This window comes from Triticum aestivum, chromosome 7D (genome assembly GCF_018294505.1).
Source record: "Triticum aestivum cultivar Chinese Spring chromosome 7D, IWGSC CS RefSeq v2.1, whole genome shotgun sequence".
Taxonomy (NCBI): Eukaryota; Viridiplantae; Streptophyta; class Magnoliopsida; order Poales; family Poaceae; genus Triticum; species Triticum aestivum.
Genome location: NC_057814.1, coordinates 269,416,220 through 269,488,308, shown reverse-complemented (window position 1 = coordinate 269,488,308; position 72,089 = coordinate 269,416,220).

Sequence of the window (72,089 nt, the reverse complement as noted above, 5' to 3'; positions counted from 1 at the left end):
TTGCAGATTCCTCCATCTCCTCGTCCAAATCCCGAGCATCATCGAAGTCTTGCACCATGTTTTCCATCCCGGTACCATGCTCGTCGGTGCGACGACGATCCACCTCAGCTCGGTCACGTTGGGCAGACTCACCATGAAATGTCCACACCGTATAATCGGGCGTAAAACCACTCTTCTGCAGGTGTTTACCCATTTCAGCCTCTGTCCTCTTTTCCCAATTGCCGCACCGTAAACAAGGGCACCAGGTTTTCCTCTGGCCATTTGCAAATGCGGCTCGCACAAACCCCTTGGTTTTTGTGAACCATTCAGTGCTCCATTTGTTCTGACCAGTGTGACCGGTGTACATCCACGCACGATCACTCATCTTGACTTTCTGAGCTACTTTCAGAGCTACCGGGGTCGGGGTCGGGGTCTCGGGGTCGGGGTGTCGGGTCGGGGTGCCGTGTCGGTGTCGGGGTCGGGGTGTCGGGTCAGGCTCGGGGTCGGGGTGTCGGGGTCGGGGTGTCGGGTCAGGGTGCCGGGTCGGGGTGTCGGGTCGGGGTGCCGTCTCGGGGTCGGGGTGTCGGGTCGGGGTGCCGGGTCGGGGTCGGGGTTCCGTGTCGGTGTCGGGGTAAGGGTGGGTGTGGTGTCAGGGTGTCGGTGTCGGGGTGTCGTGTCGGTGTCGGGGTCGGGGTCTCGGGTCGGGGTGCCGGGTCGGGGTCGGGGTGTCGGGTCAGGCTCGGGGTCGGGGTGTCGGGGTCGGGGTCGGGGTCGGGGTGCCGTGTCGGTGTCGGGGTCGGGGTGTCGGGTCAGGCTCGGGGTCGGGGTGTCGGGGTCGGGGTCGGGGTGTCGGGGTCGGGGTCTAGGGGTCGGGGTGTCGTGTCGGGGTGCCGGGTCGGGGTCGGGGTGCCGTGTCGGGTCGGGGTGCCGTGTCGGGTCGGGGTGTTTTCCTCTTTTTTCCTTTTCTTCTTCTTCCTATTCTTCCTTTTTTTTCCTTCTTCTTCTTCTTCTTCTTCTTCTTCTTCCTCCTCCTTTCCTTTTTCCTCTTCTTCTTCTCCTCCTCTCCTCTTTTTTCTTCTTCTTCTTCCTATTCTTCCTTTTTTTTCCTTCTTCTTCTTCTTCTTCCTCCTCCTTTCCTTTTTCCTCTTCTTCTTCTCCTCCTCTCCACTTTTTTCTTCTTCTTCTTCTTCTTCCTCTTCTTCTTTTTTCTTCTCCTCCTCCTCTTCTTCTTCTTCCTTTCCTTTTTCCTCTTCTTCTTCTCCTCCTCTCCTCTTTTTCTCTTCTTCTTCTTCTTCTTTCCTGAAACTAAACTAAACCTAAAACTAAACCTAAAACTAAAACTAAACCTAAAACTACAACTAAAACTAAATCTAAATCTAAACTAAAACTAAAACTAAAAAGGAAAAAAACAAAAAAAACAGAAAAAAGGAGGGGGGCTCACCTGGGGCAGGGCCGGTGGAGGAGGAGGCCGGTGGAGGAGGTGGCCGGGGCGCGGGGGCGGCCTGGGGCGGCGGGGGGTCGGGGCGCGGGGGGGCCGGGGAGCCGGGGCGGCGGGGGGCCGGGGCGGGGGGGCGACGGGGCGGTGGGGCGGTGGGGCGACGGGGCGGCGGGGGCGACGGGGCAGGGGGCGGTGGGGCGGTGGGGTGGTGGGGCGACCGGGCGGCGGCGAGTGGTGGGGGCGGCGGCGGGCGGCGGCGGCGGTGGGGTGGGAAGTGGTGGCGGGGCTCGGAGAGGAGAGAACAGAGTAACGGGCGGGGGTACGGGCCGTTAGGTACTCACCTCTTTGCCGTCCGCCACTCTTTGCCGTCCGCCCTTTTGCCTCTTTGTCGTCTGCTGGCAGACGGCAAAGAGGTGGGCCGTTAAGTTTTTTCCAAACGGGCGGGGGGTGGGGGCCACCTCTCTCTTTGCCGTCTGCCAGCGGACGGCAAAGATGCTTTGCCCCGCTGGCGGACGGCAAAGAGCTCGCAGATGGCAAAGAGCTTCTTTGCCGTCTGCCATTTCTTTGCCGTCTGCTTTTGGGTAGCTGATGGCAAAGAGCTTCTTTGCCGTCAGCTAGCAGACGGCAAAGAGCTGGCAGATGGCAAATTAGCTGATTCCAGTAGTGCATGGCTTTTTCTTCCACCTCTAAGAAGTAGAGGCAGGGGAAAGCGTTGCGACCATCCAGGCCACCATGGACACCGATGCCGCTGTATCGGCCATCCCTCAACCCCCTAGGGGTTAAAACAGTTGACTGCGACCCCCTGCAAACCCTAGGCCACTTCTCGCCTCCCCTCGCATCGCTGTTCTCTACCCTTGTAACGCCCCGAGACCGACGCTCCAGATGCGTTCCATGTTTTGCGTGTCAGCTCTGTTATTTATTTGTTTGTTGCTTTCATCATCGCATCATTCGCATTGCATCGGCACTCTGTTGCCGTCATTGTTTTCAAACTTTCATCCCCTAGTAGTTGCCGCGCCCCCCTTGCTTTCGTTGACCGTTTCAGACCTATCAAATTTTCACTTCCCTCTTGTCAAACCAACTAACCTCTCTCGTCACCCCGCGATCCCCTCCCGCGCGTCCGAAAGTTGTCCCGTACCCGACCCGGTTTGTTGTTACTGTTGGATTCGGATCATCCCCTAACATCTACAAAACATCTCCGTTTTGTTATTTGGACTCCCTACCTAGTTATTCTCGATCGTCCGATTGCGATCGGAGAGACGAGGTAGCCCCTAACCTAATCCGTGATGTATATATAGTCCACTCCTAGTCTAATTTGAGACCAAACCCTAAAACCTAGGGGATTTGTCCCATTCCTCCCGCCGCCACCCGACCAACTCCCTTCGCCCTCGGGATCCTCCCGATCCAAATCCACATGAGCGCCTCCACCTTGCTTTCACCGCCGCCCAACCAGATCGCAGCCCCTTCTCCTCCACTGCAGCCAGCCACCTCCCGCAGCCTCCCAGGGCGCTCCATCCATTCTGGATCGAGGCAGCCACCTTGCCCGAGCCTCCTTCCAGGTCAGCCGAGGACCTCCTCGACCCCGTTGTTCCTCGCCGGTCCAGCAGACGGACCTCGCCGCCTTGCTCAAGGTCACGCCAGCTGCTCCCCGTGCCCTCTCTCTTTTCTTTTCTCTCGCTAACCCGTCGGCCTCTCTCTTCCTCTTCCTCCCAGGAACCAAGCCATGGTGTCCGAGGCCTCCCCTGCCTCGCCTCGCGTCTCCCCGTTGCTGTCCGACCTCGCCGGCCGGCCATCGAAGCCGCCGCCCCGGCCACTATGCGCGACCTCCTGCCTCGTCCTCGTCTGCGAGGGAGACGAGCGACCGAAGCCGCGAGCCCAGTCGCCGGTGAAGCCCCGCAGGTCGCCGTGTGCCCCTGCTCCTCCTTCTCTTTTCCCCTCTTCCTCCATGACCCTTTCTCGCGCCCGTGTGCTGCAGGAGCGCGTCGCGTAGCCGCCGCCCGAATCCACCGCCTGCTGCCGTCCTAGACGTCACGCCGGCTGCATCCCGCGCCGCCACTGACTTCCCCTGTCTCACCTGAAGCCACCGCGGTCGGCTTCAGTCTCTGCATCGAGCAGAGAAGGGCGACGCCTGCTGCCTCGTGCCTCCTCGTCGCGTGCGTGGGCTGCAAGGGCGCCAAGGCCCAGCGCGTCTCCAGCTCGCCCGCTTCGGCCTGCCTCCTCCACCGGCCGGCCTCCAGCCTAGCTGCTACCCGCGAGCCCACCTCCACCGATCTGGGCCATGGCCGTGGTGAGAACCCCATCCCCTCCAGATGCGGCCCGGATCCTGTTTTTTTTCCCGTCTGCGATTTTGTCCATTATCCAGAGTATTCCAGTTTTGCAGAAAAACCCCTCATGTTCATGCATGTAATAACTAATTAACCGTGCATCATTTGTTAATAATTTATATATGTAAAATGCTCAGAATTTTATCTAGTTTCATAATATTCTGCTTGCATGCATTTTTAAAATGTTTAAATTGCTGTTTGGTTAAATTTGCTCAAATGCCATGTTAAAATGATTTATTTCATAACTAGATAACCGTAGCTCGGATTTTAATAAACTTTATATGTAAATGGGGTGGAAAAATTCATAGATTAACATGGTGCACTTCATTTTGCTGTTTAACAACATTAAAATTGTGTTTAGGGCAGAAAAGTACCAAATCTAAAATATGCATATGGGGATTTTCCGGAATTGTTGTTTGTGGTTCCGGCCTCATTTAAACTTGCCTAAATAGTTAGTTTTCATATGCTTCGCCCTCTTGCCTTGTTAATCAACATTTAACATTGTTGGGTACATAAACGAGAGAGACCTAAATAATTGATGTGGTGTTTCGTCAATAAGCAACTCGTTGCATATTGAGCTCCACTGAATTTGTAGTATTGTTTGTTGCATTTTGTCATGCCATGCCTCATTAAACAGGACATGTATCATACTTGTTTGTGCATCATGCCATGTGTATGTGGTGGTTGTTTACTATGTTGTTTGTTTCTTTCCGGGTTGCTTCTCTCGTTACCTTCAGTTTCGTTCCGGAGTTGTGAGGATTCGTTCGACTACGTTCGTTTGTCTTCTTCATGGACTCGTTCTTCTTCCTTGCGGGATTTCAGGCAAGATGACCATACCCTCGAAATCACTTCTATCTTTGCTTGCTAGTTGTTCGCTCTATTGCTATGCCGCGCTACCTACCACTTGTTATATCATGCCTCCCATATTGCCATGAACCTCTAACCTTTTTTTCACCCTTCCTAGCAAACCGTTGTTTGGCTATGTTACCGCTTTTGCTCAGCCCCTCTTATAGCGTGTTAGTTGCAGGTGAAGTTGAAGATTGCTCCATGTTGGAACATGTTTATGTTGGGATAATACAATATCTCTTATCTTAATTAATGCATCTATATACTTGGTAAAGGGTGGAAGGCTCGGCCTTATGCCTGGTGTTTTGTTCCACTCTTGCCGCCCTAGTTTCCGTCATACCGGTGTTATGTTCCTTGATTTTGCGTTCCTTACGCGGTTGGGTGATTTATGGGACCCCTTGACAGTTCGCTTTGAATAAAACTCCTCCAGCAAGGCCCAACCTTGGTTTTACCATTTGCCTACCTAAGCCTTTTTCCCTTGGGTTCTGCAGACTCAAGGGTCATCTTTATTTTAAACCCCCGGGCCAGTGCTCCTCTGAGTGTTGGTCCAACCTGTCAGTCGCCGGTGGCCACCAGGGGCAACTCTAGGCTCGCCTATCGGAAGCTTGGACAATCCGGTGTGCCCTGAGAACGAGATATGTGCAGCTCCTATCAGGATTTGTCGGCACATTCGGGCGGCTTTGCTGGTCTTGTTTTACCATTGACGAAATTTCTTGTAAACCGGGATTCCGAGACTGATCGGGTCTTCCCGGGAGAAGGTTTATCCTTCGTTGACCGTGAGAGCTTATAATGGGCTAAGTTGGGACACCCCTGCAGGGTATTATCTTTCGAAAGCCGTGCCCGAGGTTATGTGGCAGATGGGAATTTGTTAACGTCCGGTTGTAGAGAACTTGACACTCGACTTAATTAAAACGCATCAACCGCGTGTGTAGCCGTGATGGTCTCTTTTCGGCGGAGTCCGGGAAGTGAACACGGTTCTTGTGTTATGTTTGACGTAAGTAGGAGTTCAGGATCACTTCTTGATCATTACTAGTTGACGACCGTTCCGTTGCTCCTCTTCTCGCTCTTATTTGCGTATGTTAGCCACCATATATGCTAGTGCTTGCTGCAGCTCCACCTCACTACCCTTTCCTAACCATAAGCTTAAATAGTCTTGATCTCGCGGGTGTGAGATTGCTGAGTCCTCGTGACTCACCAGATACTTCCAAACAGTTGCAGGTGCCGATGATACCAGTGCAGATGACGCCACCGAACTCAAGAGGGAGTTCGACGAGGACCTTGGTCGTTACTATGTTTCTTTTAATGTTGATCAGTAGTGGTGCCCAGTTGGGACGATCGGGGATCTAGCAGTTGGGTTATCTTCTTTTCTTTTGGCTTTGACCGTAGTCGGTCTATGTGTGTACTCTGATTGATGTATGATTTATTTATGTATTGTGTGAAGTGGCGATTGTAAGCCAACTCTTTATCACATTCTTGTTCATTACATGGGATTGTGTGAAGATGACCCTTATTGTGACAAATCACAACGCGGTTATGCCTCTAAGTCGTGCCTCGACACGTGGGAGATATAGCCGCATCATGGGCGTTACAAGTTGGTATCAGAGCCATCCCCGACTTAGGAGCCCCCTACTTGATCGAATCGCTGTCGTTGTTGAGTCTAGAACAAAAATGTTTTGAGTCTTAGGATTATATATATCGGAGAGTAGGATTCTTTTTACTCCTCAGTCTTTTCGTCGCTCTGGTGAGGTCTCCTGACGTAGAAGTTTTGACTTTTCTCTCCTCAAATTTCACTAAAAAAAATTTAGGATCACGCGGGTATCTTGGAATCGTTCTGATGGTTTTGTGACGAGAACATTATTCTTGGTGCCTCCTGACATTTAGGGGTTGTGGCAGTGTCCCGGGGAGTTGAGCTCCGAGGTGTTGTCGTCACAATTTTATCGTTGCAGTTCTGGAATACCTGAGTTTCGCCGACATCGAAAATCTCTTTTATGCAGTTGTTGGTGAGATCACCTCGACGCCACCCAGTACTGGGGCGGGAGTTCGGGAGTATTGCCATAACTCGTATAACGGATGCTTTTCGAAGGTTGAGGTAAATGATTTCCGAAGGTTTCTTGGTTATGTGTTGAAGGATGGATACAGCTGGATCTAGGTATTGTTAGTTTGGGTGATATATTTTGTGTCCCCTGTATCCCCAACACCTGATTGCATAACCAGAAAGTTTCGGGAGTTTATAAGTGGGAATTCAAGTAGCTCCTAGGATATCTTTCCGACAGATGCATGATATGAGATTGGGGTTCGACGTCTAGTGGTCCGCCTTTCCACGGTTGGTTTTACAGTGGTCTCGTAGTGTCTTAAAGAGTCCTTGGCTATGCCGACTCGGGGACGCTTCGTATGTCATGTGCACTGCCTTGTACATGATGGTGCTGTACGATCGAGCCCGTGTGGGCCCCACCACGAAAACTTCGGACGAAATCTCTATCATATGTTTGTTCCGGCTTATTCCGCAAGCCAAATCCTTTGTTTTTGTTTTGTTTTGTGGTATTCGAGTTGCTTCAATGCCAAGTGTTGATTCCATACCTTCCCTAAGCGGTGTTCTCATATTCCAATGTGGATACTAATCCTTCTTGATCATCGAGATTGTCATGCCAATTCTTTCCAACCGACGTGCTCTTTTTCAAGTGGATCCGATCATTTCAACATTCGCGAGATCAATTCTCAGTTCTTTGCAACGGTGTTTGCTTCATCCGTCCCAAGTTTCCTTTGTTTTTTCCCGCCCTCCCACCCTTCTTTCTTCAAGGACTCAGATGTATTAACCAAGTATCCATTTTATTCATGTGAAGTCCCATCATTCTTTTCAATCAATGTTCTTACCCGGTGGTTCTCATGAAGATGTTCTTCAAGTTTATCATTCTTCATTCTTTTTCTTCTCCGGTAGACTAAATTCAAGCCTTCAATGTTGGTCACATTCCTTTCCTTGTTTCAAATGCTTTCTCATGCCAGTGTACCTCTTAATCATCCACTTCTCGCCATTCATGTGTTCCGGAGTGTTGAAGATATCTTAGGAGATTCTTGTTTTCATTCAAGATCCGTTCAAGCTATTTCGAGGTTGTTATCTCATTCAAGCCATTTAATTCAACCGGCAATCTTTTTTTAAATTGTTCAACGGTGTTTCTTTTGAGTGGGCCCTAACCCACAGGTCTTTTCCCAGGATCTTACCTAACTCTTCTAATTTTTCTGGAGTTATTCTCAAATTCATTTCAAAGTTTGACGTAAGAATGAATTTTCATCATTCATATGTCTTTCTCCAATATCTTTCAAATTCTTTCATCGTTGGTTCGTCATTTCTATTATCCATTGTTCCGGAGTGTCTCAATAATTTTGGTGCTATTTCTCGTCGTCATTCCCGGATTTTGAAGACCGAAGAAGAGTTCCTCTTAAATCCTTACCTGTTCTTCCAAAGATTCATGGTTCTAACTTGTTTCCATCCTCTCAAATTGTTTCCAATCGTGCAATTCTTTTCTTACCCATCCGGAGCATTTCAGAGTTGTTTTCATTTCTTGATCATCCAAAGGCCATCTTTTCAAAAGTTTTCTTCGTTCTAAGTTTTCAGTCTCGTTCTCCAATTATTCTAAATTGATGTCTCTTTGTTCATCTCCATATTATTCCGGTGCACCGTTCAAGTATTCTCTAGTCAGCTCGTGATCTCTTCGTTCACTTGTATCTAAATTCTCTCAAGTATCTTCGTTCATTTTCTAATTCTTCCCGATGTTTCTTTATCTTATCTTCGTTGATTTTCATATTCTTACGGTGGTTCGTTCAAGAGTTCTCTTCCTTCTTTATCATATCAATTTATTCGTTGTTTCAATCCTACCGGTGGTTCATTGAAGACTTTTCTCAAGTTTGCGCCATATCTATCTTAATCCTTTCTACGAGAATAAGTAGTATGCAAAAATCCGTTGCTTGTCATCAATCTAAATGGGTGAAGGCTAAGCATAATGTAATTCTTATTCTTGTTTCATCCAAGTGATTAATTCCTTATTCCGGAGATTCATCATAATTCTTGATCTCATTTGTTCATTTTTCTTTCCGGAGCTCCAAGTTATTTCAATTATATCATTTCAAAGCTTCATCTAATCATTGCAAGGCTTCTCCCGGAGTTCTTTTCAACTTTCCCTTTTGTTTGATCATTCTTTTATTATCGTAGTTCTTCATGGAGGATCAACATGGTGCTTCGTCAAGGATTCTTTTCATTCTTCAATTGTTCTTCAAGATTTCTCTCAGAGTCAAGATCCGTCAAGCTATACTCAAAAATAAACATGGTGCTCAACACATGTTTGTCTTGAGGAGTTCAAGCATTCTTCATCTCGCATTCCGAAGTGCAATTCGTTTTACCTTATCATTTGAGGTGGTGTTATGTCATTCTTGACAGTTTGAGTTCGCGTTTCAGGATTCACATGTTGTCAAGAATGAGATATTTTAAATCCACCAATCTCTTCGCTAGATTTATCTTGGGTTATATTTCACCTAAAGCCTTCCCTAAGGAATGTTGCTAATTGTGGTGTCTATCAATGATCCATGTTTTCTCCTATCCTCTCGGCGAGAGAAGTTTTCATCTCTTTGTTGATATCAAGCAAGCAATCGTTTCCGTTAGTGGCGGGTTGTCACCTCATAATTTTGAGATGTGTTCCATAAGCCCACAACAAGCTTGTTCTTTTCGTTGTTGTTTTCCCAACAACTCCGTTATAACCTTCTTGGAAGGATGCTTTCCAAGCTCATTTGTAGCAAAAGTTGTCATTTTCTTCTCCATTCTTTATTCCAAGGATCTATCTTCTATTATTTATTTCTTCCGGAGGCATTGTGATGTTGCTCTCTTCACTCATCTTCTCGGTTTGTGAGGATCGTGTTCTTTTCTTACTAATCCATTTAACCGGAGTGTTGTGTCGATCATTCCTCTTTTAACCGGAGTCTCATCTAAGTGCTTTCATTTTGCCAAGTTCAAATTCTATTCCTTCCATTTCCAATCGGAGTGTTGGATCATCTCTTCAATATCTTTTCATCTTATCAAGTTTTCTTCTCTTTTCTACCGGAGTGCTGTCCAAATTCTGTCATTCTTTTTCCTTGTTTCTTTTTTTTCTACCGGTGTGCTTTCATATTCCTTTTGATCTGTTAAGCTCTTGTTTCATATTCTTCAACCTACAAAGGTTCTTGTAATGTTCCTTGTTCCTCTTGCTGAACGGAGTGTTTTAAATTTTGTTCACCTCCGTCGTGTCATTTCTTCAAGCTTTGCGACCTCTCAAGGTTCAATGGTTTCACTCGTTTGTCAAGAAGCAACTTTGTTTCACCTCTTCCTCTTCCGCTTCTCTCTGGTGCCATCCTAGATCTCGGGACGAGATTCTCTTGTAGTGGTGGAGTGTTGTAACGCCCCAAGACCGACGCTCCAGATGCGTTCCATGTTTTGCATGTCAGCTCTGTTATTTATTTGTTTGTTGCTTTCATCATCGCATCATTCGCATTGCATCGGCACTCTGTTGCCGTCATTGTTTTCAAACTTGCATCCCCTAGTAGTTGCCGCGCCCCCCCTTGCTTTCGTTGACCGTTTCAGACCTATCGAATTTTCGCTTCCCTCTTGTCAAACCAACTAACCTCTCTCGTCAGCCCGCGATCCCCTCCCGCGCGTCCGAAAGTTGTCCCGTACCCGACCCGGTTTGTTGTTACCGTTGGATTCGGATCATCCCCTAACATCTACAAAACATCTCCGTTTTCTTATTTGGACTCCCTACCTAGTTATTCTCGATCGTCCGATTGCGATCGGAGAGACGAGGTAGCCCCTAACCTAATCCGTGATGTATATATAGTCCACTCCTAGTCTAATTTGAGACCAAACCCTAAAACCTAGGGGATCTGTCCCATTCCTCCCGCCGCCACCCGACCAACTCCCTTCGCCCTCGGGATCCTCCCGATCCAAATCCACACGAGCGCCTCCACCTTGCTTTCAGCGCCGCCCAACCAGATCGCAGCCCCCTTCTCCTCCACCGCAGCCAGCCACCTCTCGCAGCCTCCCAGGGCGCTCCATCCATTCTGGATCGAGGCAGCCACCTTGCCCGAGCCTCCTTCCAGGTCAGCCGAGGACCTCCCCGACCCCGTTGTTCCTCGCCGGTCCAGCAGACGGACCTCGCCGCCTTGCTCAAGGTCACGCCAGCTGCTCCCCGTGCCCTCTCTCTTTTCTTTTCTCTCGCTAACCCGTCGGCCTCTCTCTTCCTCTTCCTCCCAGGAACCAAGCCATGGTGTCCGAGGCCTCCCCAGCCTCGCCTCGCGTCTCCCCGTTGCTGTCCGACCTCGCCGGCCGGCCATCGAAGCCGCCGCCCCTGCCACTATGTGCGACCTCCTGCCTCGTCCTCGTCTGCGAGGGAGACGAGCGACCGAAGCCGCGAGCCCAGTCGCCGGTGAAGCCCCGCAGGTCGCCGTGTGCCCCTGCTCCTCCTTCTCTTTTCCCCTCTTCCTCCCTGACCCTTTCTCACGCCCGTGTCCTGTAGGAGCGCGTCGCGTAGCCGCCGCCCGAATCCACCGCCTGCTGCCGTCCTGGACCTCACGTCGGCTCCATCCCGCGCCGCCGCTGACTTCCCCTGTCTCACCTGAAGCCACCGCGGTCGGCTTCAGTCTCTGCATCAAGCAGAGAAGGGCGACGCCTGCTGCCTCGTGCCTCCTCGTCGCGTGCGTGGGCTGCAAGGGCGCCAAGGCCCAGCGCGTCTCCAGCTCGCCCGCTTCGGCCTGCCTCCTCCACCGACCGGCCTCCAGCCCAGCTGCTACCCGCGAGCCCACCTCCACCGATCTGGGCCATGGCCCATGGTGAGAACTCCATCCCCTCCAGATGCGGCCCGGATCCTGTTTTTTTTTCGTCTGCAATTTTGTCCATTATCCAGAGTATTCCAGTTTTGCAGAAAACCCCCTCATGTTCATGCATGTAATAACTAATTAACCGTGCATCATTTGTAAATAATTTATATATGTAAAATGCTCAGAATTTTATCTAGTTTCATAATATGCTGCTTGCATCCATTTTTAAAATATTTAAATTGCTGTTTGGTTAAATTTGCTCGAATGCCATGTTAAAATGATTTATTTCATAACTAAATAACCGTAGCTCGGATTTTAATAAACTTTATATGTAAATGGGGTGGAAAAATTCATAGATTAACGTGGTGCACTTCATTTTGCTGTTTAACAACATTAAAATTGTGTTTAGGGCAGAAAAGTGCCAAATCTAAAATATGCATATGGGGATTTTCCGGAATTGTTGTTTGTGGTTCCGGCCTCATTTAAACTTGCCTAAATAGTTAGTTTTGATATGCTTCACCCTCTTGCCTTGTTAATCAACATTTAACATTGTTGGGTACATAAACGAGAGAGAACTAAATAATTGATGTGGTGTTTCGTCAATATGCGACTCGTTGCATATTGAGCTCCACTGAATTTGTAGTATTGTTTGTTGCATTTTGTCATGCCATGCCTCATTAAACCGGACATGTATCATACTTGTTTGTGCATCATGCCATGTGTATGTGGTGGTTGTTTACTATGTTGTTTGTTTCTTTTCGGGTTGCTTCTCTCGTTACCTTCAGTTTCGTTCCGGAGTTGTGAGGATTCGTTCGACTACGTCCGTTTGTGTTCTTCATGGACTCGTTCTTCTTCCTTGCGAGATTTCAGGCAAGATGACCATACCCTCGAAATCACTTCTATCTTTGCTTGCTAGTTGTTCGCTCTATTGCTATGCCGCGCTACCTACCACTTGTTATATCATGCCTCCCATATTGCCATGAACCTCTAACCTTTTTTCACCCTTCCTAGCAAACCGTTGTTTGGCTATGTTACCGCTTTTGCTCAGCCCCTCTTATAGCGTGTTTGTTGCAGGTGAAGTTGAAGATTGCTCCATGTTGGAACATGTTTATGTTGGGATATCACAATATCTCTTATCTTAATTAATGCATCTATATACTTGGTAAAGGGTGGAAGGCTCGGCCTTATGCCTGGTGTTTTGTTCCACTCTTGCCGCCCTAGTTTCCGTCATACCGGTGTTATGTTCCTTGATTTTGCGTTCCTTACGCGGTTGGGTGATTTATGGGACCCCCTTGACAGTTCGCTTTGAATAAAACTCCTCCAGCAAGGCCCAACCTTGGTTTTACCATTTGCCTACCTAAGCCTTTTTCCCTTGGGTTCTGCAGACTCAAGGGTCATCTTTATTTTAAACCCCCGGGCCAGTGCTCCTCTGAGTGTTGGTCCAACCTGTCAGTCGCCGGTGGCCACCAGGGGCAACTCTAGGCTCGCCTATCGGAAGCTTGGACAATCCGGTGTGCCCTGAGAACGAGATATGTGCAGCTCCTATCAGGATTTGTCGGCACATTCGGGCGGCTTTGCTGGTCTTGTTTTACCATTGACGAAATTTCTTGTAAACCGGGATTCCGAGACTGATCGGGTCTTCCCGGGAGAAGGTTTATCCTTCGTTGACCGTGAGAGCTTATAATGGGCTAAGTTGGGACACCCCTGCAGGGTATTATCTTTCGAAAGCCGTGCCCGAGGTTATGTGGCAGATGGGAATTTGTTAACGTACGGTTGTAGAAAACTTGACACTCGACTTAATTAAAACGCATCAACCGCGTGTGTAGCCGTGATGGTCTCTTTTCGGCGGAGTCCGGGAAGTGAACACGGTTCTTGTGTTATGTTTGACGTAAGTAGGAGTTCAGGATCACTTCTTGATCATTACTAGTTGACGACCGTTCCGTTGCTCCTCTTCTCGCTCTTATTTGCGTATGTTAGCCACCATATATGCTAGTGCTTGCTGCAGCTCCACCTCACTACCCTTTCCTAACCATAAGCTTAAATAGTCTTGATCTCGCAGGTGTGAGATTGCTGAGTCCTCGTGACTCACCAGATACTTCCAAACAGTTGCAGGTGCCGATGATACCAGTGCAGATGACGCCACCGAACTCAAGAGGGAGTTCGACGAGGACCTTGGTCGTTACTATGTTTCTTTTCATGTTGATCAGTAGTGGTGCCCAGTTGGGACGATCGGGGATCTAGCAGTTGGGTTATCTTCTTTTCTTTTGGCTTTGACCGTAGTCGGTCTATGTGTGTACTCTGATTGATGTATGATTTATTTATGTATTGTGTGAAGTGGCGATTGTAAGCCAACTCTTTATCCCATTCTTGTTCATTACATGGGATTGTGTGAAGATGACCTTCTTGCGACAAACCGCAATGCGGTTATGCCTCTAAGTCGTGCCTTGACACGTGGGAGATATAGCCGCAACATGGGCGTTACAACACTACACGCCACCGTCGTCGCACCATGGTCGACCGCGTGCACCAGCACCTCCTCGTGCCACTGGATGTCTTCCTGGAGGTCTGCCCTAGTCTGCTTCATCGGCTCCACCACTGGATCGAGCCTACGGAGCAGCAACAATGCCGCTCGCGCCGATCCCTGCTACTTCTTGAGTTTGCGTTGATTTTTCCCTTGGAGAGGAAAGGGTGATGGAGCAAAATAGAGATAACTATTTCCCTCAGTTAAGAACCAACGTATCAATCTAGTAGGAGGCACAAGCAAGTCTCCAATCTATGCACCTACACAAACTAACAAACACTTGCACTCATCGCGAAAAAGGGGTTGTCAATCCCTTCACGGTCTCGAATAAGAGTGAGATCTAATAGAGATAGGTATTAAAGATAAATAAAAGAGCAAACTAAAGTAAATATAAATAAATTACAGCTAGGGGTGGGCAATTCACATCGAAAACCGAAACCGGACCGAACCGTTTTAACCGAATTGTCTAATAAATTGGTTTTTGGTGTTTTGGTTCGGTTGGAAAAGGAGTCACTATTCGGTGTATGGTTTTTCATCGGTTTCCAGTCCAGAGGAACCGTACACACCAAAATAGCCGAACTACATGTGACCCCACTTTATTCCTAGAACGCAATAGGCCCATGCGCCCAGCCCATTAGTAGATATTTTTTCTTTTGAACTTGACCATTCGTAGATAATTACTACTCGTACTACCTACTAGGCGAACATAGGAGGACATAGTTTGCGTCATCAGATTACCATAAAACACAGCTATCATCACCCAAAATAACTACTACATAGCTACAGGATGGTTCCGGTAAATTCTCGTTGAGCCTGACGTTCACTGCAGCCATCCGCTCGCAAGAAACATAACTGCCACCATGCGTCCATGATTAGATTTGCTTAAAATATGTCAACATTGGTCTGGATGCAAAGTATGCAATGTAGTCCAAGTTGCTGGCTAGTGTATTCATCTAGCGAGTACTTGTAGGATCTCGATTCATGCAACTACTACTACAACTTCTGCATCGATCAAAAATTAATTAACATATGGCTTATATGTGTGCTTAATATATTAATTCCTTTCTATTCCATATAGCTTACATGTCTAGTGCACACATAATACGGTTTTCTGGTTAACCGAACAAACCGAACCAACAAATTTTGGTTAATAAGGTTCGGTTTATATTTTCATTTTGATTACTTCGGTTCCTATTTTAAAGAAACCTAATTTTAGCTAACGCGAATAAACCGAAGCAAACTAACCATATAAACTGAATGGCCACCCCTAATTACATCAAGGTATTTTTGGTTTATAGATCTGAAAATATATGATGGAAAATAGACTCGGGGGCCATAGGTTTCACTAGAGGCTTCTCTCTTGAAAGAAAACGTACGACGGGTAAAAAAATTACTTTTGAGCAATTGATAGAAAAGCGCAAAGTTTTGACAATATCCAAGGCAATGATTATGAATATAGGCATCACGTCTGTGTCAAGTAGACCGACTCCTGCCTGCATCTACTACTATTACTCCACACATCGACCGCTATCCAGCATGCATCTAGAGTATTGAGTTCACAAGAACGGAGTAACGCCTTAAGTAAGATGACATGATGTAGAGGGATAAACTCAAGCAATATGATGAAAACCCCATATTTTTCCCTTGATGGCCAAAATACAATACATGCCTCGCTACCCCTACTTTGTCACTGGGTGAGGACACCGCAAGATTCAACACAAAACTAAGCACCTCTCCCATTGCAAGAAGAACCAATCTAGTTGGCCAAACCAAACCGATAATTCAAAGAGAAATACAAAGATATTTAATCTTGCATAAAAGAGTTCAGAAAAGACTCAAATAATATTCATAGATAATCTGATCGTAAATCCACAATTCATCGGATCTCGACAAACACACCGCAAAAGAATATTACATCGGATAGAACTCCAAGAACATTGAGGAGAACATTGTATTGAAGATCAAAGAGAGAGAAGAAGCCATCTAGCTACTAGCTATGGACCCGTAGGTCTGTGGTAAACTACTCACGCTTCATCGGAAGGGCAGCAAGGTTGTTGTAGATGCCTCCGTGATCAAATCCCCCTCCGGCATGGTGCCGGAAAAGGCCCCAAGATGGGATCTCACGGGAACAGAGGCTTGCAGCAGTGGGAAAGTATTTTGGTGGACGCTTCTGTTGGTTTGGGAATATTTGGGAATTTATAGTGCAAGAATTAGGATTGGAGGACACCTGAGGGGCCCACAAGCCCTCCGGGCGTGCCTGGGGGCTTGTGGCCTCCTCGGCCATCTTCTGGCCCCCTCTCCAAGCTCCGTGGATGTCTTCTGGTCCAAAAAAACCATTAAGTTTTATTCCGTTTGGACCCCGTTTGATATTCCTTTTCTGTAAAACTCAAAAACAAGGAAAAAACAGAAATTGGCACTGGGCTCTAGATTAATAGGTTAGTCCCAAAAATAATATAAAATAGCATATTAATGCATATAAAACATCCAAAACAGATAATATAATAACATGGAACAATAGAAAATTATAGATACGTTGGAGACGTATCAAGCATCCCCAAGCTTAATTCCTACTCGTCCTCGAGTAGGTAAATGATAAAACAGAATTTTTGATGTGGAATGCTACCTAACATATTTATCCATGTAATATTATTTATTGTGGTATGAATATTCAGATCCATAAGATTCAAAACAAAAGTTTAATATTGACATAAAAATAATAATACTTCAAGCATACTAATAAAGCAATCGTGTCTTCTCAAAATAACATGGCAAAAGAAAGTTATGCCTACATGTCGGTGTACAAAAGTAGGGGCACTCCTTTGTACCCCTTTACTTGTGCGCGGGCAGTCGGAGCCACGCACCGCGACCGCACTAAGCAGGGTAGACGACGGGAGCCGAAGAGAAGCCGAAGCCCAAGACGATCAAGGCAACGCCAAGACCAGAAACACAGGAGAGCAGAGGGGCGAGGTGGACTCCCCTGGCAAGAGCCTTGCCGGGGCGGCCTCCGCGGCCCCGGCAAGAGCCTTGCCGGGGCAACTTGCCCGATGCCAGCAGAGCAGGCCACCCTTGAGCCCGTGGGTTCCAACACGAGCCAACCAACTACATTGGAACCAGGGCTCGGGAGGCGCCTCTGTGGTGGCATGCAGATCTTCGTCAAGATCATGAACACACACGATCAGATGAGGACCAGAAGACGACAACCCTCGGCGAATCCTAGCCGAGGGGATCCATAAGGCCCCCGGCAAGCGCCTTGCCGGGAACAACTGCAACACCATGGTAAGACCCTTGCCGGGCCCCCGGCAAGGCCCTTGCCGAGGACATCAGCGGGGCCACAGCCAAGCCCGCGTCAGCCAAGACTCCACCGCCATCCCCAAGCAGCTGCTAGCTCAACCATCTGGGCAGGCACCTGCGTGGCGATGGGCGGCCTCTACACCAACTCAGCAAGCACCTGCGTGGTGGCATGCAGATCTTCGTGAAGGCTCCACCACCGCACCACTTCAGCAGCCTGCCTGCCTACATGGCGTCGCATGCATCGCTGGCCTGGGCGTGTGTCGAAGCAAGGCGAGGCAGCGACGGACGGGACGGGCCTCGTTCCCGTCCCCGATAAAGCTAAGGGACACCTAGGCGATGCATTAAATGCGCCTTGGCCTATAATACGGGCAATAAGCTCGCAGCACTGTAGACGTTTCCACCTCCTGTGTGCCACTGTGGCAACCCCTTTTGCCTATAAAAGGAGGCCCGAGGCGACCAGGAGAGGGATTCGGCTCTTTTGGGCAAGTTGCACCCCGTAGCTAGCTCAAGAACCCAAGAACACTCAATACATCCACCAAAGCAGGACTAGGGTATTACGCGTCCTCGCAGCCCAAACCTGGGTAAACGATCCTTGTGCTTCCTGTTAGACCTACTCTTCTCACGACCCCGCGCCCGCCAACCGTAGAAGGGATTCCAGTGATCCCATAGGTGTCGTTCCCACCGACATCTTTGGTGTGCCAGGTAGGGGGCGCAGTCGTGAGAATCCGATCTAGCAGTTAGCCTAGCGGTTCTTCATCGCCATGGCTCCCAAGAAGAAGACGATCACGGCGATCGGCTCGTCGGGAGCCGAACGGCCCGTGCCAGTGCGGACGAGTAGCGGGCCGGTCGCGGACAAAACCCGAGCCGCGGCCCGCGAGCACCAACATCGCTCTGGCAGTCAGAGCATAGCGAGCAGCGTCGTTCGTGCGCCAGACGACGGGCCGCGCATCACCAAATCCAAAGACGTGGCCGGGCCCCCGCAGGCAGCGCGGGGCACTCCAGGGGTGTCGCTGTGCCCCCTGTGGGTGGCGCAGCAACCTCCAGGGCGCCCATGCCGACGCCTGCAGCGCGCTCTTCCCATGGTGTGCGCGATGAGCAGCGTCACCACGCCTGTGACCCTGGGCACCGCCGTGGGAAGAGCCCCGTTGATGACCCACAAGTATAGGGGATCTTTCGTAGTCCTTTTGATAAGTAAGAGTGTCGAACCCAACGAGGAGTAGAAGGAAATGATAAGCGGTTTTCAGCAAGGTATTCTCTGCAAGTACTGAAATAAGTGGTAACAGATAGTTTTGTGATAGGATAATTTGTAACGAGAAATAAGTAACAAAAGTAAATAAAGTGCAGCAAGGTGGCCCAATCCTTTTTGTAGCAAAGGACAAGCCTGGACAAACTCTTATATAGAGAAAAGCGCTCCCGAGGACACATGGGAATTATTGTCAAGCTAGTTTTCATCACGTTCATATGATTCGCGCTCGGTACTTTGATAATTTGATATGTGGGTGGACCGGTGCTTGGGTGCTGTTCTTACTTGAACAAGCATCCCACTTATGATTAACCTCTATTGCAAGCATCCGCAACTACAACAAAAGTATTAAGGTAAACCTAACCATAGCATGAAACATATGGATCCAAATCAGCCCCTTACGAAGCAACGCATAAACTAGGGTTTAAGCTTCTGTCACTCTAGCAACCCATCATCTACTTATCACTTCCCAATGCCATCCTCTACGCCCAAATAATGGTGAAGTGTTATGTAGTCGACGTTCACATAACACCACTAGAGGATAGACAACATACATCTCATCAAAATATCGAACGAATACCAAATTCACATGACTACTAATAGCAAGACTTCTCCCATGTCCTCAGGAACAAACTTAACTACTCACAAAGCATATTCATGTTCATAATCAGAGGGATATTAATATGCATATAGGATCTGGACATATGATCTTCCACCAAATAAACCAACTAGCATCAACTACAAGGAGTAATCAACACTACTAGCAACCTACTAGTACCAATCCCAGACTATGAGACAAGAATTGGATACAAGAGATGAACTAGGGTTTTGAGAGGAGACGGTGCTTGTGAAGATGTTGATGGAGATTGCCCTCTCCCGATGAGAGGAGCGTTGGTGATAACGATGGCAATGATTTCCCCCTCCCGGAGGGAAGTGTCCCCGGCAGAACAGCTCTGCCGGAGCCCTAGATTGGTTCCGCCAAGGTTCCGCCTCGTGGCCGCGGACTCTCGTCCCGAAAGGTTGCTTATGATTTTTTTCCTGGACGAAAGACTTAATATAGCAGAAGATGGCCACCGGAGAGCCAACAGGGGGCCCACGAGGCAGGGGGCGCGCCCCCCACCCTCGTGGACAGGTGGTGGCCCCCTGACGTATTTCTTCCGCTCAGTATTTTTTATTATTTTCAAAAATAACTTTTGTGGAGTTTCAGGACTTTTGGAGTTCTGCAGAATAGGGCTCTAATATTTGCTCCTTTTCCAGCCCAGAATTCCAGCTGCCGGCATTCTCCCTCCTTATGTAAACCTTGCAAAATAAGAGAGAATAAACATAAGTATTGTGACATAACGTGTAATAACAGCCCATAATGCAATAAATATCGATATAAAAGCATGATGCAAAATGGACGTATCACCTGTGCATCATCTGCGGGACGAAGGATGCCAGCATGCTCGCCGAAGCACTGGCGACAATGGCACGCAGCCGCTGGGCCGTGATAGAGCTCCTTCTAACGAGGTTAGAAGTCGAAGCGCGCCACGGTCCACGCAGCTTTCGCCACCACCCACGCCAGCAGAAGCTTTGGCGCGCACGCAGCTGCTCCTCGACTTCCCTCCTGTTGCGGAGAAGCTCGACGAGTGGAGAGCCACCATCTGGAGCCTCATCGCCGTCGCCAACAAAGACGAGCCACGGCCGGTAGGGCCCTCGGGTCGGCGCTCCATCGAGCCACCGCACGCTAGCGGTGGAAGGACCGGGGGAGCTGCAGCCATAGTGCACTCTCCTCCCCCGCGCCAGCTACCGCCGGTGCTGGTCCGTCGTGACGACGCATGTGATAACGTTTCCATAGCGTCGTCCGACCCACGGACCCACCGCGACCAGCGTCATGTTCTTCGGGAACGAGCCCATGAAGACGCTCGAACCACTATCGAGCGCCAGCGCGACACACACCACCAGTCGGATAAGCGGGTGGGACCCGCTATGGACCACCCAGCATCGGGGGGCTTCGGCGGCCTACCTTACGAGGTGGGTTGCCCAGCCTTTACCCGTGAGCTGCGGCAGTTCCAATGGTTGTCCCACCGCATGTTCAAGCCTGACGTCAGCGAGAAGTACAACAGCAAGACCCATCCGTCAGAGTTCCTCAGCATCTACACCATCGCGATGCAAGCTGCCGGAGCTCGCGACGACAAGGTGCTTGCCAATTACTTCCCGTTGGCACTGAAGCCCAACGTCATGTCTTGGTTGATGTGCTTGCCGGCGGATTCCATTTCTTCTTGGTCGAATCTGTGCCATGAGTTCGTTGGCGCCTTCACCGGAGGCCACCAAGCTCATGGCCAGGCCAGTGATTTGCATATCATTCCCCAGAAGGAAGTGGAAACCCTGCGCAAGTACATCCAGAGGTTTAGCCGGGTGCAGTACAACATCCCCAATGTTCATCCCACTGCCGTGATTAGCGTGTTCCATCAGAATGTGCACAACCGCAAGATGCGCGAAGAGCTGGCGATGAACAAGGTCAAGGATATGGCCGAACTTTATGTTCTGGCCGACAGATGCGCCCGGGCCGAAGAGGGAAGGAAGTACCCCGGCGAGGACGCCGGCGCAGAAACCGACTCCACGGACGAAGACACCGCCGCCCCGACAAAGAAGGGCCGGTGCCGCAACAGGAAATGCAAGGATAAGACCGTGCTTGCCGTCGAGGGATTCGAGGACGCCGGCGCTGCCTAGAAGGCCAAGGCAGATGACCCCGGCAAGGAAATAGCCGGGTGCACCGCCTGCCGGGCCTTGGCGGCTGCCGACAAGCCAGGGGGCTCCGACAAGCAGTACTGCAAGATCCACCGCACCAAGGGCCACGACTGATACGTCTCCAACGTATCTATAATTTATGAAGTATTCATTCTATTATATTATCCATCTTGGATGTTTAATGGGCTTTACTATGCACTTTTATATTACTTTTGGGACTAACCTATTGACCTAGAGCCCAGTGCCAGTTTCTGTTTTTTCCCTTGTTTCAGTGTTTCGTGGAAAAGGAATATCAAACGGAGTCCAAACGGAATGAAACCTTCGGAAAAGTTATTTTTGGAAAGAAAGCAATACAGGAGACTTGGAGTGGACGTAAAGAGATCTACGAGGTGAGCACGAGGCAGGGGGGCGCGCCCTCCACCCTCGTGGGCCCCTCGTGGCCCCCCTTACTGACTTCTTTCGCCTATATATCTCCATATACCCTAAAACCATCGGGGAACAGAAGAGATCGGGAGTTCCGCCGCCGCAAGCCTCTGTAGCCACCAAAAACCAATCGGGACCCTGTTCCGGCACCCTGCCGGAGGGGGGAACCCTCACCGGTGGCCATCTTCATCATCCCGGCGCTCCCCATGACGAGGAGGGAGTAGTTCACCCTCGGGGCTGAGGGTATGTACCAGTAGCTATGTGTTTGATCTCTCTCCCTCGTGTTCTTGAGGTGATACGATCTTGATGTATCGCGAGCTTTGCTATTATAGTTGGATCTTATGATGTTTCTCCCCCTCTACTCTCTTGTAATGGATTGAGTTTTCCCTTTGAAGTTATTTTATCGGATTGAGTCTTTAATGATTTGAGAACACTTGATGTATGTCCTGCGTGGGATAAGCGTGGTGACAATGGGTTATTCTATTGATTCACTTGATGTATGTTTTGGTGATCAACTTGCGGGTTCCGCCCATGAACCTATGCATAGGGGTTGGCACACGTTTTCGTCTTGACTCTCCGGTAGAAACTTTGGGGCACTCTTTGGAGTACTTTGTGTTGGTTTGAATAGATGAATCTGAGATTGTGTGATGCATATCGTATAATCATACCCACGGATACTTGAGGTGACATTGGAGTATCTAGGTGACATTAGGGTTTTGGTAGATGTGTGTCTTAAGGTGTTATTTTACTACGAACTCTAGGGTTGTTTGTGACACTTATAGGAATAGCCGAATGGATTGATCGGAAAGAATAACTTTGAGGTGGTTTCGTACCCTACCATAATCTCTTCGTTTGTTCCCTGCTATTAGTGACTTTGGAGTGACTCTTTGTTGCATGTTGAGGGATAGTTATATGATCCAATTATGTTATTATTGTTGAGAGAACTTGCACTAGTGAAACTATGAACCCTAGGCCTTGTTTCCTAGCATTGCAATACCGTTTATGCTCACTTTTATTACTTGTTACCTTGCTATTTTTATATTTTCAGATTACAAATACCTATATCTACCATCCATATTGCACTTGTATCACCATCTCTTCGCCGAACTAGTGCACCTATACAATTTACCATTGTATTGGGTGTGTTGGGGACACAAGAGACTCTTTGTTATTTGGTTGCAGGGTTGTTTGAGAGAGACCATCTTCATCCTACGCCTCCCACGGATTGATAAACCTTAGGTCATCCACTTGAGGGAAATTTGCTACTGTCCTACAAACCTCTGCACTTGGAGGCCCAACAACGTCTACAAGGAGAAGGTTGTGTAGTAGACATCAACGACCTCCGGAACTGCCGGCAAGTCGAGCTGCTTGCTGAGAAGCAAAAAGCTGAGTATGAGAGGCGGGACAAGGAGAAGGGCCAGGATGGTGCCGAGGGATCCGGCAAGAAGCATGGCGGCTGTCGGCGTTCTGGGAATGGAGGTCCCCAGACTTGCCTGCTTGCGGCCCACGGCGTGGCTGTGCTGCAGGCCAGTACGGCCCAACTTCATCAATGAGACATTCAAGACCCTCGCGAGGGGCCAAGCCTCGCGAGGCGGACGACGCAAGACCTACTCAGGAGCGGCCTCACAGGCTGCCTCGCGAGGAGCGGAGAAATCAAGGCAGGGCAAACCTCGCGAGGCTCTCGTAACTGAACCATGACGATCAAGATCAGGCGGGCGCCAGCACGCACAGTGTCCTTGTTTCCTCTTTGGTGCTAAGGAGGTAAGCGCAGGTGCGGAGTACCGAGGCATCAAGCAAAGGTTTCCATATCAGTGCAACGAGTCCAAGACTAGCCGGACGGCAGGACGGAGGTCACCATGGAGCCCGAGACGGCGTCATCACCAGAGCCTTTTGCAGGTGAAGACCGCTTTTGTCAGCATAAGCTGTACTAGCTGTCCCCTTTCGAATTGGCCACCGTTGTTGGCTCCCTTCCCGCTCAATATTTGGGGAGAGGACCAGGGCCTATATAAGTAGAACTAGACACCATAGTGGAGGCAAGACACCTTGACTGGATCCACACACCCACAAGTCCGCAGAGCACAAGAACACCTCAACCTCAGGAGGTTGTTCTTCCCCTTGTACTGTTCATAATCAGACCAAGAGGCAATCCACCACCGCCACACTGGAGTAGGGTATTACACCACAACGGCGGCCCGAACCAGTATAAATCTTGTGTCTTTGTGTTGAGAGTTCGTCGAGTTTGTCCGCGAGATCTTAGCAAGCTAGGGCGTAGATCGGTAGGGAGGAAATCTCCGCGCGCACCCAGTGTGCGAACCTTGAGGGTTTTGCCGGAACCCGTGATCCGACATTTGGCGCGCCAGGTAGGGGTGCGCCGGATCTTCCCTTCCGTCGTTCGCGTTTGGTTGCTCCATCGTCTCCGTGGCTGACGCTCGCCGTGCTCGTGCCGAGTGCCGGGCTGCCCTGGCCACCCGCGTCGCTCAGACGGCTCCCGTCGGTGGGCCACCTCGTCGTTCTCCATCTCCTGCCGCCAACGCCGCCACCGGCCCGGTGGGGAACGAGCAGCAAGCGTCCTCGGTTCACCCCTCGGTGCGGCAGGACAGCCGCACCGCCACTCCATCGCTGACTCCCGCTGGTTCGTCGTCCCACGCTCGTCGCGCTCCCATGGACGCATGGGCCGCCCATGGCGCATGAGCTCCTGCGCTACCGCACGGTCGATGACCTCTACAAGGACTGGCTTGACCGCATCGCCGAGCTTGTCCGCGCCACAGGGGGCTCCCCTGTGCCGTCCCTCTCTCCACCGGGCCCACCACCAGCTTTAGGCGACACAGCTCACGAAGCGCCTCCACCACCTCTGCCCCAAGATGGCTCCTTGGTGTCGAGGCGTGCGGTTCCACGACGCGATCCACCGCGTCCGGCGCCCGCGCGTGAAGAAGGAAGCTGCCAAGAAGTCCCTCCGCCGCGGGAGAACGCTCCGCCACTCCTCGCCCCGCCGCGCCAAGATCGTCTGCCGCGGTAGGCCCCCGCGCCACTTGCCGTGGCGGCGCGTGGGCGCCAGGACCAAGCTCCGCCTCCAAGACGGGCCCCGGCGACCACGGCCGGCTGCCGCGCCTTCACCCCTGAGCTGCGTAGCATCGCCTGGCCGGGAAAGTTCAAGCCGGATCTGCCTCCTCACTACGACGGCACCCTCGACCCCGCGGAGTTTCTGCAGCTCTACGAGCTGAGCATCGAGGCGGCCAACGGCGACGAGAAAGTCATGGCGAACTGGTTCCCTATGGCACTCAAAGACGGCTCCCGTTAGTGGCTCCTGAACCTGCCTCCAGGCTCGATCTCCTCCTGGACGAGATGCGCGACCGCTTCGTCGCCAACTTCCAGGGCACTCGCGACCACCCGCCGGCCGCAGGTGACCTGGGCCGCATCAAGCAACAACCAGGAGAGACCCTCCAGAAGTACATCTAGCACTTCAACAACACTCGCCTCAAGATCCCCAAGGTGACGGATGAGGCCATCATCTCCGCGTTCTCTGATGGCGTCCGCGACATCAAGATGAAGGAAGAGCTCGCTATCCACGAGGAGCTGTGCACATCTCAGGAGCTGTTCAACCTGGCGACCAAGTGCGCAAGAGTTGAGGAAGGGCGCCTCTCCCTCCTTGAGCTGCCAGCTGCAGGCTCGGAGGAGAAGAAGGCCAAGGCAAAGGACGTGAAGTGCAAGGAAGCAGCCGTGCTCGCAGCAGAGCCGGACACCAAGCAAGGCAGAGACCAGCCCGAGTCGTCCAAGAGCAGTCGATCGTTCTGCGCCTTTCACAACCTGAACACCCCCAACACCAGCGACTGTCAAGAGCTCAGAGCCATTCGTGAAGGGCGCTTCGGTCGACGCCCCAAGCGCAACGACCGGCGCTACAGCCGAGGAGGAGGACGTGGAGGCGGACGCTGGGACGACCTCGGCCCACGCCAGGAGTGGCGCGACCGGCCTCGTGAGGACCGCTAGCAGGATCATCCTCGCGAGGGCGCCTAGAGGGACCAGCCTCGTGAGGATCGACCTCAGGGCAACGCCGGTCTTCCCCCGCTACCACCACCACCAAGAAGGAATGACGACCACCATCAGGATGAGGGGGCTGGGGGCTTCTAGGAGCCACGCACTGTCGCCTGCATCTTGGGTGGAGCCCAGGCCCCAGCCTCGCAGTGTATCTTCAAACAGTTTGCTCATGAAGTGAATGCAGTCCTCCCCAAGCTTGAAGCCACGCGCCCGCTCAGGTGGTCCCAGTGTGCCATCACCTTCAACTCGGCAGATCAGCTCAAGTGCGCGGCGACCGCTGGCGCCCTCCCGATGCTTTGTTCACCAGTCAATAGCAACGTGCAAGTTACCAAGACCCTCATCGACGGCGGCGCAGGGCTCAACGTCCTATCCGTCGACACGTTCGACAACCTCCAAGTGCCATATGACCAGCTTCAGCCTACCAAGCCTTTCTCGGGAGTGACCGACGGCTCCACCACACCGATAGGGCAGGTCCGCCTCCCTGTCACCTTTGGAGAATGCAAGAACTACCGCATCGAGCTCATCGACTTCGACGTCGCGCACATCCGCCTGCCATACAACGCCATCCTTGGGTATCCAGCCCTGGCCAAGTTCATGGCGGTGACCCATCATGGCTGCAACATCCTCAAGATGCCGGGAAGCGGCGGAATCATCACAGTCCCATGCGAAGAAAGAGACGCGGTGTGCTCCCTCGAGTGCGCCTTTCAAGCCACGGCAATCGACGACCCCGACAGCAAGGGCGAGGGCCCTCCTGAGGCCTACCCAAGAAGAAGAAGCAGCTGCGCCGTGCAGGATCTCAGGAGGGTGGCATCGCAGCTGGAACCTTGTCAGGATCAGTGCCCTCTCCAGGGGCGCCTCCCTCCATCGCATAGGAAGGCGTGCCCAGCGCCCTCCTCGGGCAGGGCTCGGGGGCTCTCTTCTGGAGGGCCTCAGACCTTGCCAACATCACGAGGGAGGCGCTCGGGCACCACTTGGAGGCGTGCTTCAAGGCACGTTTCCCTCAGGAGGACATAGGGCAAGGAGCGCCCACCGCTCAGGAGTTCATGACCAAGCCACTCAGGAACTGCAAGACTCAAGGGCCATGCGCGGCGACTGCCGCTTACGAGGCGCAGCTCCCCATCCAGGCGAGGATGCCTGGATGCGTGTCTGCGTCGACATTCCAGGGCTCAACAGGGCCGCCTCTCAGGAGCTTTTCTGGCCTTCGCGCGTGGGCCGTTGCAAGAGTCCACCGCACAGCAATGTTCGCACGCCTTTTGGCCTGCCGAGCTTGTCGTCGGCCTATCAACGCAACCTACGGCGTGTCCTGGCCACTCAAGAGGCCAGGCACCATGCCGTCCTGGCTGAGATGGAGACGGTCCTCAGGGAACCACCTGAGCCCCCAGAGCCTCCTGAGGCTCAGGACCCTGGTGGCTTGTGAGGAGCGACCCCGTCACTGCGTACCTTTAGCTGCCCCAACAACCCCTCATCAACAGAACCAGGTGACATTTTCCAAGTTCATTCAGCTGGGAGCGCCCCTCGGGCTGCATCATTCCCAGGCCGCGTGGGTCCGTCCCTGTGGCATGTACCCCTTTTGCTTATGTCTTTAGCTTACCATACTGGGGGCGCCCCTCGGGCTGCATCATCCCCAAGCCGCTCGGGCCTGACCTAGTGGCATGTATCCTTCTTCATTTACCCAAGCCTGCTGCTTTCATGTTTAACCTACCCATGGTTATCACCTGCTCGACTATCACCTCCCACGGGGGCTACTCACACTGGCACGGCGCTGGCGCATGGGTCTGTCCCTGCCACGTCGACAAACCTGAGCGGTCGAGCTCTGGCTCGCGGCACGCTCCGCGCACGTGACCTCACCAGGCCCACAGTGCCTTCATTTCCTCGCGGAGCAACCAGTGGCAGGCTGGCAACCATAACGGCAAAACCGTGTTTCTCCTTGTGCTGGTTTGCAGGAATCTCATGAGGAGGATGGCAGGCGGCACCGCGAGCTTCCTTTTCTCCTGTGCAACCCGCTTGCGCGTTAAAAGGGGGGCTCCTGAGCATCGCGACTCAGGAGCTCTTACTGGCTCTCCAGCCCTCAGCCCCTGGCCTTGACCACGGCATCGCGACCTGGCATACCAGCGGCGGCTGAGCTCGCTCAAGGGCCGGGACCTGAGGACCTAGATCACTAAGGAGAACATGGCAGAAGGGAGACTCGTATGGGCCCGACCTAGCTATGCTGCGGAAGCTTGCGCACAATCCTGGCGCATCACGAAGACTCGGCCCCAAACTAGCAAGATAAGTCCCGTGCTCGTACCAACTAATCGTTGGAGCCTAGGTGCTACGCTCGCCGCATACCTGTCGCGGCCACGTCGCCCCCCTTTCTTACCTTACCCTGGCTGCTTGAGCGCTCAAGGGGACCTCCTGAGCATCGCGCCTCAGGGGCTCTTACTAGACCTCGGGCCGCTCACCTCCTAGCCTTGACCACGGCACGCGACCTGGCATACCAGCGACGGCTGCAGCCTGCCTGGGGACCGGGACCTGTCAGCATAGAGCAACAAGCTATCACGAGGTCGGAAAGGGGAGACCGAGCCTTAACAGGACATGCGTTCGCAAATTTTCATAACAAGGAATATATACACAAAAGGCAATATAGACCCTTTACACACCCCCACGGGGTACTCCATGATTCTTCGCAGGGAACAAAAGACGAGAACTTAGAGGAATTCTACCTACACCCTCCCGTGGCGGACGCCATCATCAACAGTGGGCCGCGGGAGGCCGGCGCCAACCCCATCCAGATCAGCGGTGGCAGCGGCTGGACGACGCAGTCCTGCTCCGGGCGCGGCGAGAGCTCGGGGGCACGCAGCTATCGTCGCTTGTCTCCGGAGTCTCGTAGAGCTTGGGAGAACCGCTGGACTCCCCGGGGCTGCTGCTGCTGGAGTAGCCACGAGCGGAGCGCGCGTCAACCTCGCGCTCCCCTCCAGGGAAACACTCGAGGCGGCGACCCTCCGTGTCGAAGACCTTGAAGAAAAGCATGGAGGCGCCGTCATACTCGAAGTGGATCGCGAGGGCGCCCTTCGCATAGCAAACCCGCGTGACCTCGCCCCAGCCGTGGGTCATGAAGATCTTGCCGGAGGGGACTGCTTCGACCTCTGCTCCGGTCACCGGAGCGTCGCAGTCGGCATGCTGTAGCCAAAGCTCGAGAGGCCCCCTCGGCGGCATCGCGTCAGCGAAGAACCGTGGGAAGTGGATCCAAGAGCTTGGGGGCATCGGCGCCCATAGCACAAGCTTGCGCGAGGAATCCATGGCGTGGATTCCAGGGGAAACGGCGTGCGTCGCCGTCGCACGGTGACCGTGAGCGCGGCGCGGGCGGCGCCGTGCGTCGCCCCTTCCTCCTGTGCCCCCGGCTTGGGCGTACAAAGGTAGCGGATACCCTGGAGTAGGCCGCTCGCACCAAGGCCTCGTCACCACCTGCATCGCCGCTTCGTCACAGCGATGGACCGGCCTCTTCTTCGGCGGAAGCGGCCCTAGATCATCGCGGGGAGCCTTTCCTTTCTCTTCAGCGGAAAACCTTCGGATGGGCGCCATTGTTGCTAGCAGAGGAGCAAGGAGGGAGAAGCAGGCGAACCGCGGAGAGATGGGCGACGGGGGCTCGGGCCCCCTCCCCATTTATAGCGGAAGAAGGCCAACCGGTGCCTCCCACGATCACAGGTAATGATGGTTTTTCCTTGCATGTCGCAGGGACTTGTCAAGTCGGGCAGTTGCCAAGGCAGCGTGGGGAAGCGGAGACGCCCACGTCCAATCAACCACCACGCGTCGACCGAGGCCGCAGGCTTTTGGGGCCCGCGGCGCTCCACGCTTGACCTTTGGCTTCGCCGTGAAGCCAAGCCCGAGCTCACCTTCGGTCCGGGGGCTACTGTCGGCGTTCTGGGAACGGGGGTCCCCAGACTTGCCTGCCTGCGGCCCATGGCGTGGCTGTGCTACAGACCTGTACGGCCCAACTTCATCAACAAGACATTCAAGACCCTCGCGAGGGGCCAAGCCTCGCAAGGCGGACGAAGCAAGACCTCCTCAAGAGCGGCCTCACAGGCTGCCTCGCGAGGAGCGGAGAAATCAAGGCAGGGCAAACCTCGTGAGGCTCTCGTGACATGAGCCATGACGATCAAGATCAGGCGGGCGCCAGCACGCACAACGTCCTTGTTTCCTCTTTGGTGCTAAGGAGGCAAGCGCAGGCGCGGAGTACTGAGGCATCAAGCAAAGGTTTCCATATCAATGCAATGAGACCAAGACCAGCCGGACAACAGGACGGAGGTCACCATGGAGCCCGAGACGGCGTCATCACCAGAGCCTTTTGCAGGCGAAGACCGCTTTTGTCAGGATAAGCTGTACTAGCTGTCCCTTTTCGAATTGGCCGCCGTTGTTGGCTCCCTTCCCGCTCAATATTTGGGGAGAGGACCAGGGCCTATATAAGTAGAACTAGCCACCATAGTGGAGGCAAGACACCTTGACTGGATCCACACACCCACAAGTCTGCAGAGCACAAGAACACCTCAACCTCAGGAGGCTGTTCTTCCCCTTGTACTGTTCATCATCAGCCCAAGAGGCAATCCACCACCGCAACACTGGAGTAGGTTATTACACCACAACGGTGGCCCGAACCAGTATAAATCTTGTGTCTTTGTGTTGAGAGTTTGTCGAGTTCGTCCGCGAGATCTTAGCAAGCTAGGGCGTAGATCGGTAGGGAGGAAATCTCCACATGCACCCCAGTGTTCAAACCTTGAGGGTTTTGCCGGAACCCGTGATCCGACAACAGCCAAGGAGGTCGCCGCAGCAAGGATAACCAGCAAGAGAGGCCCGCTCGGGGCCGCGATAAGAAGCAGGAAGACGATGATCATGACGAAGACGAGGAGTCTGGCGAGCATGAGTTCCAGAAGGCTACAGAGGCCATGTGCGTCGATGGTGGGGCCTCGCTGCATACCTCTAACCGCCAGCTCAAGCAGTGGGCGCGTGAGATCACAGCAGCAGAGCCATCATTCGATGCTTAGAAGCCACTGAAGTGCTCCAGCACGCCTATCATCTTCGACGCCGAGGACCACCCTGATCGCACAACTGCGGTCGGGTGCTTGTCGTTGTTGGTTTCACCAATGATATGCAACCTCAAGGTGAACAAGATTTTAGTCGATGGCAGGGCCGGTCTGAACTTGATCTCGCCTGTTGTGATCAAGAGGCTTCCTGATGGAGACCTCGAGGAAACGGGCACGTTTCAAGGGGTCAATCCAGGAAGGAGTCAGCCGAAAGGGAAGGTCACAATGCCCGTGATGTTTGGAGGCGAGTTGAACTACAGGACGGAGAGGATTGTCTTTGATGTAGCCGAGATCCCCTTGCCCTACAACGGGATCCTCGGCCGCCCGGCACTAGCCAAGTTCATGGCGACTGCGCATTACGCCTACAACACGCTGAAGATGCCTGGGCCGATGACCATCGTCACCGTACCCTGCGACAAGAAGGATGCGCTGATCTGCGCCGACCTACTCTACCGGGAAGCAGTTGCAGCAGCTACCGCCAAGGCACTTGCTCCTGCAGCTGAAGCCCCGGGAGGGAAGAAGAAACCCGACAAGACCCCTCGCACCCACTCCGGCAAGCGCACCTCTTCGGAGTGTTGTGCTACCATCGACGACGTGCCAGAGAGCTCCACCGGCAAGAGCAAGAAATCCAGAGCTGCACCACCAGAGACCAAGAGGGTGTCCGTCAAGGAGGATGGCACGGGAGGGGCTTTCACCATAAGCTCCACCCTCGACAGAAAATAGGAAAGCGCGCTCGTCACTTTCCTGCGGGCGAATGTCGATGTGTTTGCATGGCAAGCATCCGACATCGCCGGCGTTCCCAGGGAAGTGATTGAGCACCACCTTGCTGTCTGTCCCCATGCGCGACCCGTCAAGCAGAAGGTCAGGAAGCAAGCTTTGGAACGACAGGAGTTCATCACAGAGGAGATCAGGAAATTGGAAGCGACAGGTTTGGTGAGAGGAGTGCTCCATCCGACGTAGTTGGCCAATCCGGTGGTGGTGCGCAAGGCAAATGGGAAGTGGAGGCTGTGTATTGACTACACAGATATCAATAAGGCTTGTCCTAAGGACCCCTTCCCGTTGCCGCGCATCGACCAGATTGTTGACTCCATGGCCGGGTGTGATCTGTTGTCATTCCTTGACGCCTATTCGGGCTACCACCAGATCTTCATGACAAGAGAAGATGAAGAGAAGACAACATTTATCACCCCATGTGGTACGTATTGCTTTTTACGGATGCCTTTCGGGTTGAAGAGTGCTGGCTCGACATTCGCAAGGGCGGTCCAAATTGGTTTTGAGCCCCAGCTACATAGAAATATGGAAGCTTATATGGATGACATAGTGGTCAAAACCAAGGACAAGGCGACCCTTGTACAAGACTTAGAAGAAACGTTTGCCAACCTACGCAAGATCAACCTCAAGCTGAACCCTGAGAAGTGTGTCTTTGGCGTTCCATCTGGAAAACTTCTCGGGTTCTTTGTGTCGCAGCGTGGGATCGAGGCAAACCCGGACAAGATCAAGGCTATTGAGTAGATTGAGGCACCCAAGCGGATCAAGGATGTGCGCCGGCTCACTGGCTGCGTTGCCGCCATGAGCAGATTCATCTCCAAGTCCGCTGAGCGTGCCCTTCCCTTTTTAAAAATCTTGAAGAAGGCAGGCCCAATGGAGTGGACCCCAGAGGCCGAGGCAGCATTGCAGGATATGAAGAATTACCTTTCCTCTACGCCAATACTAGTTGTGCCTAAACCACAAGAGTCGTTGCTGCTGTATCTGGCGGCAACGAATCAAGTGGTCAGCGCCGCACTAGTGGCGCAGAGGGAGGTCGATGAGGAGGCAGTGGCAACGGCAGGACCGGCGGACGGCAAGTCAGAGATTCCCCCGGCAGGGCCTGGTGCCGGCAAGGCAAGGACCCCGGCAGGGCCCGCGTAGCCAGGTGAAGTGGTGCAGAAGAAAAAGATGATGCAGCACCCGGTTTACTTTGTCAGCTCCCTCTTGCAGGGGGTTAGGTCAAGGTACTCCGGTGTGCAAAAATTGCTCTTCGGCCTCCTTATGGCCTCTAGGATGCTGCGTCATTACTTCCAAGCCCACGAGATCACTATCGTCACCCGCCTCCCGTTACAACGGATACTGCACAACCCAGACGCAACTGGAAGAATTGTGGAGTGGGCCTTGGAGTTATCAAGCTTTGGGTTGAAGTTTGAAAGTACTTCGACAGTCCAGAGCAGAGTCTTGGCGGAGTTCATTGCAGAATGGACCTCAACGCCTGACGAAGAAATCCAGGAGACCGCTCTCCCCGGCAAGGAAGCAAGTTGCGACTGGATCATGTACTTTGATGGGGCTTTCTCGCTGCAAGGCGCCGGTGCTGGTGTGCTGCTTGTCGCACCCACCGGAGAGCACCTCAAGTATGTGATCCAGATGCACTTTCCCAGGGAGATGTCCAGAAACAACACTGCTGAGTACGAGGGGCTGCTTGCTGGTCTCAGGATCGCGGCAGACCTCAAGGTAAAGAAGCTCATCGTCAGGGGTGATTCGCAGCTTGTCGTCAGACAAGTCAACAAAGATTATCAGAGTCCGTTGATGGAGGCCTACGTAGATGAGGTGAGGAAGCTGGAGGAGCGCTTTGACGGTATACAAGCGGAGCACGTTCCCCGAGTGGAGAACGACATCGCTGACTACCTGTCAAAGCGTGCTGCATTCAAGCTACCTGTGGAACCAGGTACCTTTTTGCTTCGGTTAACTCAACCATCTGTCGAACAATCAACGGAGCCGAACAAGCGGAGGAAATCAGGCCCCGGCAAGTACTTTCCTGCCGAGCCCCTAGGGGCCACCGGCAAGGGTGTTGCCGCGGATTCTAAGCATGCCAAAGGGCAGCTGGCTCCGGCAGGGCGCCAAGCCCTGGCCATAGAGACGGCTGCCCCCATGGCGAAAGAGATGCCTTTGGTCCTTGCCGTCGAGCCCCAAGCTCCGGCATGGGCACAGCATACCGTCTGTTTCCTCCAGACAGGGGAACTTCCTGAGGAGCAGGAAGAAGCGGAAAAAGTAGCCCATCGGTTTGCCTTGTACCAGTTCGTCGATGACGTCCTATACAGAAAAAGATCGAACAGTGTGAAATTGAAGTGCATCTCCCGGGAGGAAGGACTAGAGCTGTTGGCAGAGATACATGGAGGCATATGTGGCTCCCACATAGGGTCGAGGGCCCTTGTTGACAAGGCATTCCAGCAAGGCTTCTTTTGGCCCACCGCCCTCCAGGATGCGACGGCACTAGTAACCAGGTGTGAAGCATGCCAGTTCCATTCGAAGAAGCTTCATCAGGCAGCTCAAGCCCTTCAAACAATTCCTCTCTCCTGGCCATTTTCAGTCTGGGGGCTCGACATACTGGGCCCTTTCCCTCGCGCTGTCGGGGGCTTTGAGTACTTGTACGTCGCAATCGACAAGTTCACAAAGTGGCCGGAGGTGGAGGCAGTGAGGAAGGTTACCGCACAATCAGCCGTCAAGTTCTTCAAAGGGCTAGTTTGCAGTTTTGGTGTACCAAACAGAGTCATCACCGACAACGGCATGCAGTTCACAAGCCACACCTTCATGCAATACATCCACGACCTCGGCAGCAAGGTCTGTTTTGCTTCCGTGGCACACCGGCGGAGCAACGGCCAGGCAGAGAGGGCAAATGCTAAAGTATTGCGAGGCCTGAGAACGAAGACTTTTGACAGGCTGCACAAGAGCGGAAGGCGCTGGATTGATTTCGCCGGCGGTTCTTTGGCCGATCAGGATGATGCCAAATCGAGCCACCGGCCGGACACCCTTTGCCCTAGTATATGGAGCAGAAGCAGTTCTCCCCACGGAACTCATATACGGGTCACCTCGAGTGCTCGCTTATGACGAGCTTGAGCAAGAGAAATTGCGGCAAGACGACACAACGCTCCTTGAGGAAGATCGTCTTCGGGCGGCTGTGAGAGCAGCGCGGTACCAACAAGCCTTGCGCCGCTACCATAGCCGCAAGGTTCATGCCCGAAGCTTTGAGGAAGGCGACCTTGTTCTTCGGCGCGTTCAGTCGGCCAAGAATTCCAACAAGTTGACGCCGAAGTGGGAAGGCCCTTATTGGGTAATACGAGTCACCAGGCCCGGTGCAGTCCGCTTGGAGACCGAAGATGCTGTCCCAGTGAGCAACTCCTGGAACATCGAGCATCTTCGCAAATTTTACCCATAAGGCGCAGCTTGCCGGGCCTCCCGGCAAGCCACCTTTTGTACAAGCTTTGCCGACAAGGCATGTGACCCTCTGTACAAAGCCAGGCGCAGACCCTGAGCATAAATAAATGAAGCACTGGCACCCTAAGTTATAGCATGCATGCTAGGTTAAGTCTCTCCCTCAGTTAGGGTTGATAGTGCTTAGCGGCGACTAACCCCTAGCCTAGAGGTCGAGTGTGTGTCTTTCTGTTCTCTTTGGTTCGCAGGGCACGTGGACACTTCTGCTGAGCCGCCTAGGAAAAACAGAAAGAACTGGCGCTCCGGCCCCGGCAGGCCAAGACTGCCGGGGGCTGAAGATACAAGGATCCAACCACGGCAAGCCAAGGTTGCCGGGGGCTGCGGATTCAGATAAGTCTTTCATCCCCCTGTTATGCATTTCCGTATAGAACTGGGTCATGTGAAACCTCGTTTGCGTTCTCAAGACCACCGTGCTCCCCCTTTCCTGTACCCAAGATCTACCTCCTGGGTCGGAATTTGGTCGCGGACGCGGTGGCCAGGAAATACACGAGGGGCCTAACCCTACTTCGCCCCTGCCTCCGCCAAGAGCGCGAGAATGGTCGACTGAAGTGGGGGGACGGCAAGGCCTGTTAACGGGCAACAATGTTTATCTTAGAAATAACAAGGATCCGTCCTTGGCATGGGCCTCGCTCACGCACAAAGAACCCGGCAAACACCCTTTTTCATTAAAACGTCCCATACAGGTACAGTTCGTATGGAATAAAAAACATGAGCAAGGGGATTACAAGTTTTAAATCTAACAAGTGCCTGCAGGCTTACAAACTAAAAAGAGGTGAGAGGCCCGTAATCCCTTTCTTGTCCCTCTCCTCAGAAGGTGGAACAAGACAGCAGGAGGGCGAAAGGAGCGCCTAGGCGAGGTGCGAGAAGCAGAAGGCACCAAGAGAGCCTCCCGGTGCCGACGGAGGAGCTGGAAGATGAGGCAACGGACCGACAATACGCGACGAAGGCGTCGGTGCCCGCGTACTCCGAGTTGACGGCCGCCGCCCGCCTTCTTCGCCTTCTCCGGCCCTCCTACGCCAGCCGCCCAAGGAGGCGGTGGGGAACGCGTCGATGGAGAGCTTGACGAGGAAGGCCCTCGGCAGGGCGCGTGGCCGAGGGAGGGGCGGCGCGGTCAGTCGGAGTCGGGGTCGGTGTCCTGCCGCTCAAGTCCCTCATCATTGTTGTCGCTATCCTCCTCGTCACTCCCGCTCGAGGAGGAATCTTCATCATCGGAGGAGCTCTCCATGCAGCACTTTAGACGAGTTCCAAGATCTCCAAAGACCTTGACGGAGAGCAGGCCGCCCTCCATTAACTTGAAGTAGAGGACGAGCCCCGTCGTCAGGCTGTGGATGCGGGCGAACGTCTTCCATCCACGACGGAGGTACATGACGTGAGGAGCGGGGAAGTCGACATCAACCCGCGTGTCGCCGCTCCCGCAACCCCTCATGTGCAGCCTGAGGGTCTGGGGCGGATCGAGCTCCATCTCCTGAGCAGAAGGGGTGGGGAGGCGGAGACGACGACGTGGTGGCCGACGCAGCCTGATGAAGAACTCGCGGGGCTGGTCCCCGACGTGGCCCTCCATCGCGGGAGGCATCGCTGGCGGAGGCACGGCCATCGCGCTGCCTCGTCCCCCTCTCCCCCGACCGCCGCGGCGACCTCAGCGTCGCCCCCTCCCCCTTCCTCTCATAGCCGGCTCCGCCATCGCGAGCTCGTGGGAAGGAGGAACACGTTGTCGAGCGGCGACCCTCGCACCCACCGTCGAAGGACCTGCGCCCCTCTCGCCATGACGGATGGAAGGAAGAAGTGGAAGTGGAAGACGATGGATGCTGGGAGAATGTGGGGGTGACATCCCCCTCCCCCTCCTTATAAAGAGGCGGGGTCGAGGCGCGGCTGCCCCACTCGGCCAATCCAGCCATCGGAGGCGCGGGGAATCAAGACCGACCCGCTGCCCTAATCAGCGATGGCCCGGTTTCTCGCCCCCACCGCCTGCCACCTTCATGGAGGACACATGGCGAGCAAGCAAAATCGAGGGGACGGGTGAGGCGACCGTTCCCCGCTTCGTGATCATGGGGCGTGGGCGCCTTGAAGACTGCGACCCGAGACCACCCAGTAAATGAGCCGCACCTCCACGCCTCCCTATTTTTATGGGGAAGGCGCAAGCCGCCTCTTTACCACGATGTGACGCATGCGTGCGGGAACCACCGCACGCATGACCCCCACGTCATGCACGACCCTCCACGTCGCGCGTTCAACGCGGGTCATGGGGAAACGCAGCGGACGAAGAGTTACTGTGGTAAAAATCCGCCCTACCTGCCCACGCACCGTTTTGGGCCTGGCCCAACAACGCGTCGCGCTTATGTGTGGCCCAGGCCCGGGGGCTCCTGTCGGTGTACAAAAGTAGGGGCACTCCTTTGTACCCATTTACTTGTGCGCGGGCAGTCGGAGCCGCACACCGCGGCCACACTAAGCAGGGCAGAGGAGGGGAGCTAGAGAGAAGCCGAAGCCCAAGACGGTTAAGGAAACGCCAAGACCAGAAACACAGGAGAGCAGAGGGGCGAGGTGGACTCCCCCGGCAAGAGCCTTGCCGGGGCGGCCTCTGCGGCCCCGGCAAGAGCCTTGCCGGGGCAACTCGCCCAATGCTAGCAGAGCAGGCCACCCTTGAGCCCGTGGGTTCCAACACCAGCCAACCAACTACATTGGAACCAGGGCTCGGGAGGCGCCTCTGTGGTGGCATGCAGATCTTCATCAAGATCATGAACACACACGATCAGATGAGGACCAGAAGACGACGACCCTCGGCAGGATCCTAGCCGAGGGGATCCACAAGGCCCCTAGCAAACGCCTTGCCGGGGACAACTGCAACACCACGGCAAGACCCTTGCCGGGCCCCCGGCAAGGCCCTTGCCGTGGACATCAGCGGGGCCACAGCCAGGCCCGCGCTAGCCAAGACTCCACCGTTGTCCCCAAGCAGCAGCTAGCTCAACCAGCTAGGCAGGCACCTGCGTGGCGACGGGTGCTACCTCTTGAGCACTGCGTTGGTTTTCCCTTGAAGAGGAATGGGTGATGCAGCAAAGTAGCGTAAGTATTTCCCTCAGTTTTTGAGAACCAAGGTATCAATCCAGTAGGAGGCTACACGCGAGTCCCTCGCACCTACACAAAACAAATAAATCCTCGCAACCAACGCGATAAGGGGTTGTCAATCCCTTCACGGTCACTTACGAGAGTGAGATCTGATAGATATGATAGGATAATATTTTTGGTATTTTTATGATAAAGATGCAAAGTAAAAAATAAAAGCAAAGTAAATAACTAAGTGTTGGAAGATTAATATGATGAAGATAGACCCGGGGGCCATAGGTTTCACTAGTGGCTTCTCTCAAGAGCATAAGTATTTTACGGTGGGTGAACGAATTACTGTTGAGCAATTGACATAATTGAGCATAGTTATGAGAATATCTAGGTATGATCTTGTATATAGGCATCACGTCCGAGACAAGTAGACCGACTCCTACCTGCATCTACTACTATTACTCCACTCATCGACCGGTATCCAGCATGCATCTAGAGTATTAAGTTCATAAAAATAGAGTAACGCCTTAAGCAAGATGACATGATGTAGAGGGATAAATTCATGCAATATGATAAAAAACCCATCTTGTTATCCTCGATGGCAACAATACAATATGTGCCTTGCTGCCCCTACTGTCACTGGGAAAGGACACCGCAAGATTGAACCCAAAGCTAAGCACTTCTCCCATTGCAAGAAAGATCAATCTAGTAGGCCAAACCAAACTGATAATTCGAAGAGACTTGCAAAGATAACCAATCATACATAAAAGAATTCAGAGAAGATTCAAATATTGTTCATAGATAAACTTGATCATAAACCCACAATTCATCGGTCTCAACAAACACACCACAAAAAGAAGATTACATCGAATAGATCTCCACGAGAGAGGGGGGAGCATCGTATTGAGACCCAAAAAGAGAGAAGAAACCATCTAGCTACTAACTATGGACCCGAAGGTCTGAGGTAAACTACTCACACTTCATCGGAGAGGCTATGGTGTTGATGTAGAAGCCCTCCGTGATGGATGCCCCCTCCGGCGGAGCTCCGGAACAGGCCCCAAGATGGGATCTCGTGGGTATAGAAGGTTGCGGCGGTGGAATTAGGTTTTTGGCTCCGTATCTGATCGTTTGGGGGTACGTAGGTATATATAGGAGGAAGAAGTACGTCGGTGGAGCAACAGGGGGCCCACGAGGGTGGAGGGCGCGCCCTGGGGGGTAGGCGCGCCCCCTACCTCGTGGCCTCCTGGAAGCTTCTCTTACGTAGGGTCCAAGTCTCCTGGATTATGTTCGTTCCAAAAATCATGCTCCCGAAGGTTTCATTCCGTTTGGACTCCGTTTGATATTCTTTTTCTGCGAAACTCTGAAATAGACAAAAAAAAATAGCAATTCTGGGCTGGGCCTCCGGTTAATAGGTTAGTCCCAAAAATAATATAAAAGTAGATAATAAAGCCCAATATTGTCCAAAACAGTAGATAATATAGCATGGAGCAATCAAAAATTATAGATACATTGGAGACGTATCAAGCATCCCCAAGCTTAATTCCTGCTCGTCCTCGAGTAGGTAAATGATAAAAACAATTTTTTTGATGCGGAGTGCTACTTGGCATAATTTCAATGTAATTCTTCTTAATTGTGGTATGAATATTCAGATCCGAAAGATTCAAGATAAAAGTTCATATTGACATAAAAATAATAATACTTCAAGCATACTAACTAAGCAATTATGACCTCTCGAAATAACATGGCCAAAGAAAGTTCATCCCTACAAAATCATATAGTTTAGTCATGCTCCATTTTCGTCACACAAGAATGCTCTCATCATGCACAACCCCGATGACAAGCCAAGCAATTGTTTCATACTTTAGTAATCTCAAACTTTATAAACCTTCACGCAATACGTGAGCGTGAGCCATGGATATAGCACTATGGGTGGAATAGAGTATAATGATGGGGGTTATGTGGAGAAGACAAAAAAGGAGAAAGTCTCACATCAACGAGGCTAATCAATGAGCTATGGAGATGCCCATCGATTGATGTTAATGCAAGGAGTAGGGATTGCCATGCAACGGATGCACTAGAGCTATAAATGTATGAAAGCTCAACAAAAGAGATTAAGTGGGTGTGCATCCAACTTTCTTGCTCACGAAGACCTAGGGCACTTGAGGAGGCCCACTGTTGGAATATACAAGCCAAGTTCTATAATGAAAAATTCCCACTAGTATATGAAAGTGACAAAACAAGAGACTCTCTATCATGAAGATTATGGTGCTACTTTGAAGCACAAGTGTGGAAAAAAGGATAGTATCATTGCCCCTTTTTATTTCCTTTTTTGGGCCTTCCTTTTTCTATTTGGCCTTTCTCTTTTTTGGGACAATGCTCTATTAAATGATGATCATCACACTTGTATTTATTTACAACTCAATACTAGAACAAAGTATGACTCTATATGAATGCCTCCGGCGGTGTACCAGGATATGCAATGAATCAAGAGTGACATGTATGAAAGAATTATGAACGGTGGCTTTGCCACAAATACTATGTCAACTACATGATCATGCTAAGCAATATGACAATGATGAATGTGTCATGACAAACGGAATGGTGGAAAGTTGCATGGCAATATATCTCAGAATGGCTATGGAAATGCCATAATAGGTAGGTATGGTGGCTGTTTTGAGGAAGATAAAAGGAGGTTTATGTGTGAAAGAGCGTATATGTAACACCCCGAGACCGACGCTCCAGAAGACTTCCTTATTTTCGTGATTGCCGTGTGTTTCTTCTCTGCTTGCTCTTTTATTTTTGCATTGCATCATGTCATCATGCCACCATGTCATTTAATTTTTAAAACTCAACCAAGTAAATTGCATGGATCTTCGATCTATTTAAATCGAGGGAATTCACATGGTGATTTCTCTTTATAACATATCCTCCTAATATTTATGGAGCTATTATAAATATTCCATTCGTTGGAGTTCACCATAACACACTTGCAAATATCCCAATGCCTTTGTTATCTTAATTCTTGGTCTCCAACCTCGCTTCATATTTTTTCATCTTATTCCGGAGCTCCACCAAAAATCTGAACATTTTTGGACCTTCCCAACCCTCACTTCCTTCAAATCATTTAAATTTATATCGTCCAATCAGGCCACTTCTATTTTTCCTGGATCAAGCGCATTTTTGTGAGTCCGGGAAAATTGTTCGCATGCGCAAATTCTTTCTCTAACCCTCTCTTTCTTTTCCTTTTCTCTATTTCTTTTCTGCCAAAGAAATAAGGGAGAGAGAAGAGAGAGAGCCCAGCCAGCCTCCCAGGCCGGCCCATCCTGTAGCCGCCGCCCGAAGGCCCATCCCCGCGGCCCACCTAAGCCAAACCCTAGCCGATCTATTCCCCATCTCTCCCTCTGCCGTCGCCTCTTGCCCGATCCCCTCTCCTCCCTCGCGCTCCTCCCTCCCCTCGCTCTCATGGCGCCGACCTCCTCCTCTCTCCCATGGCGTCGCCGCCCGTCAAGCTCCACCGCCGGCGCCCTGAGCCCTCCGATCCGCCGCCCCGAGCCTGGACTCGTCAAGCCCCGCCGCCGCCTTGCTGCTCTGCTCGACCCCGACCTCGCCGGCTTCGCGCGTCTGCTCGCGTCCAGCCCCGTGGCCCGGGAGCTGGCCGTCGCGCCATTCCCCGACCTCCACCATCCCGCTTCGAGCTCCGCCATCACCGCGTCCTCCCTCTGCCTCCTCGCGAGCCTCCTCCTGCGCTGCCACTGGAGGCCAACTCCGGCGCCCCTGCCTCGCGAACTTCCTCACCGACTTCGTCTACGCCGTCTCCTGCTCCTCGCCCTCTCGCCGACGCCGCGCTAGGACCCCACCGCGCCAGTAGCCGCCGCTGCCGTGGCCTTCTGCATCCGCCTCCAGCAGCTCTCCCTGCGACCTCCTCTTCATCACCGTCTCGTGCCAGGGCCCTTCCACCGCACGGCCATGTTGTCCGACTGCCGGCTCGTTGCTGCTGTTTCATCGCCCGCTTCCCTTCGTTGACCACCAAGACCGGAGGCCCTTTTGTGTTGCTTCGTTTTGGATGCGCCAAGATCTTCTCCGAATATGTACGACTACACCTGCTGATGCGTCAAGTACCTTGGAACGTCTACGACTACGCGGACTCGCCAAGTACCACGACGACCGTGTACCACTACCGTCGCCGTGTACCACTACTTCCACTACGAGTTTCGAGAACGTCTACTTCCTCTACACTGCACCGAAACGCCGAGTTCCTCGCCGTGACCCCGAACATCTACGGAAACTTGTGCGACTATGAATGTGAACGACTACCGTCGACCCTAAGTTACTCGGACCCGTCAAGTACCTCTCCGAAAACGAACGTGTGCCACTACTTCCACTACCGTCGCCGAAGACCCGTGTAACCGAACCGTCAAGTTCGACTACCTCCGCGTGTACCGCTACTTCCACTACCGTCGCGAGAACGACTACTTCCATGATGACCCCATGAACAACTACTTCCACTTCGAACGCGTTCCGCCCTGAATGCACGCTTCGAAGGTATAACCTCGAGACGACGTCCGTGGACCGAATGCATGTGTGTTGTATGAGATGCTCGTGGTTGCACCGTTTCCGAGTTGTCATTCCATGTTCCTCCTCGTTGTCATGCCATCGTCCCGTGGGAATCCGGTAACCGGGATCACCCCACCATCTTTTGCATGTTCCGCACATCCACATCTTCGTTTGCACCGGTCGCTCAATGAGCTATCGGAACCGGGACGTTGCCATGGCATCGTTTCCGTTTTCATCGCCGTGGCACCCAATTCTTTCTGCCATGGTGATCAAATGCTCCTAATCATCTTCATGTCAACATTTTCATAAAATTGCATATAACTTACATCTGTCATTCGCATCATGATAACAACATTTAAAATGTCTAAAATTGATGTTTGCATTAAAATTGCTAATTGACATATGAGGATTTTCCGGTATTGTCGTTTGATATTTCCGGCCTCTTTTAAACGTGCCTAGATTGGTTGTTTAATTATGCTTCACCCCTTGCCATGGTTAACAACATTTCATATTGTTGGTTACTTAAACAAGAGCGAACTAAATAATTAAATGTGGTGTTTCGTCAATATGCAACTCGTTGCATATTGAGCTCCACTTAATTTGTAGTGTTGTTTGTTGCACTTTGCCATGCCATGCTCATTAAACCGGACATGCATCATACTTGATTGTGCATCATGCCATGTGTATGTGGTGGTTGTTTATTATGTTGTTTGTTTCTTTCTGGTTTGCTTCTCCCGGTAGCTTCGGTTTTGTTCCGGAGTTGTGAGGATTCGTTCGACTACGTCCGTTTGTCTTCTTCATGGACTCGTTCTTCTTCCTTGCGGGATCTCAGGCAAGATGACCACCCCTCGAAATCACTTCTATCTTTGCTATGCTAGTTGTTCGTTCTTTTGCCATGCTCTGCTACCTACCACTTGCTATATCATGTCTCCCATTTTAGCCATGTCAGCCCCTAACCATCCTTTCCTAGCAAACCATTGTTTGGCTAAGTTACCGCTTTTGCTCAGCCCCTCTTATATCGTTGCTAGTTGCAGGTGAAGATGAAGATTGCTCCATGTTGGATTATGTTTATGTTGGGATATCACAATATCTTTTATTTAATTAATGCATCTATATACTTGGTAAAGGGTGGAAGGCTCGGCCTTATGCCTGGTGTTTTGTTCCACTCTTGCCGCCCTAGTTTCCGTCATACCGGTGTTATGTTCCTTGATTTTGCGTTCCTTGCGCAGTTGGGTGATTTATGGGACCCCCTTGACAGTTCTCTTTGAATAAAACTCCTCCAGCAAGGCCCAACCTTGGTTTTACCATTTGCCTACCTAAGCCTTTTTCCCTTGGGTTCTGCAGACTCAAGGGTCATCTTTATTTTAACCCCCGGGCCAGTTCTCCTTCGCGTGCTGGTCCAAACCGAGCGATGTCCGGCGCCCCCTGGGCAACCAGGGTCTATGCCAACCCGACGTCTTGCTCATCCGGTGTGCCCTGAGAACGAGATATGTGCAGCTCCTATCGGGATTTGTCGGCACATCTGGGTGGCTTTGCTGGTCTTGTTTTACCATTGTCGAAATGTCTTGTAAACCGGGATTCCGAGACTGATCGGGTCTTCCTGGGAGAAGGTTTATCCTTCGTTGACCGTGAGAGCTTATAATGGGCTAAGTTGGGACACCCCTGCAGGGTATAAACTTTCGAGAGCCGTGCCCGCGGTTATGTGGCAGATGTGAATTTGTTAATATCCGGTTGTAGAGAACTTGACACTTGACCTTAATTAAAACGCATCAACCGCGTGTGTAGCCGTGATGGTCTCTTCTCGGCGGAGTCCGGGAATTGAACACGGTTTCTGGGTTATGTTTGACGTAAGTAGGAGTTCAGGATCACTTCTTGATCATTGCTAGTTCACGACCATTCCGTTGCTTCTCTTCTCGCTCTTATTTGCGTATGTTTAGCCACCATATATGCTTAGTGCTTGCTGCAGCTCCACCTCACTACACCATCCTTTCCTATAAGCTTAAATAGTCTTGATCTCGCGAGAGTGAGATTGCTGAGTCCTCATGACTCACAGATACTTCCAAACAGTTGCAGGTGCCGATGATACCAGTGCAGGTGACGCACCTGAGCTCAAGTGGGAGCTCGATGAAGATCTTGTTCGTTGTGTTGTTTCTTTTCATATTGATTAGTAGTGGTGCCCAGTTGGGACGATCAGGGATCTAGCAGTTGGGTTGTCTTCTTCTCTTTTGGTTCCGTAGTCGGACCTATGTGTGTATCTCTGAATGATGTATGTTTTATTTATGTATTGTGTGAAGTGGCGATTGTAAGCCAACTCTTTATCCCATTCTTGTTCATTACATGGGATTGTGTGAAGATGACCCTTCTTGCGACAAAACCACAATGCGGTTATGCCTCTAAGTCGTGCCTCGACACGTGGGAGATATAGCCGCATCGTGGGCGTTACAGTATCATATCACGGGGTTTGGATGCACCGGCGAAGTTTGCACCAACTCTCAATGTGAGAAAGGGCAATGCACGGTACCAAAGAGGCTAGCAATGATGGAAGGGTGAGAGTGCGTATAATCCATGGACTCAACATTAGTCATAAAGAACTCACATACTTATTGAAAAAATCTACAAGTCATCAAAAACCAAGCATTACGCGCATGCTCCTAGGGGATAGATTGGTAGGAAAAGACCATCGCTCGTCCCCGACCGCCACTCAAAAGGAGGACAATCAAAGAACTCCTCATGTTTCAAATTTGTTACATAACGTTTACCATACGTGCATGCTACGGGACTTGCAAACTTCAACACAAGCATTTCTCAAATTCACAACTACTCAACTAGCACGACTTTGATATTATTATGTCCATATCCCAAAACAATCATCAAGCATAAAACTTCTCTTAGTATTCAACACACTCATAAGAAAGTTTTTACTAATCTTGAATACCTAGCATATTAGGATTATTTAAGCAAATTACCATGCTATTTAAGACTCTCAAAATAATATAAGTGAATCATGAGAGATCAATAGTTTCTATAAAAACAAATCCACCACCGTGCTCTAAAAGATATAAGTGAAGTACTAGAGCAAAACTATATAACTCCAAAGATATAAGTGAAGCACATAGATTATTCTAATAATTTTCAAATCATGTATGTCTCTCTCAAAAGGTGTGTACAGCAAGGATGATTTTGGTAAACTAAAAAGCAAAGACTCAAATCATACAAGACGCTCCAAGGAAAACACATATCATGTGGTGAATAAAAATATAGCTCCAAGTAAAGTTACCGATGGAAGTAGACGAAAGAGGGGATGCCTTCCGGGGCATCCCCAAGCTTTGGCTTTTTGGTGTCCTTAGATTATCTTGGGGGTGCCATGGGCATCCCCAAGCTTAGGCTCTTGCCACTCCTGCTCCATAATCCATCAAAATCTTTCACCCAAAACTTGAAAACTTCACAACACAAAACTTAATAGAAATCTCGTGAGCTCCGTTAGCGAAAGAAAACAAAAGACCACTTCAAGGTACTGTAATGAACTAATTATTTATTTATATTGGTGTTAAACCTACTGTATTCCAACTTCTCTATGGTTTATAAACTATTTTACTAGCCATAGATTCATCAAAATAAGCAAACAACACACGAAAAACAGAATCTGTCAAAAACAGAACAGTCTGTAGTAATCTGTAAGTAACGCAAACTTCTGGAACTCCAAAAAATCAGCAAAAATAGGAAGACCTAGGAAATTTGTTTATTGATCAGTAGCAATTGGAATCAGTATTTTATCACGTTCTGGTGATTTTTAACAATTGTTTTCGTGAACAGAAAGTTTCTGGAAATTTCTGCAAGATCAAATAACTATCATCCAAGAAGATCCTATAGGTTTAACTTGGCACAAACACTAATTAAAACATAAAAACACATCTAACCAGAGGCTAGATCAAATATTTATTCCTAAACAGAAGCAAAAGCAAAAAAACTAAAAATAAAATTGGGTTGCCTCCCAACAAGCGCTATCGTTTAACGTCCCTAGCTAGGCATAAATGCAAGGATAGATCTAGGTATTGCCATCTTTGGTAGGCAATCCATAAGTGGCTCTCATGATAGATTAATATGGTAATTTTATTTTCTTCCTAGGGAAGTGTTCCATGCCTTTCTTTAATGGAAATTGGAATCTAATATTCCCTTCCTTCATATCAATAATTGCACCAATCGTTCTAAGGAAAGGTCTACCAAGAATAATAGGACATGAAGGATTGCAATATATATCAAGAACGATAAAATCTACGGGCACATAATTCCTATTTGCAACAATAAGAACATCATTAATTCTTTCCATAGGTTTCTTAATAGTGGAATCCGCAAGGTGCAAGTTTAGAGAGCAATCATCAAAATCACGAAAATCTGGCAAATCGCACAAAGTTTTGGGAATAGTGGAAACACTAGCACCCAAATCACATAAAGCATAGAACTCATGATCCTTAATATTAATTTTAATAGTTGGTTCCCACTCATCATAAAGTTTTCTAGGGATAGAAACTTCCAACTCAAGCTTTTCTTCATAAGATTGCATCAAGGCATCAACGATATGTTTAGTAAACACTTTATTTTGACTATAAGCATGAGGAGAATTTAGCACGGATTGCAACAAGGAAATACAATCAATCAAAGAGCAATCATAATTAAATTCCTTGAAATCCAAAATAGTGGGTTTATTAGCATCTAGGGTTTTGATTTCTTCAATCCCACTTTTATCAAATTTAGCATCAAGATCTAAAAACTCCAAACTTTTGGAACGCCTTCTAGGTAAAGGTGGATCATATTCAGTCCCATAATTATCAAGATTCATATTGCAAAACAAAGATTTAATAGGGGACACATCAATAACTTTTAGATCTTCATCTTTATTTTCATAGAAATTTGAAGAACACGCTTTCATAAAGCAATCTTTCTTAGCACGCATCCTAGCAGTTCTTTCTTTGCACTCATCAATGGAATTCGCATGGCTTTGAGAGACTCATTGATATCATGCTTAGGAGGAATAGATCTAAGCTTTAAAGAATCAACATCAAGAGAAATTCTATCAACGTTCCTAGCCAATTCATCAACTTTAAGCAATTTCTCTTCAAGCAAAGCATTGAAATTCTTTTGCGAATTCATAAACTCTTTAACACTAGTCTCAAATTCAGAGGGCATCTTATTAAAATTTCCATAAGAGTTGTTGTAGGAATTTCCATAATTATTAGAGGAATTGCTAGGATAAGGCCTAGGATTAAAGTTTCCTCTATACGCGTTGTTACCAAAATTATTCCTACCAACAAAATTCACATCCATGGATTCATTATTATTCTCAATCAAAGTGGACAAAGGCATATCATTAGGATCAGAAGGAAACACTCTTACTAGCAAATAATTTCATAAGTTCATCCATCTTTCCACTCAAAACATTAATTTCTTCTATCGCATGCACTTTTTTATTAGTAGATCTTTCAGTGTGCCATTGAGAATAATTAACCATAATATTATCTAGGAGTTTAGTAGCTTCTCCTAAAGTGATTTCCATAAAAGTGCCTCCCGCGGCCGAATCTAAAAGATTTCTAGAAGCAAAATTCAATCCGGCATAATTTTTTTGTATAATCATCCACAAATTCAAACCATGAGTAGGGCAATTACGTATCATTAATTTCATCCTCTCCCAAGCTTGTGCAACATGTTCATGATCAAGTTGCTTAAAATTCATAATATCGTTTCTAAGAGAGATGATCTTAGCGGGAGGAAAATACTTAGAGATAAAAGCATCTTTGCACTTGTTCCAAGAATCAATACTATTTTTAGGCAAAGATGAAAACCAAGCTTTAGCACGATCTCTAAGCGAAAAAAGAAATAGCTTTAATTTAACAATATCATTGTCAACATCTTTCTTCTTTTGCATATCACACAAATCAACGAGCTATTTAGATGAGTAGTGGCATCTTCACTAGGAAGGCCGGCGAATTGATCTTTCATGACAAGATTCAACAAAGCAGCATTGATTTCACAAGATTCAGTATTGGTAAGAGGAGAAATCGGAGTGCTAAGGAAATCATTATTGTTGGTATTGGTAAAGTCACATAATTTGGTATTATCTTGAGCCATTGTGACAAACAAGCAATCCAACACATGAGCAAACAAAAAGCAAGCGAAAAAGAGGCGAACGAAAAAGAGATGGCGAATAAAACGACAAGGGTGAAGTGGGGGAGAGGAAAATGAGAGGCAAATGGCAAATAATGTAATGCGGGAGATAAGGGATTGTGATGGGTACTTGGTATGTTGACTTTTGCGCAGACCTCCCCGGCAACGGCGCCAGAAATCCTTCTTGCTACCTCTTGAGCACTGCGTTGGTTTTCCCTTGAAGAGGAAACGGTGATGCAGTAAAGTAGTGTAAGTATTTCCCTCGGGTTTTTAGAACCAAGGTATCAATCCAGTAGGAGGCTACGCGCGAGTCCCTCGCACCTACACAAAACAAATAAATCCTCGCAACCAACGCGATAAGGGGTTGTTAATCCCTTCACGGTCACTTACGAGAGTGAGATCTGATAGATATGATAGGATAATATTTTTGGTATTTTTATGATAAAGATGCAAAGTAAAAATAAAAGCAAAGTAAAAAAGCAAAGGAAATAACTAAGTGTTGGAAGATTAATATGATGAAGATAGACCCGGGGGCCATAGGTTTCACTAGTGGCTTCTCTCAAGAGCATAAGTATTTTACGGTGGGTGAACGAATTACTGTTGAGCAATTGACATAATTGAGCATAGTTATGAGAATATCTAGGTATGATCTTGTATATAGGCATCACGTCCGAGACAAGTAGACCGACTCCTACCTGCATCTACTACTATTACTCCACTCATCGACCGCTATCCAGCATGCATCTAGAGTATTAAGTTCATAAAAATAGAGTAACGCCTTAAGCAAGATGACATGATGTAGAGGGATAAATTCATGCAATATGATAAAAAAACCATCTTGTTATCCTCGATGGCAACAATACAATACGTGCCTTGCTGCCCCTACTGTCACTGGGAAAGGACACCGCAAGATTGAACCCAAAGCTAAGCACTTCTCCCATTGCAAGAAAGATCAATCTAGTAGGCCAAACCAAACTGATAATTCAAAGAGACTTGCAAAGATAACCAATCATACATAAAAGAATTCAGAGAAGATTCAAATATTGTTCATAGATAAACTTGATCATAAACCCACAATTCATCGGTCTCAACAAACACACCGCAAAAAGAAGATTACATCAAATAGATCTCCATGAGAGAGGGGGAGAACATTGTATTGAGATCCAAAAAGAGAGAAGAAGCCATTTAGCTACTAACTATGGACCCGAAGGTCTGAGGTAAACTACTCACACTTCATCGGAGAGGCCATGGTGTTGATGTAGAAGCCCTCCCTGATGGATGCCCCCTCCGGCGGAGCTCCGGAACAGGCCCCAAGATGGGATCTCGTGGGTACAGAAGGTTGCGGCGGTGGAATTAGGTTTTTGGCTCCGTATCTGATCGTTTGGGGGTACGTAGGTATATATAGGAGGAAGAAGTACGTCGGTGGAGCAACAGGGGGCCCACGAGGGTGGAGGGCGCGCCCTGGGGGGGTAGGCGCGCCCCCTACCTCGTGGCCTCCTGGAAGCTTCTCTTACGTAGGGTCCAAGTCTCCTGGATCATGTTCGTTCCAAAAATCACACTCCCGAAGGTTTCGTTCCGTTTGGACTCCGTTTGATATTCTTTTTCTGTAAAACTCTGAAATAGGCAAAAAAATAGCAATTCTGGGCTGGGCCTCCGGTTAATAGGTTAGTCCCAAAAATAATATAAAAGTGGATAATTAAAACCCAATATTGTCCAAAACAGTAGATAATATAGCATGGAGCAATCAAAAATTATAGATACGTTGGAGACGTATCAACGGGCGGCCTCTACACCAACTCAGCAAGCACCTGCATGGTGGCATGCAGATCTTCGTGAAGGCTCCACCACCGCGCCACCTCAGCAGCCTGCCTGCCTACATGGCGCCGCATGAATCGCTGGCCCAGGCGCGTGTCGAAGCAAGGCGAGGCGGCGACGGATGGGACGGGCCTCATTCCCGTCCCCGATAAAGCTAAGGGACACCTAGGCGATGCATTAAATGTGCCTTGTCCTGTAATGCGGGCGATAAGCTCGCAGCACTGTAGACCTTTCCACCTCCTGTGTGCCACTGTGGCAACCCCTTTTGCCTATAAAAGGAGGCCCGAGGCGACCAGGAGAGGGATTCGGCTCTTTTGGGCAAGCTGCACCCCGTAGCTAGCTCAAGAACACAAGAACACTCAATACATCCACCAAAGCAGGACTAGGGTATTACGCGTCCTCGCGGCCCGAACTTGGGTAAATGATCCGTGTGCTTCCCGTTAGACCTGCTCTTCTCACGACCCCGCGCCCACCAACCGTAGAAGGTATTCCAGTGATCCCATAGGAGTCGTTTCCACCGACACTACAAAATGATATAATCTAGTTATGCTCCATCTTCATCATACAAAGTATCTTATCATGCACAACCCCAATGACAAGCCAAGCAAAAAAATTATACTTTTGGTGTTCTCAAACTTTTTCAACTTTCACGCAATACATGAGCATGAGCCATGGATATAACACTAGGTCGAATAGAATATGGTGGTTGTTGAGAAGACAAAAAGAAGGAGAAAGTCTCACATCAACTAGGTGCATTAACGGGCTATGGAGATGACCATCAATAGATATCAATGTGAGTGAGTAGGGATTGCTATGCAACGGATGCACTAGAGCTATAAGTGTATGAAAGCTCAAAAAGAAACTAAGTGGGTGTGCATCCAACTTGCTTGCTGATACATCTCCGTTGTATCTACAATTTTTGATTCTTTCATGCCAATATTATACAACTTTTACATACTTTTGGCAAGTTTTTATATGATTTATTGGACTAACCTATTGATCCAGTGCCCAGTGCCAGTTCCTGTTTTCTGCATGTTTTCTGTATCATATAATATCCATATCAAACGAAGTCCAAATGCAATAAAATTTCACGGTTAACTATTTTGGATTATATGTGATTTTTGGGAGTTGGAATCAGCGCAAACGGAGTCCCACACAGCCCACAAGACACCAGCGCGCCAGAGGCCCCTGGCGCGTGGTGGTGGGTTGTGCCCTCCTCAAACGCCGGTTGGAGCTCTAATTCGGGCGCAGGGAAGCTTATATCCGGAAAAAAAATCGTGTAAAAATCTCAACAGAAGAGAAATGGTTTTCGGCCAGATCTAGGGCACGCGAAACAGAAGAGAACAGATAGGGAGATCCAATGTCGGAGGGGCTCCCGCCCCTCTGCCACCATGGATACCATGGACCAGAGGGGGAACCCTTCTCCTATCTAGGGGGAGGCCAAGGAAGAAGAAGAAGGAGGGGGGCTCTCTCCCCCTCTCTCCCGGTGGTGCCGGAGTGCCACCGGGGCTAGGATCGTGATGGCGAACTACATCAACAATCTTGCTACCGTCAACACCAACTTTACCCCCCTCTATGCAGCGGTGTAACACCTCTTCTCCCCGCTGTAATCTCTACTTAAACATGGTGCTCAACTCCATATATTATTCCCAATGATCTATGGTTATCCTACGATATTTGAGTAGATCCGTTTTGTCCTGTGGGTTAATCGTGATCTTGGTTGGTATGATTGGATGTTTTATTTATGGTGCTTGTCAGCGTTCTGGGAACGGGGGTCCCCAGACTTGCCTGCCTGCGGCCCACGACGTGGCTAAGCCAGCAGGCCGTACGGCTCGTCTTCATCAACAAGGCATCCAAGACCCTCGCGAGGGGCCAAGCCTCGCGAGGCGAACGACGCAAGACCTCCTCAGGAATGGCCTTGTCAGGCAGGCTCACGAAGAGCGGAGATATCAAGGCGGGGCAAACCTCACGAGGCTCTCGTGACGTGAGCCATGACGATCGGCACCAGGCGGGCGCCAGCGCGCGTAGCGTCCATGTTTCCTCTTTGGTGCTAAGGAGGCCAGCGCAGGCGAGGAGTACCGAGGCATCAGGAAAAGGTTGCCATATCGGTGCAACAAGACCAAGACCAGGAGGACGGCAAGACGGAGGTCATCGTGGAGCCCAAGACGGCGTCACCACCAGAGCCTTTTGCAGGCGAAGACCGCTTTTGTCAGGATAGCTTGTACTAGCTGTCCCCCTTCAAATTTGCCCGCCGTTGTTGGCTCCCTTGCCGCTCAATATTTGGGGAGAGGACCAGGGCCTCTATAAGAAGAGCTAGCCACCACCGTAGGAGGCAACTGATTCAGATCATTCTCACCCACACAAGTTAGCCAAGCACAAGAACACCTCAACCTCAGGAGGCTGCTCTTCCCTTTGTACAGTTCACCATCAGCCCAAGAGGCAATCCACCACCACCACACTGGAGTAGGGTATTACACCACAACGGTGGCCCGGACCAGTATAAATCTTGTGCCCTTCTGTGTCGTGAGTTCGTCGAGTTCATCCGCGAGATCTTGGTGAGCTAGGGTGTGGATCGGTAGGAGGGAAAGACTTCGCGCGCACCCCAGTGTTCGAACCTTAAGGGTTTGCCGGAACCCCACATCCGACATTTGGCGCGCCAGGTAGGGGTGCACCGTAGCTCCTCTCCACCAACCCACGCCCCGCGCCGCCGCACTTCGCCCCCATGGCAGGTGCCCCGCCATCCACCTCCGCGGCCGACATCGACAGCGGGGCACCTGGGTACCGAGCCCTGGCCCCCGCCCTACGGCGGGTGCGGTGGCCGACCAAGTTCAAGCCAGAGATGCTGCCGCGTTACGACGGCGCGGCAGACCCGTCGCCATTCCTGCTGGCGTACGAGGAGGCTGTCCTCGAGGCCAGAGGCGACGACAAGATCATGGCCAACTGTTTCCCCATGGCCCTCGCCGGCGAGCCACGCGCCTGGCTGCTCAACCTCCCTGGATCCACGGTGGAGTCCTGGGGGAAGCTCCGCGACCTCTTTGCTGCCCGCTACGCGGTGCTGGTGCACCACGCAGTCGCGGCCCTACTGGGCGGCTCACATGCACCGCCTTTAGATTGCCACGTCAAGCCGTTCCTCCGTCAGATCGGGGCCACCTCCAAGCGCCCGGGGGCTCCGCCGGGTTGGGCTGCGCCGGAGGCCGACCTCACTTTCGGCTCAGAAGACCACCCCGGCTCCACCGCCGGCTTGGGCATGCTCCCAATGCTCTGCACGCCCACCATCTGCAACGTGGCCGTTACCAAGACCCTCATCGACGGCGGTGCCGGCCTGAACTTGCTCTCCGTAGAAGCCTTCAGCCTTCTTCACGTGCCGCTCGAGCGGCTCAGCCTCAGCAAGCCCTTCTCGGGAGTGTGTGGTGGAACTGCCCACTCTCTGGGGTAGATCCGCCTCCCAGTCACCTTCGGCACACGCGACAACTACCGCACCGAGCTGGTGGACTTCGACATCGCCCGCATCGGTCTCCCGTACAACGCCATCCTCGGGTACCCAGCTCTCGCTCAGTTCATGGCGGCGACTCACCCGGCCTACAACCTCATGAAGATGCCAGGGAGCAAGGGCGTCCTCACCATCAAGGGGGACACTAAGGAGGCCGTGACAGCACTCAGGCTTGCCTTCAAAACCGCGGCGGCAGCACAGCCCGCCGGCGCCGGTACCCCCGAAGCCAAGGAGGCCGCCTACCTAGAAGAAGCAGTTGTTCACCCAAGACAAGGCAAAAACCAGGCAGGTGCCGGTCAACAAGGACGGGCCTTCGGAAGCCACCTTTACCATAGGTGCCGGCCTTGACCCTGGTCAAGAAGAGGCCTTGGTGAGGTTCTTGCGCGCGAACAATGAAATATTCGCGTGGGAGCCCAATCAACTGGTAGGGGTCCCGAGGGAGGTGATTCAGCATCATCTGAGGGTATGCCCCAACATACGCCCCGTGAAGCAGCGAGCGAGACGGCAGTCCACTGAGAAGCAGGCCTTCATCATCCAGGAGACACGCAAGCTGGAGGTGGCAGGTGCCATTCGCGAAGTTCGATATCCCGAATGGCTGGCAAACCCCGTCGTAGTGCTAAAGAAAGGCGGGAAGGAACGGATGTGCCTCGACTTCACCAACCTTAACAAAGCCTGCCCCCAAGATCCGTTCCCGCTCCCGCGCATCGACCAGATAGTCGACTCCACCGCCGAGTGCGACCTGCTGTGCTTCCTGGACGCATTCTCAGGGTATCATCAGATCAAGATGGCGGTGGAAGATGTGGAGAAGACAGCCTTCCTGACACCATGTGGGGTGTACTGCTATACATGCATGCCCTTCGGGCTGCGCAACGCGGGCGCGACTTTTCAGCGACTGATGCACATCGCCCTGGGGCGGCAGCTCGGGAGAAACACAGAGGCCTACGTCGACGACATAGTGGTAAAGTCTCGCGAGGCGAGGACATTGATCCAAGACTTGGAGGAGACCTTCGAGAGCCTGCACCAAGTGAACTTGAGGCTTAACCCGGAGAAGTGTGTGTTCGGCGTCCCCTCCGGTAAGCTGCTGGGATTCCTCGTATCCCACAGAGGAATCGAGGCGAACCCGGAGAAGATCAAGGCCATCGAGGACATGAGCCCACCGCAGACCCTCAAAGAGATGCAGAAGCTAGCAGGGCGGGTGACCGCATTGGGGCGTTTCGTCTCCAAGCTGGGAGAGCGCGCCTTACCCTTCTTCAAGCTCATGAAGAAGAAGGGCCCTTTCGAGTGGACACCAGAGGCTGACCAAGACTTCCAAGACCTCAAGAAATACCTCACCAGCCCTCCGGTGATGGTGGCACCACGGCCTCTCGAGCCCCTGGTACTCTACCTTGCCGCCACCTCGTACTCCGCTAGCGCGGCGCTGGTGGCGATTCGAGAGGAGCGTCAAGCCAAGGGCGCGCCGCGCCAAGTCGGAGCTGAAGTGGTGCGGGGTCAAGAAGGCGCGGCAAAGGCCTCAGCGGCAGAAGACCAAGCTCGGCAAGACAATGTCGCAAAAACTCCCGAAGACAGTCAGGTCTCAGGAACCCCACCACTTCAGGAGGTGCCCCGATCTCCGCAGAACCCGGATCTCGATAGTGCGCCAGCCCTCATCGAGCACCCGGTGTACTTCGTCAGCACTGTGCTGCGGGACGCGAGGGCACGCTACCCCATGCCTTAGAAACTCCTGCTCGCACTCTAGGTGGCCTCACGCAAGTAGCGACACTACTTCCAGGGCCACCCCATCAAGGTCGTCTCGGCCTACCCATTGGAGAGGGTGCTCAGGAGCCCTAACTCAGCTGGAAGGGTCGCCGAGTGGAACATCGAGCTGCAAGCATTCCAGTTGGAGTTCAGCACTACCAGGGTCATCAAGGGGGCCGCGCTCACTGATTTTGTGGCAGAATGGACGGATGCCCCGACACTTGAGGAAGGCGAAGACCGGTCCACTTCCCCAGGGAGCGAGGCTCCGGACGGCTGGCTCATGTATTTTGATGGCGCCTTCGCGCACCAGGGCGCGGGGGCTGGAGCAGTGCTCATCTCGCCCACTCAGGACAAGCTCTACTACGTCGTGCAACTCTGCTTTCAGCACGACGAGAAGGTCTCCAACAATATCGCAGAATATGAAGGCCTCATAGCTGGCCTGAAGGCTGCGGCAGCTCTAGGGGAGAGGCGACTCGCAACTCCTCGTCAACTTCTCCAACAAGGTGTACGAGCCGAAGGACGAGCATATGGAGGCATGCCTCGCGGAGGTGCGGAAGATGGAAAAACAGTTCTCGGGCCTGGAGCTGCAGCACGTGCCCCGGGGCACCAACAAGGAAGCCGACGACATCGCCAGGAGATCATCCAAGCGGCAACCGCAAGAGCCCGGTGTCTTTGAGGAGCGGCTCTTCAAGCCATCAGCTACACCACCTCTTTCAAGCACGACTCAGCCTCTGGAGGAGCTCCCACATCCTCCAGCCACGGGAGCCCCAGCCTGTGGCCCGACCTCAGGAGCTCGACTGCTCTTGGCGCTCGAGCCCCAGGAGGAATGCTGGACCAAGGAATTCAAGGAGTACCTGACGCACGGGATGCTGCCGAAGAAGGAAGAGGACGCGGAGCGCGTGGCCCGGCAAGCAACGGCATACTGTATCCAAGACGGCAAGTTGTACAGGAAACGACCGAACGATGTCACACTGCGCTACATCTCCAGTGATCAAGGAAGGGAGTTGCTGATTGACATACACGGCGGGGACTGCGGACACCACTCGTCGTCACAGACCCTCGTCGGCAAGGTGTTCCGCAGTGGATTCTACTAGCCTACAACACTCAACAACGCAGCCGAGCTGGTGATGTCCTACGAAGCTTGCCAATTCCACGCTAAGCAAATCCATCAGCCAGCTCAGGGCCTCCAAACCATCCCACTCACATGGCCGTTCGCGGTCTGGGGGCTGGACATCTTAGGCCCGTTCCCTCGGGCGCCAGGGGGCCACCGCTATCTCTACGTCACCATCGACAAGTTCACCAAGTGGGCGGAAGTGGAAGCCGTCCGTACCATCCCGGCCGGCTCCGCTGTCAAGTTCATCAAGGGCCTTGTGAGCCACTTCGGAGTCCCCAACCGCATCATCATAGATAACGGCTCGCATTTTACTAGTAACCTCTTCAAAACCTACTATGCTAACCTTGGAACACAGATCTGCTACGCTTCGGTGGCCCACCCCAGGAGTAATGGTCAGGCTGAACGCGCCAACGCGGAGGTCCTGAGGGGCCTCAAGATCAGGACCTTCAAGAAGAAGCTGGAGGCCTGCGGCAGGGGCTGGCACGACGAGCTCCAGTCCGTGTTGTGGTCCATCTGCACCACTGCCACCAAGCCAACGGGCAAGACTCCATTCTTCCTCGTCTACGGAGCTGAAGCAGTCCTTCCTCACGAGGTCAAGCATCGCTCCGCACGGGTCCTGGCGTTCGACAAAACGCAGCAGGACGCCATGCGGGGATGGATCTCGTGCTGGGGGAGGAACGTCGTCGTGAAGCTGCACTGAGGGCGGCAAGGTACCAGCAAGCGCTGCGGCGATACCACTGCCGCAACATCCGCTCCAGGACACTCGAGACGGGTGACCTCGTCCTGAGGCGGGTCCTCTCCAGGGAAGGGCTGCATAAGCTTTCACCCATGTGGGAGGGCCCGTTCAAGGTCGTCCACATCTCCAGGCCTGGCGCCATGCGCCTGGGGACACAAGACGGGATACCTATCCAAAACGCCTGCAACATCCAGTACCTCCGGAAGTTCTACCCATGAAGCAAGGCCCCGAGCCTGTGAAGAAAGGCCAGAGCCTGTGAAGAAGGCCCGGTGCCTGTGAAGAATCGCCGCCCGTGGCTGTGAAGAATCGCCGTCGTGACACTCTCACGTAATAATGAGTTGGGGTTGTACACGCCCCGGAGTCTCAGGAGCGCCGGCCTCAGGCCCTGGGGCTCCCGCCCACGCCTAGTGGTAGCACTTAGCTCCGCGCTGGTGAGAAGACTTGAAGACTAGATTAGGTGCTGGACACGGCTTTTCATTTGCTTTCCGTAGTTGGCTCGCTTTTCCTTAATCGAAGTTTGCTTTCGGTGTTCCTTGCTGATCTGATTCCCTCGGCTCTTACCGCATTTTCCGGCTCTGGTTTGCTTGTGTTCTCTCTCTTGCATACCTCGCGAGGGGGCTTGGCAGGTGCCCTCGTGAGCGTTTTTCTCCTCTCTGCCTTCTCGCAAGCCACCCTCGTTCGAGCCCAAAAGCTGGCGCATCCCTCCTGGTCCGTGCCCCTTGGGTACCGCGATACAAAGCACCAGGTCAAGGCTTGGGTGAACGGCAAACCTTTTAACGCACTTCCTAATGAATTTTTGCAATTCCTGAGCAAATGCAGGCCACCAAGGCAAGATGGACACGAGGAAACAAACACCTCGTGAGGAAGAGGGCGTCCTGAATATACCAGGTTAAGTTATCTTTGCACAAAATAACGACACGGCACGGGAACAACACGCATAGTGCAATAACCAAGGAACCATAATTCGGTACACGCCCCCCTGGGCCCATACTGGTTTCATTCTTGATGCAGGAAAAAGAGCAAAACAAAAGCAGTGTTGCAGCGATCCACGGAGGCAGACGCCTAGCAACATCCCAAGCCTAGCCAGACCCCTCCTCGCGCTTCACGGAGGCGCGGCGATGAGACGACCCGCTGCCGCCTTCAAAGCGGGCGCGGCGGCGGCTGGTCGTAGCCACCACAGCTGGAGCTGTTGCCGGAGGAAGAGCCACCGTAGCTAGACGAGGCACGGTCGCCGCTAGGGGCGGGCTCGCCCTCATCCTCGTCACGACCGTCGCCAAGGCCGAGCACCTCCTCGCCGTCGTTCGCCTCGGGGCAACATCCGGCGCGGCGACCGTCTTCCCCGAACACCCTCACGTAGAGGGTCGCGTCGCCATCGAACTTGAAATGGAGGGTGCACCACCTGCCCAAGCCGCGCGTGCGGGCGAACGTCTGCCAGCCACGGGCCAGGGCTATGTTGCCCGCGGCGGAAGTCTCGGCCACGACCCAAGAGGCCTTGCTGCAGCAACCATCTGCCTGCAACCAGAGCCCGCCTGGACCAGAGGCCAGCAGTTCGCTGACGAAGAAACGTGGAAGCTGGAGCGATTGCCGGCCGGGTTCTCCGACCAGACGACGAACTCCGGCGACACTTCCGTCGAATGGAAGCGCGGACGGGGACGCCGCACCACCATGACACGCCTCCCTTCTTCAATTGGACCGCCGTGGCTGGGACGACCCCCTCCGCGTGCCGCGGCGCCGCCTCGATGGTGAGCCGCGTCGGGGGTCATGACGTGCTTGCGCGGACGGTCGCGTCCGCGCTTGGGCGCCGGGGAGCCGGGTCCCTTGCGAGGGGCTTTCCCCTTCTCGGCGGCAGAGAAATTCCTTCGTGGCGCCATTGGTGGCGCCACTAGCAATGGAGCGAGGAGGAAGAAGCAAGCGAGCAAGAAGGAAATGGGCGACGGGGGCTCCGCCCCTCCCCATTTATAGCGGAAGAAGGCCAACCGGCGCCTCCCACGATCGCAGGTAATGATGGTTTCCTTGCATGTCGCGGGGACTTGTCAAGTCGAGTAGTTGCCGAGGCAACGTGGGGAAGCGGAGACGCCCACGTCCAATCAACCGCCACACGGCAATCGAGGCCGCAGGCTTTTGTGGCCCGCGGTGCTCTGTACTTGACCCTTGGCTTCGCCGCGAAGCCAAGCCCGAGCGCACCTTGGGCCCGGGGGCCACTGTCGGTGTTCTGGGAACGGGGGTCCCCAGACTTGCCTGCCTGCAGCCCATGACGTGGCTAAGCCAGCAGGCGGTACAACTCGTCTTCATCAACAAGGCATCCAAGACCCTTGCGAGGGGCCAAGCCTCGCGAGGCGGACGACGCAAGACCTCCTCAGGAATGGCCTAGTCAGGTAGGCTCATGAAGAGCGGAGATATCAAGGCGGGGCAAACCTCATGAGGCTCTCGTGACGTGAGCCATGACGATCGGCTCCAGGCGGGCGCCAGCGCGCGCAGCGTCCTTGTTTCCTCTTTGGTTCTAAGGAGGCCAGCACAGGGGAGGAGTACTGAGGCATCAGGCAAAGGTTGCCATATCGATACAACAAGACCAAGACCAGGAGGGCGGCAAGACGGGGGTCATCATGGAGCCCAAGACGGCGTCACCACCAGAGCCTTTCGCAGGCGAAGATCGCTTTTGTCAGGATAGCTTGTACTAGCTGTCCCCCTTCAAATTTGCCCGCCGTTGTTGTCTCCCTTCCCGCTCAATATTTGGGGAGAGGACCAGGGCCTCTATAAGTAGAGCTAGCCACAACCGTAGGAGGCAACTCATTCAGATCATTCTCACCCACACAAGTTAGCCAAGCACAAGAACACCTCAACCTCAGGAGGCTGCTCTTCCCTTTGTACTGTTCACCATCAGCCCAAGAGGCAATCCACCACCACCACACTGGAGTAGGGTATTACACCACAACGGTGGCCCGAACCAGTATAAATCTTGTGCCTTTCTGTGTTGTGAGTTCGTCGAGTTCGTCCGCGAGATCTTGGTGAGCTAGGGTGTGGATCGGTAGGAGGGAAAGACTTCACGCGCACCCCAGTGTTCGAACCTTAAGGGTTTGCCGGAACCCCACATCCGACAGTGCTGTCCTATGGTGCCCTCCGTTCTCGTGCAAACATGAGGGGCCCCTCGCTGTAGGGTGTTGCAATATGTTCATGGTTCGCTTATGGTGGGCTGCGAGAGTGACAGAAACTTAAACCCGAGTAGGTGGGGTATGACGTATGGGAATAAAGAGGACATGATACTTAATGCTATGGTTGGGTTTCACGACCTTAATGATCTTTAGTAGTTGCGGATGCTTGTGAGAGTTCCAATCATAAGTGCATATGATACAAGTAGAGAAAGTATGTTAGCTCATGCCTCTCCCTCATATAAAATTACAAGAATGATTACCGGTACTTGTTATCGATTGCCTAGGGACAAATAACTTTCTTGTTGACACAAACCCTTTTACTAAACACCAAACTTTTATTATCTTGCAAAGTACTTCTAGTTTTATTCTTGCAAAGTAGTTCTAGCATCACACCTACAAAATAGTTTCATACTTGTTTCCGGTAAAGCAAATGTCAAGTGTGCGTAGAGTTGTAACGGTGGTCGATAGAACTTGAGGGAATATTTGTTCTACCTTTAGCTCCTCGTTGGGTTCGATACTCTTACTTATCAAAATAGGCTACAATTGATCCCCTATACTTGTGGGTTATCAAGACCTTTTTGTGGCACCGTTGCCGGGGAGCAATAGCGTGGGGTGAATATTCTCGTGTGTGCTTGTTTGCTTTATCACTAAGTAGATTTTATTTTCTGTTCTAAGTTGTTCTCTATCTTTAGTTATGGATATGGAACACGAAACACCAAAAAAAATAGTTGCACTTCCTACGCATGGAGATGGGGAACCTCCTAAAACCGTCGATGCTCGTTATGTAAAAGATATTATGCATTACTTTGATAATCCTGAGAAGACCCCATTGAACTTGATAATGGGAGTAACGTTGGATCAACGCGAATACTTTAAGGATTATCGCTTGACTCAAAATGGAAAACATTTATGGGATCAAATTGAAATGTTGCAATGGTATGCTCGGAATCTATGCTTGAGATATGATTATACTTGTTGCTCTAAGATTGAGGTTCCACACCTTCCCTATTCATGCGAATTTAATGATAATGAAATCTTGGCTTCTTATGCTAGAGGTATATATGATCTATGATGTGGAACGAATAGAAGAATTTGTTGCTTTTAAGGGTGGTTATGAAATTGAATCTTTGTTTGAAAAGTATGAAGCTTTTGATGATGATGTTTATAGACACGAAAATTTTGCTATACTCAAATATTGCTATGATAATTATAAATATAGTTTCGATATTGATGAATTTTTTGAGAAAGTCTTCGCTGTCCAAGAAGAGACTAACATTTGCAGGAGTCTATGGAAGAAGAAAATGATGAAACTATGAGCTCATTCGATGAAAAAGATGAGGAGGAGAGCAAAGAACAAAAGGAGGAAGAGCGGATTGATCACCTGTGCCCACCTTCTAATGAGAGTAACTCTTTATCCCATACATTGTTTAATTTCCCTTCGTTCTTACCGAAGGATGAATGCTATGATAATTGCTATGATCTCGTTGATTCATTTGAAATATCCCTTTTTGATGAACTTGATGCTTGCTATGCTTGTGGCCAAGATTCCAATATGAATGATGCTTATGGAGATGAACTTGCTATAGTTCCTGATGTTAAGAATGAAATTGTTGTTATTGCACCCGCACATGATAGTCCTATTATCTCTTTGAATTCTCCAAACTACACTATATCAGAGAATTTTGCTCTTGTTAAGGATTATATTGATGGGTTGCCTTTTACCGTTGCACATGATGATTTTGATGAATATAATATGCATGTGCTTTCTGCTCTTACTTGCAATTATTATGAGAGAGGAACTATATCTCCACCTCTCTATGTTTCCAACACGAAAGAATTGCAAGAAACTTCTTATGCTACGTATTGGCGTTTACTTGATGTGCATGAATTGTTCTTGTATGACATGCCGATGCATAGGAAGAGAGTTAGACTTCGTCGTTGCATGATATATGTTGCTTTGTGCTCATTACTAAATGTCAAATCATTGTTAATTAAATTTGGCTTTTATATACCTTGGGATCCGGGTGGATCCATTACTTGAGCACTTTATGCCTAGCTTAATGGCTTTAAAGAAAGGGCTACCAGGGAGACAACCCGGAAGTTTTAGAGAGTCATTTATTTATGTTGAGTGCTTTTATAAAGTTTAAAAACAAAAAAATATAGAGGGGAACATAAAGCTTCACAAAAAGAAAAGTGAAAGTGAGATAGACGAGAACCGTGGAAGCGGGAGCATGCCTTGAACTTTGTTCATGCCCATGGAAACTTTGTGAATCTTGAATTACAGAAACTTTTCAATAAAAATAATTATTCCCTTGAACAATTCCATTGTATTATAAAAATAATGTGCCTAGATTTGCCTTTAGGATGTTTAAATTGCTTGTTGGTTTGTGCAGTGCAAAACAGAAACTTTGGCTTTAGTGCGTGATTTTACATTTTTTTACTGGAATGTCAAACGGTTCTGAAACTTTTTGCACTGTCTTTCTATACAAAATGTTTATTTTCCTAATTTTTTCAGAATTTTTGGAGTACCAGAAGTATGGTGCATGTTCAGATTACTACAGATTGTCCTGTTTAAGACAGATTCTGTTTTTGATGCATTGTTTTGCTCGTTTTGATGAAACTATCGATTTTTATCGGTGGTATAAGCCATGGAAAAGTTATATTACAGTATCTACAATGCAAAAGCAAAATTTGAATTGGTTTGCAACAGTACTTAGAGTAGTGATTTGCTTTATTATACTAACGGATCTTACCGAACTTTCTGTTGAGTTTTGTGTGGATGAAGTGATCAAAGATCGAGGAGGTCCCGATTTGAGGATAAGGAGGAGAGGCAAGAGCTCAAGCTTGGGGATTCCCAAGGCACCCCAAGTAAATATTCAAGGAAACTCAAGCGTCTAAGCTTGGGGACGCCCCAGAAGGCATCCCATCTTTCTTCAACAAGTATCGGTATGTTTTCGGTTTCGTTTCATTCACATGATATGTGCAAATCTTGGAGCGTCTTTTGCTTTTAGTTTTAATTTTTCTTTTATGCACCATGATGGTACGAGATAGTCCATGGTTGATTTATAGAATGCTCATTGCACTTCACTTATATCTTTTGAGTATGGCCTTTATAGAATGCTTCAGGTGCTTCACTTGTATCATTTGAAGTTTGGATTGCCTGTTTCTCTTCACATAGAAAACCGTTGTTTGAAGAATGCTCTTTTGCTTCACTTATATTTGTTAGAGCATGATATTTTGTAGAAAGAATTATACTCTCATGTTTCACTTATATCTATTTAGAGAGTCAACAAGAATTGGTCAATTGCATGGTTAGTGATAAAATCCTACATAAAACTTATGGATCACTGAATATGATATGTTTAATTCCTTGCAATAGTTTTGCGATATAGAGATGATAATATGTGGGAGGTACTAGTAGACGGTTGTGGTTAGTAAGAATATTGGTGTTAAGGTTTGTGCTTCCTGAAGCATGCACGTATAGTCTCTCATTATGCTATGAAGTTGGAGCATGATTTATTATTGATTTTCTTCCTTATGAGTGGCGGTCGGGGACGAGCGATGGTCTTTTCCTACCAATCTATCCCCCTAGGGGCATGCGTACTACTACTTTGCTTCGAGGGCTAATAAACTTTTGCATTAAGTATATGAGTTCTTTATGACTAATGTGAGTCCATGGATTATACGCACTCTTACCTTTTTCGCAATTTGCTAGCCTCTACGGTACCGTGCATTGCCCTTTCTCACATCGAGACATGGTGCAAACTTCGCAGGTGCATCCAAACCCCGTGATATGATACGCTCTATCACACATAAGCCTTATTATATCTTCCTCAAAACAGCCACTGTCGTGGATTTGTCACGGCAGATGTCCTTAGTGTGAGGACTTAGTAGTGAGGCCAACGCATCTATGTGGTAGCTTGAGAGGGGTTGAGCGGGACGAGAGATTCAAGGGTTTTACCCAGGTTCAGTCCCTCATGGTGGAGGTAAAAGCCTACATCATGCTTCATTGATATTGATGATGATGATCACGATTACAAAGGTGCTCTAACTCAAGAGCTATAGACTTGTTTGTCTAACCCTAATTTGTCCAACTCGTGGAACTTCTGAAAACTTGTCCCTCTTGGGGTGCCCTGCCCCTCCTTATATAAGTTGGAGAGGCGGGTTACATGTGGAGTCCTAGTGAGACTAGGACTAGTCTTTCTTTCATTACAAGCCGGATACAAGTCCGGGTCTCGCTTCCTTTTACGGGAAACACTCCTTATGCCCTTCATCTTAAGCCGGCCCACCATAACATGAGCTGGCCTTCCATGAACCGCCCATTGGGCCACCGGGTCTTGTCGCTCCTCTGACCCGCCTGCCAGGTCACCAATGAGCCGCCAACTCTGGGCGGTTTACTAGTCAGTCGTTGGGTCAGGGCAGGTCACCAGTGAGTCGCTAAGTCCAGCCAGGTCATACACCCGGCCGGGTCACACCGCAGGGTATATCCCCGACATTAGCCCCTAGTTTAATTTGGATTCATCCATGTTAAACTAATCCTGCAAAATAAATACAAGAACAAAATTGACAGGTTGTGCTCCGGGTTAAAAGTTTTTCTAAACCGGTACCTGATCATCCTTAAGTCCTTGTCATTTCCTTCTTCTAGAAAGTCCGGGTCAATAGACCAGCTTCATAATCAATTTGCTGACATTGGCTTCTCACAAAAATATTGTGAAGAATAATTCATTTGATTCAGATCCCAATGCGTAACAAAAATATTGGTCTTGAAATACTCATCTGACTTTCAGCCGGCTAGAAGATGTAGAACTTGCCGGTTTATCATTGCCAAAATTGCCGGTTTGTAAATATTGATGGCACTGGGTCATAATTGTTGCTAACATCAAGCTTGAAAATGTACCTCCCTTATATGCATATCACTTGTAGCCCCCAAGTCTTAAGAAGGGAGTGTAGTAACAGCTTAAGACTTGTTTCAATATAAACGTTGCAACCTTGAAGAAATCTAGGTTGTTCATCCCAGTCACTAGTCAAAACTGAATATTCCACATATGTAGCCCCCAAGTGTCGGGTTGTCATGCTTGCAGCAACCTGGGACTTGTAATTGCCTTATGCTCATAAAAACTTCAATTAGTGTAGCCCCCAAGGGCCGGGTCATTATGCAATAATGAGCAGGGACTTTGTAGATATGATCATGTAGATTTGAGCAGTAATTAATAACACCAAATGATGTAGCTCCCAAGTTTTGGGTTACCTTTGACAGGAGCAATTAGTAGCCCCCAAGGGCCGGGTCATCACAATGTGATGGGTTGGGTCTTTAATAAGGCAAGTTAAAAAAGAATGATCTTGCATTAGCCCCCAAGTGCCATGGTGCATGCCGGCAGTGACATGGGACTTGTATATTTGATGTAATCTCAACTTGAATAATGTAGCCCACAAGTGCCGGGTCGTAAGCCTGCAGCGACTCGGGACTATTCCTTCCATTGTAGAATAAATCATATCCATTGATAAAATAATAGCCATTGCGCTGAAGCGACTTTGAAAACCTCAATCATAATACTGGTTATTGATAACCATAAAAAAATCCAGCCATGTCGGCTATTCAAGATTTGAATAATATAATCTGGTATGAAAACCTCAATCATTCAATATCATCATGACAATCCAGCCAAGTTTGGCTATTAAAGATTTGAATACCTTATCGGTTGATAAGTAAATCCAGAGTTTAAATACTCGGCGGCTCTTGGCCAATGGCGACTTAATGCGCATTCATTGTAAGCCAGAATTTTTATAACCCGGCGGCTTATAGCCTTTGAGAAAATCCAGAATGGATAACCTTTTTGAAACATCAATTTTGATGATGAGTTTGAATTTATATGACATAGTTCCGCAAATCCTGCACAGACTTTAAACAACATATGCCCTGGTGACTTAACGTCAAAAACCAGGGAGGGTAACAACCCAAACATAATATAGTCTTATGCAATTATGGAAAAGACTAGCATTAAGGCCATTCAAGCCTAAACATATTGGCAACTTAAAGTTTAAAAGCCAGGGCGGTTTACCAAGCCCAAAATATTCATACCATTATTGAAAGACATACCTGTAGATCAATACCAAGGAGATACCCTAATAATTATAATCCGGAGACAGTATCAACCCGGAGTCATGAAATATCATCATTTTGATTGCTCAAGGCAAATTATCCCGGCGACTTAAAGTTTGCTATCGGGGCGGTTTATCAAACCCAAAGATGCTCAATTATGAGTCATATAATCAAGGCTACATGGCCTGAATCATTTTAAACCATATGTCAATATGGTACCAAGATGAACCCAAAAATGTTCAAAAAACGAATCAAAGCGAGAAAACGAGGCTTTCATAGGCCGCCAAGCCTAAAGCTCTGAGGCTTTCATGGGCCGCCAAGCCACTGAGTTAAACTTTTACACTTTGTGAATCCGGCCTCACATGACCACTGTTTTAACCTTGACAAGTTCAGGATCTATGTAAGATTGACTTGTCAAGAATTGACAAGTTCAGGGTCTATGTAAGATTGATTTGTTAAGAGTTCGGCTTGTCATTTCGGGATTACCCGGGCGGAGTGGCAGACTCTACAAAGCAGGAGAACCCGGAAGGTTTTGGTGAATACACCTGGTGTTCCAACCCAGCTCACAATGGTAGTAACGCTATGTTCTCTTTGGTGAATACACCTATGTTTGAACAGGAAGCCCCCAAGTGCTTTGTGGCGTTGCGCCGATCAAGAGGGATATTCACAGCTGTGCTCGATGAGTAGGAAGCCCCCAAGTGACCATATAAAGTGTGGCATTGAGCCGATCAAGAGGGATATTCACATCTATGCTCAATGAACAGGAAGCCCCCAAGTGACCAATAAGATGAGCCAATAAGGCAGGATACCCATGTTTGAACCACGTATCTTGGCAGCAAGTTCTCTTTGGCAACCTTTAATTTTTCTGAGAACTCGAACTTCGCGAGAGACAAATTCTTCTTGAGCCGGAATTTTAAACCGGATATTGTGAGCTTCAGAGCTTTGTGGGAAACAGATTTCCCTTGAGCCGGAAATTTTTCTAACGGGCTTTTAAATTTTCATCAATCGTAGCCTCCGGGGCCGGGTTATTTTTCCCTCCAATGACCTGGAGTTCTTGAATTCACTGAAAACCGGCAACATTTGCTAAGTCATGTCATCCTAGCCCTCGAGTCTTAAGATGACTCAAGGATTTGTCTTGAGATTCTCCATATTTGACCGTGATATAAACCGGTATGAGTCATTCAACAGCTCAGTGATATAATAGTCCCTTTTGCAGTAGACAACTTGTCCTGCATTAGAGAACTTGCAAGACAGAGTAATTACTCTTTTAAAGAAACCAATGTGTAATATAAAAAATATACTGGATGGATTTCACCTGATATGTCAGGCCAGAATTTATCCACTGCAGAGTCGATGATCACCACGGTGAAGCTGAAATCAATCATGGCCGAGTCAGCCGCGGGAGCAGACAGATGAGTCGCCCGCAACATTGTAAGCCGTTGCGGACGAGCAAGTTGCCCTCCGCATCGTAAGCCGGTGCGGACGCATGAACCGGCCACGAGGGCGGACGGGCGAGTTAATTGCAGGTGCAGTAAACCGCTCGGACGGGCGAGTCAGCAGTGTCATGTTTATGTAGCAGGGACGATGACTCGCGTACGTATCGATCAAGTAGCACGGAACGAACAAGCGCTAGTGCAAAAGTGTTGTCGGCGCGCCCCTAGTGATTTGTTGGATGTGCGCAGACTGATGTTGGATAATGCTGGACAATGTTTGACGTAGTCCGACGAAATATTGCAGATGTTTCGCGTGGACTGATCTGATGTATACTGATAGCGCCTTAATGACCTTGTTTTTTCATTTCTAAAACTTTGATTCCTGGAGAATTTTGATGGGAGCCATCCTACAAACTTGTGCCCTTGTATTTTAAAGGCGGGAGCGGCCGCACGAAGACTGATCTGGAGGTGGGTCGCTCGTGCATGTTGAACTCCCCCTTCCCTTTTTTTCTAAACACCTGGTTTTTTGTATCGCGCGTCTGCTGTCTGAATCACGCGTCGTGGCGGCTCGAAAGATTGTTGGAAGCGACGCAATAAAAAAACTCTTGAGCTGAATATATCTGCGAGCATAAAATAGGACGAGCAGACAACATATGTTTTGTATAATACTAATTTAATACACAGAGCAATTTAACGGAGACGAGTGCACCTGATTACATCCGTAGGCAACGACTTTGGATACTCTGATTGCTTCTTCACGGTTGTTTCTTTTCTTTTCCCTCGGGAGATGAGATGTGTGCCTTGGTTGAGGTAGGTAGTAGTAGCAACAGACACACACACGCGATCCTGGTGCTACTGGCTTCTAGCTGATGGAGTGGTATCATAGTACCCTCCCACGGTACTGAACAGGGTTCGATTCCCCGGTGACTGCTGACCTCGTGCACCAAGGATACATGTACTGACATGGGCCGCCTCTAGCTCTTGAAGGGCCAGGTAAACCGCGGCAGATGCGAGCCGGGCCTAGGGACTGAGCGAGGGCGAGGCCAGCCACGGAGGCGGGTGACTCAAGACCGCGGCACGCGCGGCAGAGGTGGAGGCGAGGCTGGTGCGGTGGCTAGCAAGGCAAAACCGATTCCGTGTCCCACGTCAAGCTAGTGAGGCGAAACCGAGTCCGTGTCCCACGTCCCCCTCCGGGTCGTGGATTTCCTTCCCTCAATTTTTTTCTTTTTTTCACGGGCCAGACTTAACGTATTTGCTGTTTCACATTGACGTGACTTGCTGACAGATTCTTCCATGGACTAGTACTCCTTCTAGTCTGATTAAACAATTTTTGCCTTCTCATAGAAAACATCAATGACAAAACATCTTTTGGTTCTGCCTGCTGCCGCCGCTATGAATCTTCTCGGGACTCGCGTCTATACACAGTTGAATGAGTCCAACTAAGGATTACGCGTGTGCGTTTTTACGATCGGTGACCCAACGATTCGATAAACAACACACACCCTTGTAAGATAATGAAATCGTGGAGATTGACTTTCTTTTGGTCTTGGCAGATGACGTCCCCAGAGAAAACGACTGTGATACGCCGGATCACGAGATTGTGGTGGTGGACAGATTGCATCCTTTCACCCATCCTTCTTTCTTTTTCTCATCTTGATTGATGAACTCGAAGACGATGTGAATCTTTCTACTCCGGCTCTCCCTTATCCGGTCAAACTGCGAGCTTCTCGATCCCTTGTTGAGATCCCTCCAAGAACTCAACACCATCGTGCGCGAGCCCCATGGTGGGCGCCAACTGTCGTGGATTTGTCACGGCAGATGTCCTTAGTGTGAGCACTTAGTCGTGGGGCCAACGCATCTATGTGGTAGCTTGAGAGGGGTTGAGCGGGACGAGAGACGCAGGGTTTTCACCCAGGTTCGGCCCCTCATGGTGGAGGTAAATGCCTACATCCTGCTTTATTGATATTGATGATGATGATCACGATTACAAAGGTGCTCTAACTCAAGAGCTATAGACTTGTTTGTCTAACCCTAATATGTCCAACTCGTGGAACTTCTGAAAACTTGTCCCTCTTGGGATGCCCTGCCCCTCCTTATATAAGTTGGAGGGGCGGGTTAAATGTGGAGTCCTAGTATGACTAGGACTAGTCTTTCTTTCATTACAAGCCGGATACAAGTCCGGGTCTCGCTTCCTTTTACGGGAAACACTCCTTATGCCCTTTATCTTAAGCCGGCCCACCATAACACGAGCTAGCCTTCCATGAACCGCTCGTTGGCCCACTGGGTCTTGTCGCTCCTCTGACCCGCCTGCCGGGTCACCAATGAGCCGCCAACTCCGGGTGGGTTATTAGTCAGTCGGGGGGTTAGGGCAGGCCACCAATGAGTCGCCAAGTCCATCCGGGTCATACATCCGGCCGGGTCACGCCGCGGGGTATATCCCTGACAGCCACCATACCTACCTATTATGGCTTTTCCATGGCCATTCCGAGATACATTGTCGTGCAACTTCCACCGCTTCTGTTTGATGACTTGAGCATTCATTGTCATATTGCTTTGCATGATCATATAGCTGACATAGTAGTTGTGGCTCGGCCATCGTTCATCATTTTTCATACATGTTACGCTAGATCATTGCACATCCTGGTACATGCCAGAGGCATTCATATAGAGTCATACTTTGTCATAGGTATCGAGTTGTAATTATTATTTCTTTTGAGTTATAAGTAAATAGAAGTGTGATGATCATCATTATTCATTTTTAGACCAGTGCCCCAGTGAGGAAAGGATGATGGAGACTATGATTCCCCCACAAGTCGGGATGAGACTCCAGAAAATGAGAGAAAAAAAGAAAAAAAGAAAAAAAAGAAGAAAAAAGAAGAAAAAAGAAAAAGAAAATAAATAAACAAAATGAGAAGGGGCATTGTTAGTTTCCTTTACCACACGTGTGCTTCAAAGTAGCACCATGTTTTTCATATGGAGAGTCTCCTATGTTGTTACTTTCATTTACTAGTGGGAATTTTTCATTATAGGATTAGATGCACACCCACTTACTTTTCATATTGAGCTTTCATACACTTATAGCTCTTAGTGCATTCGTTACACGGCAATCCCTACTCCTCACGTTGATATCGATTGATGGGCATCTCCAAAGCCCGTTGGTTAGCTACATCGATGTGAGACTTTCTACTTTTTGTCTTCTTTATATTTACACCTATCATCTTACTCTATTCCACCCGTAGTGCTATATCCATGGCTTGCGCTCATGTATTGCGTGAAGGTTGAAAAGGCTGAAGCGCGTTAAAAAGTATGAACCAATTGCTCGGCTTGTCATCGGGGTTGTGCATGATAAATACTTTCTGTTAAGAAGACAGAGCATGACAAGACTATATGATTTCGTAGGGATAGCTTTCTTTAGCATTGATATCTTGAAAGACATGATCGTTTGTTGGGATGCCTGAGTATTGATGTCTTTATGTCAAATTATAGAGTATTGCTTTGAATCACTAATGTCTTAATATTCATGCCATGATTAGATATATGATCAAGTTTATGCTAGGTAGCATTCCACATAAAAAATTATCTTTTTTATCATTTACCTACTCGATGACGAGCAGGAATTAAGCTTGGGGATGCTGATATACGTCTCCGTCGTATCTATAATTTTTGATTGTTTCATGCCAATATTATACAACTTTTACATACTTTTGGCAACTTTCTATATGATTTATTCGACTAACCTATTGATCCAATGCCCAGTGCCAGTTCCTGTTTTCTGCATGTTTTTCGTATCGCAGAATATCCAT